A 72,089-nucleotide genomic window follows, 5' to 3' on the forward strand; every position below is an offset into this window, starting at 1 on the left:
CTTGCATTGATTTTGGTTCTTGGAGTGCCTTCAAAACAAAATGTATGTAAAATTTTCGTATCAAGTGTAATGTTAACGTATATGAGAGATATTTTGGTCAATTAGAAAAAGTTTGATGAAACATAAAAGGAAAAAGAACTAAAGAATGCACAATCTGAAGAAAAAAAAAATGATTGTATTAGGCAGAGGCTTTTGGAGATTGCTGTTTTTATTTTGGGAATTCTTTACGTTCATGTGTATGTATGTAATGGGTTTAATTGAATTGGAATTATCTTTGAAACTACGGTTTTGATTGAATAATGAAAATGGTAGAAGAAGTATGTTCCAATATTTGGAGTCTTTTGTATATGTGTTGTTGTAGCTTAAACTTGGTATTTGAATTGTTAAATTGTTAATTCACAGTTTCATTATTCATCGATTAATCATGAATAATAATATTGCTATTTGCAACCATCATGATTTAGTATCAATGATGCGATCATTCCGAATACTTTCCTTTAGAGTTTAGATTGAGTCTATTTTATGATTAAAAAAAATTTACAATGAAAAGACTTGAAATTACATTTTAAAAAAAAATTACTGGATACATTGGATCTTAAATGACTTCTATTAAATTCCATCCTTTATGGCATCATTAAAGAGAAAACTCATCTAGATAGGTATTAGGATATTATATGGAACTATCATAATAGATTAACATATTACATATGGTACGGATCTAACTGTAATATCCTATGCTATAAAATAAAAATTGGGCCTATGGTTATCTTTTCTCTGCAAAAAAAAAAAAAAAAAAAAAAAAAAAAAAAAAAAAAAAAGGTTAAATTCTCATTAATTGTGATAGTTCACCTTTAGGTAAAATAGAAATTCTATTAACTAAGTTTTAAGAAAATTAAAATTCTATTTCAAAAAATATCCAGAACATTAGATTTTATTTTTATTTTAATAATTTTTTATTGTAAAAGAATAAAATTTATACATTACATACAATCATTACTTTAGTTACCTTCTAAATGATGGAGGATATAAGAATGCAATTTGTAGATCTACTATCAAGATAACATAGATTATACTGGTGGTGGATATTGATTTAATTGCAGTTGAGTATTGTGTAAAGTCATCACCATAGTATAGCTCACACCGGAATGTATTATGTGGAACCAATGATATAAAAGAAAAAGAATTTTTCTAAACCATTATATTGAACAAAAAATTACTTATTTTCATTTATTTTCAAGTTATACATTTTTTTAAGTCAAGTCATAGACCTTTAAGCAAAATATATACTTTTAATTTTTATTTAACTATCCCATGCATCGCACAAGTTAGCGACTAGTTATTATTATTATTATTATTATTTTGGAAAAAAAAAAAAAAGAATTAGGCCAAAGTAAACTAAAAACATAAGGAAAAGACATTAAACCCATCACAAACTCAATATTTTCATTCAACCGAATATGAGAACTTGGTTTACATTTTCAATCTATCAAATGAAACAGCTACAACCAAAAGATAGGAAACGTAGATTTTGTTGGATTTTTTTCTTTTAATTCAAAAACATCAAAGCAAAGCAAAATGAGAGTTTGTGGACACTTAACGATAATCCCATAACAAAAATGGACACTTAACTATAATTCCTTTGGGTTAAGATAGTTTTCTATGTTTTCCCATGTTTGTTAGCATTAGAAAAATTGAATTAAAGGAAAATTATCTTTGATCAATATAAAAAGTATGGCTTATTTATTAGAAATTATTTTCCACCAAATGTTTTTAGAAAACAACTTTATTTTATGGCAAGCTAAATAAAGGAAGTTATGAGATTATTTTTTAACACATTTAAGGTTGCTGCCAAACATTAAAAAATGAAATAGTTTGGGAAAAATGCTCATATGCCTCCTACACTTTAAGGGAGTGGGGACCCTAAAAAAAAAAAAAAAAAACCTCTAAGGGAGTGGTCATGACACCCCCCCCCCCAACTTTTATTTTAGCCAATTTACTCCACAAACTTTACCCATCTCACTTGAACTTTAAATCTCCAAATATCCAAGGACTGAACCACATGAAAGGGAGAGGGACTAAGAGAGACCTACAGCCGGTGTAGTTAGGAGAAAGAGAAACACTACAAAAAAAAAGTCCTACAACCGCGTTTTAAAAATGCGGTTATAGCTACTGAGAACATGGCTATAGGTCAATTCGGCCTATAGCTGCTTTTTTTTTTTTTTTTTGCTGCATTTTTCAGTCGTGGCCTAAAACCCGTAACTATAGGCCAAGACCAATAGTTGCATTTTTTAGAAACGCGGCTATAGGACATACTTTAGCCGCATTTATAAAAGGCGGCTATAGGGAACAGTTATAGCCACATTTTAAAAACGAGGCTATAACCCTTTTTTTCCCCTGGCTAGATGGCAAATGCCTGTCTACAAATGTTGCTATAAAGGAAAATTGAACAGCCTACATTAAAAAGAAAAGAAAAGGAAAATGAGATTATGATTGCTTGCAGATATGAGAAAAAGGGTAATATCAAGCAACATACTTCCTAAAAAATAAAAAAAAATCTCAATAAGCAAAACCTAGAAGCACCATTTTCACAAATTTAAATTAATGAACTATCTCATCATTGAAGCTTCCAAGACTCATAAGATAAAGTTTTAATTGATATAAACATAAACACATATTACTGCTGGCAGTAATACTTCTGTCCTACCTTCATAAAGTTCTAAGGCATCCTAGTGAGCTACATAATAAATACTCAAGAAATCACAAACACTACAATTTTATCATTCCAGTAAAGAAGTAGACACAAAATATAAACAAAAAGGAACAGAAACAACTTAAGGAATCCATAGATTCTAGGTGAAAATTGACAAGATCTTTTATCTATAATAATGTTTCTTAGTAAAGTATTGTCCTTAAAAAACTTTTAATGAAATGAATGTGACCCTCGTTCTCATTTTTTTTTTTTGGTTGTTGTCAAATATAAAACTTTGTTAACAGCACTTAGTTATGCCTAAGATACCCCAATTGCAAGTTGGTAATCATGGAGATATCATTTGTCCCAAAAATAGGACCCACGAGGTCTATTTTTGGAATTAGAGTGAGTATATGGGCTCCTTTTTTAGGCACATAAGCCAAACTAGTTTAGCTTTATTAAGCTAAGCTAGTCCAAGCCAAGTTATATGGAGTCGTACATACAATCTTTAGGTTTAATTTTATAGGCACATATAATATAACAACTAATAGTAATAATCTTTGGTGTCACATTATCTAAACCAAATGAATGGGGTATACTATAAGATTCGTAAATTTACTAAAAGAAATGCAACAAAAGCACACATTATTATTATCATTAGTAAAGAATATTATCTCTCACCAACTTTGGACAAGTGTGTGCCAACCAACTCTTTTGTGCATGCATGAGTAGCTAGTAGGCTAGTAGGGTCATCATCTAATAAAGCCTTGGGCTTAGGGAGACATGGACATATGAGAAAGGGTACAATGAATGCGAGCAATTAGAAATTAAAGAAGAAGGATAAACAAACAAAAACAATAAATAGCTCAATTACATATGCCCCGAACATTCATTAGGTAGGAGGGATCCTCAACCCTATTTCCAGTCCATGGCCTTTTGCATAGTAGGGATTAGATATTGTCGAGCCATTTCCAAAAGCAACTGGAAACCAAAGATGGCTCCTTGTTGGGATTGATTAATTCACCAAATGGGTCGAAGTAGAACCCCTTTCGAACATCCGAGATCTAGACGTTAAGAGGTTTGTTTAGAGAAATTTTGTCACAAGGTTTGGTGTCCCTTATACTCTCATATAAGACAATGGCCTCCAATTCGATAGCAAAGTCTTTCAAAGATACTGTTGTGAATTGGGAATAAAGAACAGGTATTCTACACCTACTTATCCCCAAAGTAATAAACAGGCTAAGGCCACCAACAAAGTTATAGTGGACGGGTTGAAAAAGAGGTTGGACAAGGCAAATGGCAAGTGGGTAGACAAATTGCCCCATGTTCTATAGGCATATCATACCACACCGAAGAGATCAACTGGCGAAACTCCTTTTCTATGATGTATGGTTATGAGGTTGTTATCCCCCTCGAGATAGGGTTCCCGGCGATGAGAATCGACCAGTTTGATGGCAACAAAAATGAGGAGCTCCTCTCTACCAGCCTGGACTTGATCGAGGAGAAGAGGGAAATCGCTACTGTCAAGTTGGCCCATTACCAGCAGAAGCTCAAACAAGGATACGACCAAGGCATTAAGGGAAGAGCATTTGTGTCTGGGGACCTAGTCTTGAGAAGGGTCGTAGGGAGTAAGAAGAATCCAGCATGGGGGAAGTTTGGACCCAATTGGGAAAGGCCCTATCGGGTCACATCAGTAGCAGGAACTGAGGCTTATTGCTTGGAAGACTTGGAGAAGAACCTACTCCCCCGGCCATGAAATGTAAAAAACTTGTGAAGATATTACTGTTAATAAGAAGTACTGTTTTTATTCATGGTATGCCTTATTTAATTTTCATGCACGTTGATGTGTTACTACTATTATTAAACTCATCTACATTAACCTGGGGAGTTTGAAAGAGGGAGGACCAACCCTTTCAAGTTAATTCCTAAAAATACTTTAACGGTTAAATAGAACCTCGACTAGGTTCGACTCCTCGAGTCACTTGCCTTGGGTAAGTTAATTCTTAAAGACACTTTAAAGGCTAAACAAAACCTCAGCTGGGTTCGACTCCTCGGGTCACCTACCTTGGGTAAATTAATTTTTAAAGACACTTTAAGATTTATACAGAACCTTGGTTAGGTTTAACTCCTCAAGTCACTTGCCTTGGGTAAATTAATTTCTGAAAATATTATAAGGGTTAAACAAAACCTTGGCTAAATTTGACTCTTGAGTCACCTACCTTGGGTAAATTAATTCTTAAAGACACTCTAAGGTTTAAACAGAATCTCAACTGGGTTCGACTCCTTGGGTCAACTGCCTTAGGTGTTGATGCCTTGCAGCAGTTGACTACTCATCGTGGCAATGCTTACGCGCCTTGAGGCGGCTTCTTCGAGCTCGGGTGCTGTGAAATGAGGGTATAGGACCTTTGGTGTGTGACTTGAATAAGTCAATTTTAAACTATTATTACCAAAGGTAAGTGAAGTCACCACTAATCATTGGGTTTTTTCTAAGGTGTGATTGGTCACTTGACTCTATTTGGTTTTATTACCAATCCTAGGCTAAGAAAAATGTTGTTTTTCCTAATCTAATGTGAACGGGTAAAAAAATCTTGATTCTTGAGTTCAGAAGTTTGGTTATGTGCAGGGAAGGTATTAGGTACCCCACAACGTTGTCCAGAGACAATCCTTTGTTTTGATAAAATCTTAATTTTTGGACATTGGTAGTTAAAAACAAACTATTGGCATTAGTTTTTGAGGCTTTAACAGTATTGGGCTTTGAGATTTTTGGGATCATTACCAAATTTCCACAACGAAAATTTAGTAGCATTTCGTCTTATTTTTGTGGCAAAAATCTGGCAATGTTTTGCCTCTAGTGCATCATAGCACATAAAATGATATTCTCATCAAGCTTTCGTTGTGAGAATAAGGCAACAAAGGTGCCCTATTTTCACAATGAAAATTCGACAGAGTTCCATGTTTCGTGCGCTATGGTGCACCGACAAGGTTTCTTGCCTATGTATTCGGCACGCTTTGACATGTTCATATTCGGGCGAGCTGAAACCCACCAAAGCATCAAACATATTAATGCATGTCGCATGCACGGGGAAACCAATGTCACTAGCTGACATGGAGTGGAACAATCACACCGCGATAATCATGCAAACAATATGGCATGAATATGCATATATGGCAGTCGCCTTGAGTGCATACCCACACCATAAGGTCAAGAGCACCCACAGTTATGAGAGGGTCGCTCCCCTAACCATGGGAGTCCATCATACAAAGTGCACGATCACCCATAAACAAGCAGATATACACACACACACACACACACGCACACATACATCATGCACGATGCAAGCACACAGAGTTGGAAGATAAAGTAGACATTGCCAAAGTTCCAAGGTATGGCCCAGTAAGGTACATGAAATATTAAAAAAAAAAAAGAAAAAAAAAACATTGCTATACCCAAGCAAAACGGCCCAAGCAAGGTACAGAAAAGAAAAGCCTAATCTAGATACATGGTTCCTAAAAAAAAAGCCTAGGAGAGAGAAAGAAACCACTTGAGAAAGCTAAGCCTCCTAATCTACTAAACATTACCCTTTTTTGGGCTTGCCTCTCCTAGCTTGCATTTGCCCTTTTAGCTTGCATTTGGTGTTTGTAGTTCCATCATATTGAAGTTTCCATCATATTGGAGTATGGACAACATGTGTGCCATCAAGCAAAGTTCCTAAAAGGGACTCGGGATCTTGTGTACAAAGACGGGTATGAACTGAGCTTGATGACATGAACAAGAACATAAAGACACATGCATAAGCATATAAACAAAGGACGCAAACAAAGCAAAGAAAGCCAAACAAGATGGCACAAAGCACGCGGAACAAGCACAAAGGAAGCAAAGCATGTTATCACACAAAGGGGAAAGGTAAACATGTTATAAGGCACACAAAGGGGTTGACATGAGAAACCCTAACATGCAAAGCTAGGGAAAAAGGGAAAAAGGGGTAAGCAGCAAGCAAACCAACATCACTAGGATGTATTCCCACACATGGTTGTCCAAACAAGCCACAAAAGGGAAGAGGATTTAATCAAACAAACAAGAAGGCCCCAAAGACCAAAATGCACAAACCTAAAAAGGGAAACAAGACATGTGAAGCATGGCAAGGATGCAAGAAACGAGATCTAAGCATACAAGCATGGATCAAAAGCATAAACACATGGCAAAGCAAACACATGCATAAAGGAATTAATCCAAACCCTTCGCTATAGGCCTAGGTTTATAGATATGGGCTTAGACCACAAGATCTAGATCCATATCCTACCCAGTAGCCAAAGCATAAGAAAAAGGCATAGGCGAGAGATATAAAGACATAGCCAAGCACTAGGCATAGCATCCAAACAAAGCTTTAAGCACATGAACACATTGATCTAAGCATTAACAAGGAGGCTAGGCGAACAACATCAAAGCAAAAAAACATGTTATAAAACAAGTAGACATGCTAAGAAAGCTATAAAACATGCTAGAAGCAAGATAAAGCAAGAGATAAATGCTAGGAAATCAAATGGGTGTAGATAGTAGCTAAAATGCTACATCTACACCCCTAAACCTCAAATCCAAGGTTCTAACGCTAAGGAAAGGAAGATGAGAGCAAGAACACTACCTCTTGATTATTGGAGAAAAGCAAAGAATCAAAGGTTTTTGTGTGTGTTTTCGGAGAGAATTAGAGAGAAAAAGAAAGAGAATCTGCCCAGAAGTTTTCCCAAAATGCCTAAAATTCCTTTTTTTTTTTGTTTTGTTTTGTTTTGTTTTGGGGTTCAGGGGGGATTTATAGTGGATTTGTGATTGTTCAGCTGTCGGCAGCCCTAAAAGGGCCGCTAGCTAGCTTCGACAGCCCTTTAGGGTGCGCCAAGGCTGATGTTGACATCGACAATTTGTCATTTTCCCTGGTTCAACTTCGGACACATATTTGAATGCCTTTCCGAACTCCGATTAAGCTGATCTTGGTGTCCTTGAAAAGGTCTAGATGTCTAGTTTCGAGAACACCAAATCAAATGAAATTCCAATGATTGGAGAAAAATTTATGGCCTCGGAAAGTGAGCTAATGTGCCCAACATAATTTTCAAGATATCTTAACCGTTTTAACTCCAATTTCGACTCATGAATAGTCGTTGAAAAGGAAATAAAATAATCTTGCAACGGTGCTAGTTTCAACCGGTTCAACCATCAAATCAAAATTAGGATTTCTAGGGCCCCCGAGAGTCAACTCCGGGTCAAACTTGGTCAAACTTAATAAAAATCTCCTAATAGCTTAGGTATGACATAATCACATGAAAAAGTGGTTTTGGAGTGATGTTAACCCACTTTGACTTTTTGTCAACTCAAGTTTGACCAGGGGCATTTTGTTCATTTTGACTTAAAAATGTATATTGGGGGCTCCGATGCCTGAACGGGTTGTGCCATCTCAATCTAGATCTTTCTGCGGTCCCATGGTGGAAAATTAATATTTTTGGATTTTTAAGGATCCAACACGCAAATTAAGGGTGGACAAAATACGGTATCTACATTGGGTAAATTAATTCTTAAAGACACTCTAAGTGTTAAACAGAACCTTTGCTAGGTTCAACTCCTCAAGTCACATACCTTGGATAAATTAATTCTTAAAAATACACTAAGGGTTAAATAGAATCTCGGCTGGGTTCAACTCTTCGGGTCACCTGCCTTGGGTAAATTAATTCTTAAAAATACTCTTAAGGGTTAAACAAAGCCTCGACTAGGTTCGACTCCTCGGGTTACCTACCTTGGGTAAATTAATTCTTAAAAACACTCTAAGGGTTAACCTAAAGTATACAAGGTTCAGATAAAGAGCTGACTCCTAAACCTTAGCTTAGCTAATTATTTACAAGGTAAAGCACGTTGCTGTCCTATTTATACTCCTTGAATCAGTCGAGCATTAAAATAATTTGTAACCATTTTTAAAGTACCCAACACACTACATAAAAGTGAGTACCATATATGAAAAGAAGAATAAAAGTAGTCGTACACAACATGCAATATATATATATCATTAGTCAAAAGAGAAGGAGTTACAAGTTAGGGAACCCTACAACTAAGGCTAAATACAAAACTAAAAGCCCTATTATGAAAAATGTATGGTCCTTTCTACTCTTTAAACTCCTAGTCCATGGCCTTGCTCCTTTTCCTACCTTCAGCTGGAGGTTGAGAGGTTAGGGCAGCAAAACTTGTCTTGGGAGTGGAAGAGTTGGTTGTGCTTTTAAGGGCAAAGGGGATGATAACCCTCTCTGGGTTCCTTAGTTCTAAGGAAGGGTCCATTCAAGCAGTGTTTAAAGCTTCAACCCAAACTTGAAGGCAGAACCCTCATCACACCTCTGTGAGCTGAGACTTGAGGCCTTCCTCGGTCTCTTTCTGCCTCAACTTATAAGCGGCCTGCTCAGCCTTTGACACCTCCTTTCCTTTACCCTTTAACTCCTTCTTCAGGTCCTCAATGGACAGTCAACTGCTCTTCTGAAGTTGGCTACGTTGCTTTTCTGCCTGCTTTTTAAAACCAGCCACAACCATTTTAGCACTCTTCTTTGCCTTCTTAGATTCAGTCAACTTGCTGAAGGCTTCTTTGGCTTTCTTCTCAACTAAGGCCTAAGTCCTATTTACAACGAATCAGCGAGACTCTTCTTCTTTGAATTGGCCAAGGCATAGTCTACCTATTCCTCAGCGACATAAGACGCTTGAATGGCCTGTAAAAAAAAAAGAAAAAAGAAATGATGAGTAGAGAGTTATCTCGAACTTCTCGTAGGAAATAATGTGGTGAAAAGGACAAATAAAAGAAGAAGAAGCTCAAGGGTTTAGGGTTTTAAAAACTTACCAAGGACAAGTCCCTTTTTAGGGAAAGGAACACTTCATGTTTCTGCAGGTTCCTTAGCTCTGTCATATCTTGGGGGAGAAGCCATGCCTACTCGATCGAGTCGGCCACATAGCCAGCCCTTCCCTAGTGGAAGTCTTTAATGGAGGAGTCTGAAGGGAGAGGGACTCCATCAAAGACCAATGCAAGGTTCTAGGCGGGGACCCTAAATCATCGATCAACAATGACCTCGAAGTTCGTACCTTTAGTGGCACTCTCCTTCTGTTGGGTCCTCGTAGACTTGGACCCCTTGCCAGTCTCTTGAGCAACTTGGGTCTGGATCTCCCCCTTCTTTGAAACCTTCCTGCCCGGCATTCTCTCCCTCTTTCTCTTCTTCTCACTTAGCTCAATAGGAGAGGCTCGAGATGGAATAGGGGTAGGAGGCCTTAGATTAATCGGGACTTCAGGTGTGGCACCCCTGGCATAGGACTCCAGCAGTTCCAGCAAGTTGGGAGTGTTCTTTTGGATAACCATACCTTCTGGTATGTCAGTGATCCCTTGGTTGGCATTGACTTATGCTGTGACCTGTGGTCTAGAGTTGGTCTCGGAATACTTGGTCGGATCTAGCTGGTTAAAGACCTTGAAATCTTTTTCAAGGTTAACAAAGGAAAGCACCTTTGCCACTCTTCTTCGGAAGGTATGGCCTCTTCCTCGGCCTGGATAAGCTTTACGACCCGTTGGGCAGTAAGCTCAACTGTTTAAGTCCCTTTAAGAGGAGGATATATGAGAAACCCCTCAATAACTACATCGATCCTTACTAGCCGAGGGTCTTTGGCCTTGATCACGTGCTTCGTGGACTAAAAACGGGTAGATATTAGAGTATACCGAGAATGACGTGGGCAGTCCGAAGCTGACTATCCTTGTAGAGGAAGATCTTAGAATTTAAAATCTTGTTGAGATCCTCGAAGTTCACCAAGTTACGATTCTTGGCAATAAAGTCTTTATCTACAAAAAAGTCAAAGAAGGAAAGGTTAAGATTGGAACAAAAAAAACAAAAAACAAAAAAGGGGGGGGGGGGGGGGGGGGGGGGGGACATTTCGTTAGCTAAAGAATGGCTAATGTCTTAGGCCCTAATCACCCCACCTAATGTCTCCTCTCTGGTAGGACAATGTTACCCATCATGCCAGTCTCTCGAAATGATCAGGAAATCTTCGTCTATGCCTCTATTAGTCTCGAGAAGACAGGATATTAGCCTAACTGTGGGAACTCTAGTTCTAAGGAAATACCTCATATCTTTACTATCCTGACAACTATATACCTAGTTGACATTAGGATGGGTCTGATTAACGCCCATCTTTTCATTCAACCGATCTATGCTGCCTAATACCCGAAAGAGGTTTGGGAAACACTGGGTAGGGCAGAGCCTAAAAAAAGTTAGGAAGTCCCTCATAACCCTACCCATAGGGATCCTCATCTCACCTTTTATGAAGGCAATCATGGGGATAACCGCCTCCCCGGTTTGTCTCTTGGTGTACCACTCTCCTAACTTATAGTGTGTTATGGTAACACCAATTGGAATGTTGTACTTAGCCTTGAAGGCCTTCCTAGCCTTGGGGGTGTCAACTAAGATAGCAAACCTACCCATAGCAGTAAAAAAGAAAATAGGGGAGGGAAGACGGGAATAAAAGAAAGGGAGAACAACTACGCTAATGGTGGAAGAACTTACAAAGGAATGAAGTTGGGTTCCTTGGATAGCTTTTTTGAGTTAGGAGTAAAATTATCTAAAAGTGAGAGCAATGACCTCCACTTCCCTTTATATTGGGGTGAAAAAGGGGTGGTATTTTTTCCACTCATTTACTAGGGGAATTTTGAGCCGTAGGATCCTTATCTGGCAGTAAAACGTAGGGGATAGATAGCCGCATTTGACATTAATTACAGTGTTATAGTTTTCAAAGCATCAGGAATGTGCCTAGGGCAGTTGAAAAGACACTTCCACGTGGGAACACAACCCGTATGTGCCAACACCCCATCCCACACCAAAACCCTACTCCATTGAATGTCAAAATGAATGAGGTTTCGAGGGGGCTATTATGGGAGGGAGGAGCCCAAGAAGTAGAGGCACGTAGCACGAAAACATCCCGAAGAGGTAATTAGGCTTCACTATTAATTAGATTGGGCCCAACCCAAACAAGACAACCGAGGGGAGTATTCCATCCTAAGAGGCCAATGAGCAAACTTCCCTCGGGAGATGGGGGTCCCACCCTAGAACCAACATGATAAGGGCCATCACCTCCACATTAAATGCATTGTACCAAATCAGTCTGCCACATTTAACAGTAGAATGGCCCTTGAACAGTGTCCTTACAACTTGCAACTTACTCTACCACCACCAGTAAGACAATGATGAGACAAGTATCCAAGTAAGAATTCATAGCAGTCAAAGTGGAAGGCTAGGATGCAATCCTAGCAACTATATAAAGGAAGGAAGCTCCTCTAAGAAGGGGATCGGAAAAAGTAGAGAGAGAAATAAAAGCTATAGAGAAAAGAGGAAGCTATCATTGTAAATCCGAGAATTGCAATCAATAGAACCTCTGCTCCTCGGCTAGCCTGAGGAAGAAATTTACATAAGAATCTTTCTTGTTCTTATAGATATAGCCCCTGAATTATACAATTGTTCTTGTCATTTCCCTTTTTACTAAATTGCTAAATTGGGACTATCAAACGCGATGGGAGTTGATCTAAAGTATCCATCTCTATAAATTAGTTGTATTGGGCCTTAATGCAATCCCTTCTCGGTCAAGTTATGATGGGCCAGAAACTCATTTTTAGCCCCCTACAAATATAATAAATAAATAAATGATATTAATGATTAATTTTGATATATTTTTCTGATAATAAAAGCATAGAGCTTATAATATTTATTTAAACCATAACATACGAACATTGTATTTTTTTTATTTTTGAGAAAGTTTTAATCCGCTCTTAATGATAACTCATTATCATTAGACCAACACACCAATTGGTTTTTGGTGTAGGCGGGAATTGAACTCTAGATGTCTTATTCAATTATTAGAGACTTTACTAATTGAGTTAACTGGAATCCACAACATATAAACATTGAACATTGCAGATTGTAGCATCGTGGATGAGTATTTGTTTTGTTTTGTTTTGTTTTTTTTTTTTTCCAAAGTGGTTTTTTTTTTTTTTTTTTTTGATGGGTCCAAAGTGGTTATTGTTAAAATGTTTTTATTTTTTTATTTTTTAAAATTTGAAAATAAGTTTTTGGTTTTAACAGAAAGATCCTATAGTTTCTTTCAATGGATGACTTGTAAAATCAATTCTCCCATCAGACTTGGAAAGCTGAGGTGGTTGTGATTGACTGGATTATCTTAGAATTCACTTAAAACCCGCAAAGGAGTAGATCCTAACCCAATTATTAAAAAAAAAAAAAAAAAAAAAAAAAAAAAAACCCAAACAAACCGGATCGCATTACAGTAGTATTAACCGTTAATTAACAGCCGTCACCAAACACTTGTGTTTTTAATTTTAGCTCTTCTTCGGAGAGAGAGAGAGAGAGAGAGAGGGAGAAGTTGGGGTTTGGCGGGCTTAAGGTTTATTTCATTTTTTGTTGAAAGGTTTTTGGCAACTCTTGTCTATTGAGTTGAGGTTTGTTTGATCTTTAATCAGATCGAAAAATCAAAATCATGGTTAATGATACAGAAAGTAGAGAGTACTCGCTTTTGAAGGATTTTAGAGTGGAAATTGAGGAGGAAGAAGAAGGGACTACTTTCTCTCTTTGCTTTTGGGTTTACCTCATCAGCTCCTCCACTTCATTCCCTGCTACAATCATTCAACAGGTCTTTTCTTAACTGCCTATTTTCTTACTTTACTTTTTTTTTTTTTTTTTTTAGTCCAAATTGTTGTTTGTCATTTTTGTGCAATTGATGGGTTTTTTTTTTTTTTTTTGGTTGGGTTCTTTCTGATGATCACTTGTCGTTTCTTCACGTTTTTGTGTAATTTGTTAAAGGGTTATTGTAGATAGTACCCGTTTATTAAATACCCAACTGGGGTTTGAAGGTTTTTATTTTTTGCAGTTTGTTACTTCTATTATCAGCTGCTGGAGTGGAACATTGTCCAAAATCTTGCGTGTTTTCATCTGATAAATTACCGATTTTCCCTAAAATTTAAACTGTTATGAAAATAATGAATTTAATCATTTACCTATTATTCTAACAATCCCCTTACATGTAAGCCCAGTCTCCCCCTTAATAAGTGGGGCTCAACATGTGAGATTTTTAACTTTTAAATGAGAGGTAGAGTGGGGATAGGGTTTGATCTCAGGGAATTTTTTGATAGTTTCAAAAGCTTAAGCTATTAGGAAATGACGAAATTAATCATTTAACCGTTATTCTTACTCCATTTATTAATGGAATTTGTGATTTTATTGGTCAGCTGTGTTACATGCTTCTTCAATGTTTTTTGTTTGTATGGACTAATTGTAGGACTCATTGCTGTTCCTTCTCAAATTAACTTATGTACCCATGCCTTGTATCAGTTAGTCAATGCTACGTTGTTCCCATTAATGAATCAAATCAGATATCTGAGTAGAATCACATTTTTTATACTCACGTGGAGGATAATCTATATCTTTTCATTTCTATCTGTTTTGTGTGTGTGTGTGAAAATTAGTGTGCAATCTATTTCATGGTACTATAGTTTATTAGTACTTGACAAGCATTGGAAAACGTTCTTTTAATTCCTATAAAATTTTCCAAACCACCTGTTTATAACAACTAGTATGCAACTGAATAACCCTCTGAAATTTTAAGATGATCTCTGTTAAAAGGAGTGGAAAATATGAGTGAGGATCAGGCCTGAGAGTTCTTTACAAACTGTGTCAGTCTGCAACATTATAAAATTATTTCATACTCTCAATGTTTTGAGATGGTTTTGTCTTTAAGGGTTAAGGTTTCTCGTTCCCATTGTTCACCTATGACAATACCTTTCTAATGTCTTTTGTAATTGTTAGTCTTGTAGTTTATATTTATATTTATGTATATTTTTTGAAACTCTGTCAATGGATTGGTGGATAACATTCCCTTTAGTATGCAGGTGCACTCAGATAGTGTTGGTAGTGCTCCTTTTCTTGTTCTAGATGAAAAAAAGAGAATGATGCTTCTGCCATTGCTTCTCTTGCACAAAGAAGCTCCTGATCCTGAAAATTCCACTTCCTGGCTTGAAGCTCCACATGCATCCATGGAAATTGAGTTTCCTTATGAAAAGTGGATTCATGTTGGATGTGAGGTATGCAATATTTTTTGTTTTTGTTGTTATTCTTATTTTTTAGGGGGTATATATCACATTGTAATAGTTTTCTACATTGTTTTTCCTGCCAATAGGAATAAAGGGAGCTGAACTGTATTGGTGTTACTTCATCCATGTTCTTAATTGCTGTGCTAATTTTATTTCTTTGACATTTGTTTTTCTCTATCATATATCTCTGTAACTTAAAAAAAAAAATTGTTCTTTTGTTTGGATCTTAAGGTTGTCCGCGTTATGGAGTTTATGAATTTTCATCTTTGATGCATAATTGATGTAAGATTTAGGCTTTTTTTGGGAAAAAAAAGTGGAATGAAAGAAAATGAAAGGATGGAAAAAAAGAGAGGAAAGAAGATATTAATATTCTTCATTGTAATTGTTTGGTAGGAGGGATATGTACATTTTACACATACTTGCAAAAGATGGTCACTAACGAGTTCAAACTAATAAAAAGCCAAAATATTAAATACTTTGGCCTGTTAGCTTAGCATTTTGTCATAAAAGAGAAAGAAATAAAATGACGGTAGGATACCTTTTCTAAAATGAGATGTCATGGAACTTAAAATTCATGGAAAGCCACAGAAACCTATAGTTTGTATATGGAAATTTAATAAATAGAAGGAATGAGTGATTCTTGATGTATTATTTGAAATTTGGGAAAAAAGTTGTAATAGACTGAAAGTTTTAATAGGAATAAGATGCCCCTCACCCCACCATCAAAGAGGAACATAATAGAGAAAATAGGAACATGAAATGGAAAACAAAACAAGATAAAGAAGAGAATAATATAAGAAGAGAGAGAGAGAGAGAGAGAGAGAGAGAGAGAGAGAGAGAGAAGGAAGAAACCTCTCAATGGTCAGAAAGGAAAATCAGAGTTGTAAAATGTGGAAGAACAAAAGCATTGAGAGAGAGTTTGTTTTCAATGATTGAAGCCTCACAATGTGATTGCACTTTTGGCTTAAGGTTGTTCCTGAGCATTCCTTCATGAGGTACACCATGAAGCAATTTAGGTGTATGTCACTAGTAATATTTGTGAACACATTCTGTGTTTCTTATGAAGTATATTGAGATAATTATTTTGATGTGTATTTTTCAGGTTTCTACTGATTTTGTTCGGCTCAATATTGATGGAGAGATTGTGGGGGAGAAGTCACTGTCTTCCTTGATTAACAAAGATTCGCCCACAAGTAGTTTTGGGAAGTTAGCCTTGGCTAATATTGGTGGACACTGTGACAGTCTGCAGGGTTATGTCCACAATGTTGAAGTCTTACCTCCAGCTTTATCTATTAAGGACCACTGGGGAAAGGTGCGCCACAGCTTTAGTTTTTTAATCCCTACAATTATGTATGTTTGCTTTTTACTTGACAAATACCATATGCGATGCCAGGATGTGCCTCTAAAATTATCTATCGATAATTCATCTGCCTCTGAAATTGAAGTAGGTGATGATGGTGTTTGGAGTATTGTTGGTGGCAAGGTTAGAAAGATCTTTTACGTTATATGTTGCTTGGTTATCCTGTCATATGCATCATCTTTCATTGTTTGAAATGAGTCATTTATGGATATTTCTTTAAAATTTCTTTTAAAGTATAATTTATGATGTATAAACTTGCTGTATCTCTGTTGTGATACTTCTTAAGTTCATCTCTACTTCATCTTCTATGACTGTTGTTAGGCTATTATCAAATTGATCCATAAAATTCCCTCTGCATATGAGTTGCCTCCACTGTGTTCCAATGTTGTAGCTTTGAGCCTTTGACATGTCCCTCCTTTTAATTATATATATATATATATATATATATTATTTTGATAAGTAATAAATTTCATTAAGAAAGCACAAAAAGGGGGTGCAATTGCAGTACACAGGATGCATACAGGATAGCATTTTAATTATATGACCATCATTATCTAGATCCATCACTTGTATTGATGTAATTTTGTAGTTTTTGTGCATAAAAGGAAGCTCTGATTTACAGTTAAGATGGATAAGTGAAAATATAGGGAAAGATGTCATATGAAATTGATGCATTGGTGAGGAGCATGATTTGATTTAGAGGAAGACTTAAAATAGTACTAGTAGAAGTAGTTTGTTTTTTTGTTATTTTTTTCCTTTTTGTTTTGTATGGTAAGTTGCAAATGTACTTTAGCGGATTTTGAATCCAAGACCTCACCCTCCATCCCATTATTATAGGAATAGTAAGTGTTAGTTGAATTGTAGCTTTGACACTTGTAGATGTACTAAAAAAGGACATGTTAATTAAGGAAGTAACAAAAAGTTTCATTTTGGATAGGCTACAATAGAATAGAAGAATACACGTGGCCGATCCCAATTAGTTGATTAATTTGTTGAGGATACATAGTTGAATCCTCATTGGGCTTTTGGGTGGGTAATATAACATAATTGAGCACATACCCATTAGCCTTAGGCCTTTTGGGTTAAAATGTATCTTTATATGTTATATTAACTACTTAAGAAGTCTCCCTAAGGTGTTTATCTCTCCTAACAAGTGGTATTAGAGCCTATGATGGTGTGGGGCAAAAAGGTGGCAAGGTTATCGAGGTTTCTTTTGTAGTTGGAGCAAGAACGGGGTGTGTGCACTTGGAGCCCTCTTGCAAATGGAGTAGGGATGGGTCCCTTTCGTTGTTGGAGTGTGGACGGTATATTGCACCAAGCAAGCCCATAAAGCCCACCTAAACGATCTTGGAAAAAAGGCCCAACGAAGGAGTATTATTGCCAATGGTGCTAGATAGTGGTGAGGTGGAAGGTTCTCATGGAGGATAAAAGACATGCGGAGTTGACACGTGGAGGCCCATGGATGATGCACTAGTGAAGGAAAAAGCCCATTAGGTAAGGGGGAGCAAGTAGGACTTGTTCACGGCCCATAGAGAGATCTTGAAGCCCACAGAAAGGTAGAGACTCACATGTGAATGGGAGATTTTTGGGTGTACATGTGTGAGTAAAGTCCCACATTAAATAATAATGAGAAAAATGAATGGTTAATATAATATAATTAAGCACATACCTATTGTGCTTAGGCCTTTTGATTTAAAATGTGTCTCTTTATGTCATATTAATTATTCATTGGATGCATGTGTAAAGTTGCTAATAAAATTCTAATCAAATTGATGAAGTACCACTTGGCCCAAAAGCTTAAGTGGTTAGGAAAGAGTGAATTTATTCATTTAACCATTTTTCTAACAATCCCATCATGTGTGGGTCTAGAATCTCCCTTAATATGTGGGGTCCAACACATGGAAATTTTAACTTTTTGAAATAGGAAGTGTAGTGGAGACAGGGTTCTAATTTAGGACTACCTTACTTTGATATCATGATAAATTATCACAAAAGCTTAAGCTGTTAAAAAGTGATGAACCATTATTATATCACTTACTTACATATGTCATATAATAAATTTCTATATTTATTTAAATTCAACAAGTTTCCTCTCTTTATAGCATATATTCTTATTTCTAAGTCAAAGGATTTTGTCTTCTCTTAAATGCTCTTTCTAGCACAATGTTGTACAAGTTATTGTCTATTCTCAAGTAATGATCTACTTTTATTTCGGATTTCTTCTAATCTATATTGCCTCTGTTTACAGGCATCGTGTCGCCGGAACTTTTCTCTGGATGTTGTTTTATTGAATGCCTCGGGCCAGCCTGTAAATAAGGATGTTGAGGTTTATATCTTTGGCTTTTGCATATCATACAATTAATCACAACTATTCTATGCTGGTTTTGACAGTAATTTGGTTTTTGTATTTACAAATTGCTTCTCTTAACAGGTTGTTGCTTCACTTTTATATGCTGATAATGGGGCACTTGTGGAGAACACAACCGATGCAGAAGCTCCTCTTTTGGCTAGCTATGATGGAATTGAATATGCTTCTTGTGAAAGACCAAGTAAAATGTTGCAGGGACGTGCATCCTTCAAGCTCAAGATATCTCAGGTATGTGAAATGTTGCTTGTAGCACCTCTTGTGTTAAGAATGTTTTTCTTCCCTAGAACTGGTAGGAAGATATATAAGCAACTTGCTTGTCTGCATGGAAAACTTGGTTGTTAATACTGTTTCAGCATTGTTTTGTTTTTATCCAGTTGAATGAATGTTCCATTCCTGGTTCATCAATCATTTTGTAGCATTTTGAGTTTAATGACAGGAAAGAATATGTACTGTCAAAATGTAGTTACATACGTGAAGCAGCTTAATAAGCTAAAAACATTATTCCAAGTATAGAATTTAAACATTATCCAACAGTTTTATGTTGTTCTACATAAGAAAAAAGTATGCACATTCAAGTTAACATAACATAAAACAATTTAAAAACACGTAAGGAAATTAACAGCAATTAAAAAAAAGGGTAGTTTGAACTTTGTGCTTGAACTCCTTACCTGAAAAAGAAAAAAAAATTCTTGGACTTACGGTTTTTTGTACTCAGCTGGTTCTTCAATCAAAATGTGTGACGTGTACATGGGGTACCACATTACTACCTCATGCTTTAATGGCTCCTCAGTCCTTAATGCTTTATTTGGTATCAAAACTCAATCACTCTCTTCTAATGGTTTAGTTGGAAACTGAGAAACTCATACATTGAGTTCCACTTTTCATATTCTACACAATGAAGCTGAGGTTGCTTGTAAAGAAGTGGTTTGATATGAAGGGAAAATCATCGTTCACAATTGTGGGTAACTGATTTGGGAAGCGCGAAGAAATATTTATTTAAATTTAGTTCATGTGATTTTGGAAGTCAATTGTATTTTTATTGGTCATGTAGATTTTTATTTTAGGTATCAGTGGTTAATTAGGTTAGTATTTTATTTAATTTCCCAAGTCAATTAGAATTAGGGTTTCCTGAGTCAATGAGAATTAGGGTTTAGTTTTAGTAGTCTATATAAGTATGCATGGTCCCAAAGTAACTGGTTTAACTTGTGGGTACCTAATTGTAAAGAGATGAAGTCACACATTTGCATATGGAGCCCATGCAAGAGCCTATGTGTCAATATACTGGAAAAGTTGAAATATCTATACCTATTAGTGTTGAGAAGGATATCGTCTATCAGGAAGCCAAGTAATATTTCATATTATTGAATGACTTTGGTGATAATGTTACCTTAAATTAACATTTGTGAGCATGACACAACAGAAATGGTTCCTTTCTTGTTAAAGGAAAACACATAGAAAAAACATTCCAGTTTTCCTCTTAATCAGAGATTAGATTTTGTCTTAGATTTATGTGCATGCCAGTTGTTGTGGTGTACTGCTGGAACTTTTCAATGACTTCTTTTTCTTTTTAATTTCAGCTTTCATCCAAGTGTGATAATAGACTTTTCCGTATCAGATTTCACATGTTGAAAAGTGGAAGTTATCCTTTCTTTGAGGCATTCTCACCTCCAATTCGTTGTATATCACGGGGCCGTAATGCTCGAGGGTCCTCTCTGATGTGGAAAAGATCAACTTCTACCTTCCATCCTGTTAATATATCTCAGTCATCTAGAGTGGATGAAGGGTCCTTAGAACTTGAGCACAGCTCCATATATGAAGCAAGACCCTATTCATCATCAAAGCGGGTTAGGTCTGGACATTATAAACTATCTACAACCTTTGAGACTGATCCTAACTTGAAGAGACCTGATGAGGAATGCAACTCTCATCCCTGGACAGTTAATCAGGTATTACTGGGTACTCTCTCTCTCCTATGTTTAGTTATTTTACTTACTAAACATTTCCTGATAGAGCATCAGAGACTAATTGAAGAGAAAAATGTTGTGGCATTAAAAGTGGTTCCCCCCCCCCACCCCCCATCAAAAAAAAAAAAAAATTAGCTAGAATGTTTACCATGCAAAATATGGTGTTATTGCTACATGGAAAGCTCATGGTATGCAAATACTCTTACAGAACTTGACATTATAAAGTTTTGGCTATATCTGTCCAACAATCTTAATGATTAGATACTTCAGCCAAATGGAAATATAAGTAATAAAATAAAACAAGAAGGGAAAAGTTATTGCATACATACCGGACCTGTCTTCTCAACAGAGGAAAAGATATAAAAATTCTTAATTTTTTTGCTGAGTATTCATAGTTTCCTAGAAGTTACTCAGATAATTGTAATAAATTTCTTTTTCAAATGTATTTTCCAATGTTTGTGTCATACCAACTTGCATCCCATAATTCATATATTACTTTATATATATTGTTCCACAAGTACGTAAGTGTCCATGTATCCCAAGATTTGGAGATTCAAATAATCTGACACCTAAAACAATAGTTGTAGTCAATTCTCATTACCAAGTCCATGTAAGTACTAAATAATCATAGCTTGCCATTTTCAGGGACTTCTGACCTTTTCCCCTTTCTATGTATTTATAGTTGCTACGATGAATCATTAAAATCACTCCTGGCTGGCTTAAACCTGCTTTTACCGCACATCATAACACCTTACTGTTTTGCTATCCTGGATGCCCTTTTGGAATTGCAGATCTTCCTGATTCATACTTTGAATTCTGTAGTTATGAAAGCATACTCTCTCTCTCTCTCTCTCTCTTGATATATATATATATGTGTGTGTGTGTGTGTGTGTGTGTGTGTGTGCACGCACTAAGTGAAACATGACAGTGGGTATTCTTTTATTTTCTTTTGAGCAATAGAGTAATTAAGCATTCAAATTCAAAGTAAAGAGCTCTAAGGGATCCAAAATCTGGGGTTACAGTGGCACTGAATAGTTGAAAATAAAAGGTAAACATGCACATAACATATATCAACACAAGATGATGTTATTCAACTTTGGGGCAATGTCTATGGGCTAAGATGGCCAAAAACTTCACTCTATAAGATAAATTTTATGGTAGTGTCTCTCAAATTTGTAGGTCTTTATAATGCAAAAAATTATTTTTAATGAATAGATCCAATCGCAATTTCACTTGGATTCTATTCTATTTTGTATGATAGAAATAGAAATTGCCACAATGGAATCTGATAAGTGAGATTTCAAGTAAGTGTTTCTTTATAATGCAAAAAAGCATATTCTCTCTCAGGGTAAAAATCTCTCAAAGGCCCTAGTATTTTAATGTGTGCTAGATCATATGATAAGAGAAAATCCCTAAAAACTAACCAACTCAGGAAACAAATCAGAAGTGGTTGAACAGGAATAGTAGGCAAGACATTTGAGTTGAGCTAACTACTAAAATCATCTTGTTTTTGTTTTTTGTGCTTATTTTTTCTTCCCCACTTATTAATATTTATTCACACAATCTATTCTGGAAGTAGATTAATTTTCTTTAAGAGTACTCTCTAGTTTCCTTACAGGAACTGATAGTATATCTTTGATCTGGTAAACCTTCATAGTTATCTCTGAATGAGCACTGTATCTTATGTGATTGAACTAACATCCACACAAAAAGTACTTGTACGATTCATTCGAGTTTGTGCTCAACAGAGTTTCCAAAAATTTCATAATCAAGTTTCTTTCACTTTAGCCCAGTCCATCAAAGTGAATCCATAAAAAAACATTGAAACTGTAAATGGTGTCTTTTTGCAAGAATGTCATCTAACAATTCTTTTTGATTTCAATTCATGGGAATTAAAGATGAATTTGTAACAACCTGAGGAAGCGCTAGCCATTCCTCTGCTTACGCTCCAAAAGGACTAGTCAAGTTGCAATTGAGGCCCCTTGTAATCACTTATAAACCCAAGATCCACCTAGTACACTCCCGATGTGGGACTCAACACATGACCATACAACACATACTCAAAAAATCCAATCCACACAATTTGGGTTATCACAATCTCCCCCACTTATATTCCTCATACCCTCGTTAGAGCCCACATTGTCTTGCGGTATCCTCAAACAAAACGGCATTACCAAGTTAGCTATGTATTATTTCTAGGCGAAAATGCACTTTTGGTCCCTACATTTGTCGATTCTTGTTTTGGTCCATACTTTTTAGTCACGCCTGCCTGAAAACGAAAAACCATGTCCATTTTCCCTGTTGTCAATTCGTACGTGGCAAACGGAGTGCACAGGTGGCATGTTAGATGCTGTCATGGCTAATAAAATAATAATAATAAATTTTATTTAATTTAAAAAAAAAAGCAATGTTAGCATTTAAATAAATAAAAAAATCACAAAAATTAAAAACAAAATTCTGAATTTCTAATTTTTAAAAATTTAATTAAATGAATTTTTTTTTTTCTGATTTAATCTTAAATCAGAAATTGTTTTAATTTAAACAATTTTAATTTTAATTTTAATTTTTTTATTTTTATGATTAAACCATTGAACCATGACTGGGTTTAGAGAGAGAGAGAGAGAGATTGAGATGAGGCCAGTTTGGAGCATATCGAGGGGAAGGAACCTCTGAACCCCTCTTCGACTTCGGCTTCTCTACTTCTTCTTTGGCTTCTCCGTGTGCCAAGTAAGCCACCATGAACAGCTTCTCTCTCTCTCAACTGGTAGTGGTTCAAACTTTATCTCTCTCTAGACCCATTGGTGAAAAACTAACTCTCTCTCTCTAAACCCATGGCCGAAACCCAGCGATGGCTTTCTTTCTAAGCTTGCATTTTTGTTTTGGGAAATGGGTTTGATTGGCGGGGTAGTGTTGTTGATGGCGGATTTGGGTCAAGGATGGTGAGTATGTTTTTGTGTTTACAGGTTGTGGGTCTTGGATTTATGAGGATTAGATTTTCTAGAAGGTTGGTGGTTAAATTTGATATAGATTTTCTAGCTTCCCTGGAAGAGATTTCTTGGAGGCAGAAATCCAAGGCTCTTTTTATCAAGGAAGGTGATAACAACACACGGTTCTTTCATAGAATTGCCAATTCCCATAGGCGAACAAATCAGATTAGGGGAGTGGAGGTGGATGGCGTTCTCTTTGAGGAGGAATCAGATGTTACGGATCAAGTGGTGGATTTTTACAAGAGATTATATCAAGAACCAGAAACTTGGAGACCTACTATTGATGGGTTAGAGTTCGCTTGTCTAGACGAAACTGAGAGGTTTATGTTGGAGAGAGAGTTTGAGAAGGAGGAGATTCTTGAGGCTCTTAAGGAGGCGGAAGGCGATAAGGCCCCTGGGCCAGATGGGTTTACTATGGCATTCTTTCAGAAATGCTGGAGTGTTTTAGAAGGGGATATATTGGCTTTCTTCAAAGATTTTCACAGTCAGTGTGTTTTTGAGAAATCTCTTAATGCCACGTTTCTTTGTTTGATCCCCAAGAAGACTAATGCAGTAAATATCAAAGACTTTCGCCCTATTAGTCTTGTGGGCAGCCTTTATAAACTGTTGGCTAAGGTGTTGGCTCATAGGCTTCGAGGAGTTTTGGATAAACTGATATCCGACTCTCAAAGCTCTTTTGTGGGAGGGAGACAAATCCTTGATTCAGTTCTTGTTGCTAATGAATGCTTAGACAGCAGGTTGAAGAGTGGTATTCCAGGTGTTATAATAAAGCTGGACATTGAGAAGGCTTATGATCATGTGAACTGGAATGCACTATTTTACCTTATGGAAAGGATGGGCTTTGGGGCAAGGTGGAGTAGGTGGATCAAGGCATGCATCTCTACAGTTAAATTCTCTGTTCTGGTTAATGGATCTCTTGCAGGCTTTTTTGGTAGTTTTCGTGGTCTTTGTCAAGGGGATCCTTTATCTCCACTTCTATTTCTTATGATTATGGAAGTGTTGAGTAGACTATTGAAGAGGACAGAAAATGGTGGTTTTCTTTGTGGATTTAAAGCGGGGTCTCATAGACATGGGGGTATCCATATTTCTCACCTTCTTTTTGCTGATGACACTATATTGTTTTGTGATGCTTCTAGGGACCAGTTATTATATGTGTGGATGGTGCTGATCTTCTTTGAAGTTATTACAGGCCTAAAAGTGAATGTAGGCAAGAGTGAGATTGTTCTTGTTGGTGATGTTGGGGATTTGAATGGTTTGGCTCGTATCCTTTGCTGCAAGGTGGGCACTCTGCCTATGAGATATTTGGGCATGCCCCTTGGGGCACATTATAAGGATTCATCAATTTGGAATCCTATTATTGAAAAAATGGAGAAACGGTTGGCTGGATGGAAAATGCTGTATTTGTCGAAAGGAGGTAGGCTTATTTTGTTAAAAAGTACCCTATCGAGTCTTTCCACCTACTTTTTATCGTTATTTACTATCCCTCAGGCTGTGGCTGCAAGAATTGAAAGAATTCAGAGGAATTTCCTTTGGGGGGCCTCAGAGGATGTTTTTAAATATCCTTTAGTTGCTTGAGATAAGGTATGCCTGCCAGTTGAATGTGGTGGTTTGGGAATCCGGAGAGTTGGGCTGTTTAACAAGGCTTTGCTTGGGAAGTGGTTGTGGCGGTTGGGGAAAGAAAATCATAGATTATGGCGTCAGGTTATAGTAGACAAATATGGAGAGGCAAGATGAGGTTGGTGCACTAGAGGGGTAAGAGGTGCTCACGGGTGTGGGATGTGGAGGAGTATTAAAGAAGGAACAAGGAAGTTCTTTAGCCAGATTTTGTTTACTGTGGGGGAGGGCAGCCGTGTTAGATTTTGGCATGACCCATGGTGTGGGCCTACTCCTTTAAAGGACCTCTTCCCTTCCATGTATGATTGCTCTATTGCTAAAGAAGCATGGGTCTCTGACTTGGTTGTATCAAATTCAGAAGGAGGTAGGAGCTGGAATTTATTGTTTCGTCATGGTCCTCAGGATTGGCAGGCAAACACTGTCTACTCATTCTTTGAGTTTATTTATTCCTCTATGCCGAGGGGTGAGGGGGAGGATCAGCTGGTCTGGAGATTGACTACATCTGGTGTTTTTGATGTGCGCTCTTTTTATAAGCTACTATCTAGTCCTACCACTGATGCCTTTCCTTGGGAATGTATATGGCGTACTAAGGTGCCTAAACGGGTGTTTCTTCTTATGGATAGCAGCTAATGATGGGATACTCACTATTGACAACCTTATTAAGAAAGGTCAGTTTTTGGTTAATAGGTGTTGCTTGTGTTGTTGTGATGGGGAATCAGTGAACCACCTTCTTCTTCACTGTAAGTTCTCTCATGCCTTATGGTGTGAAGTTTTTGCAGTGTTTGGGATTCAATGGGTAATGCCAAGGTCAGTGAAATCTTTTTTCTTTATTTGGAGAAACTGGTTTGGAAAACATCTTTCAATCATTTGGAACATGGTCCCGGCATGTTTAATGTGGTTAGTATGGCAGGAACGTAATGCCCGCATTTTTGAAGACAAGGCGAGAACTTTGGAACATCTAAAATGTTTACTTTTTCGTACTCTGTTTCTTTGGGCTCGTATTTGGGGGTGTACGAATTGTACTGTTGTAGCGGATTTTTTAGCTTCTATTTCTTTTAGCTCTTGATCTTCTTGTATTTGTTTCATTGTTCAAAGTGTTCACCATCGTGAACATGATGTTCAATTTTTTTTAATAAAAGTCTTATTACCTATAAAAAAAAAAGGATTTATGAACCTTGTATGGATGAATGTGAAGGAGTATTTGGTTATGGCAAATTTTCTATTCTGGTGTGTTGATAAATTGTAATAATTATGGAGATTTTGCCCTTGATGTTCTAGGTTTGTTTGTGGTTTTTTTTTTTTGGATGTGGATTTGTATGTTTTATTGGGCTTCTTTTGTGTTTTTTCCCAATAAAATTTCTGGGATAATGGGTTTATTTCTTGGCTTTATGGGTTTGATTTACTAGAGGTTTCAATGCTGAATTTATTAAAATTTGCTGAGATTGATTATGAGTGGGTTGGCCAGTTGAGTTGGGTTTGTCTTGATTCGGGGAAGAACATGAAGCATGAAGTTCATGTTCTAGGGAAGAAGGGGAAGAAGAACAATGTTCTTCCAAAAAAAAAAAATAATATATATATAAGTTTTTTTAAAAAAAAAATTATTTCATTACTTGTTTATTAATTTTTTGAAGTGGTTTTTTTAATAAAATAAAATGCTGATGTGGCATCTTAAATATTATTTTAATTACCACGTAAGCTCCATACTTGGCCACATCAGCATCTAACATGCCACCTTTGCACTTTGTTTGCCATGTATGAATTTTCTATTAGTAGGTTGATGGCAAAATGGACATGGTTTTTCATTTTTAGGGACTCAGGTAGATGCAACTAAAAAGTAGGGACCAAAACAAGAATTGGCCCAAAATGCAGGGACCAAAAGTGTATTTTCATCATATTTCTAACAAACAGAGGAAAGCGCAAGCTACATATGCGTTTTTACCCTAAAATGACTAGTCAAGTTACAATTGGGGCTCTTCATAATCACTTATAAACCAAAGATTCACCTAATAAATACGGGACCCAACACATGCATGCACACTCAAACAACCCAATCTAATAAAATCCACATAATTTGACACCTTTTCACTTCATCATATTCTTTCATGATCTATTTAAGATGTCATGGAGCTTTATCCATTATTCCTTTAACATGTATTTATTTTATTTCAAGGTTATTGTTAGAGAATTAGAGATATAATATGGGTTGTACTCATGTGTTGTATGAGTGGTGCTCTTCTAGAAGAGTCTGTAATATTCATGTGGTTAAATTTACCTACCAGCTGTCACCATTAATAACATTCCCTATCCCATTGTAACCACCTCTCCTACATAAGTAATGAATAGTCTGAGGGCGGGTATCTAAGATTTTTCTTGCTCATTCTTTCTGCTATTATTGTTCTCTTTCCTTCTTCAACAGTTATAGTTTTTTTTTTTTTTTTTAATGTTTTTTTAAAAACAAGAATTTGTTTATTTGAGAACATAAAATTATGTTCTATCAGTTGTAGGATAGGGAGGAAACTGGAACATTTTAATTCTTTTAGAATACCTATATATTGGAACAGAAATGAAGAAGATGATTAATATAATTATTGAGAGTGATCTAAAATTTTGTGGTCTGTCACATGGGAGATGGAGCTTCAATTTCTATCCTAGCACATAGGTTTTATTTATGATACTTTTTGTATTTTTTAGCAAAAGCTAGATCCCAGCTCCCCTTCCCATTCTTATATGCTAGGTTCTAGAAACATTTTCTTTGATTAATCAACTTTATTTTCATAATTCTCATGTATCTTTAAAGGTTGAGAATGAGTTCGGGAGGAGTTTGGAGGGGAGACCTGAAAACCTTGAAGAAGCAGATGACTCGCTTTCTGATTCTGAGAGTACTGAAGAAAGAAATTCACCTTTTAAGAGTATTTCAAGTGGAAAAAGCCCAATATCAGACGTTACCATTTTCAAATACTCTCTCTCAGCCTTAACTGAGAGGTCTTTTATGCTCAAGGAGATTGCCATGTCTGCTTCTGACAATGAGCTTTCAGAATTCGCTCATCAGGTGTCTCTGTATTCGGGATGTTCACACCACAGGTAGTTAATATACAAATGCTATGCTTTTATCAGTGAATGTATTCACATTGAAGTTTAAGTGAGCATATCTTAATATCCCATCTGGCTTGATGATTTGTGGTCACCTTTTTTAATGAAATACCTGCTGGCATCTTCATCAAGAAATGCTCTTTTGTTAGTGACTGTATTCTTATTGTAGTTCAAGTGGGCATTATTGTAATATGGCATGATGATTCTCTGTCGATTCTTTTAGTGATAGAGAGGTCTGCTGGCATCTTTATTAAGGATGCTCTTTAAGTTTGACTACTACCTCACTGGTTTTTACCTGGCATAGGTTTTCTGTGTAAGTTTCAAATCACAATTATGCTGTCATGTTTACGTTTTACCTTACATTTCATGTATCTGCTGTTATGATAGTAAAAAGATCAAAAATTTGCTCCATCTTGTTGTGATTTGAGACTGGGAGGGCTATATAATGAACAAAAGTATTTTAGAAAAAAGAACTTTGGAAGTTTTTTGATAAGTAAGATGAGACTATGGAAGTACCAAGCATTTCATGCTCCTGCACTATGTAAATGTTTTCTAGTTTCTGCTGCTTCTTTTACTTGAATAATACAAGTGTATTATAAACCTTATGTAAACATGTTTCATTTGAATGATGCACAAGTGCATGTTTTCCCCTAGAGGTTGGAGCAAACACTTATTTTCAGTTGAGGAAGCTAACTTATGCCAAAGTCCAAATTTACCCAGGGATTTATATGTATTCTTTGTTATTCTTTGCACCATTTCATATGTTTTTATTTCTGACCTATGTATTGGGGAAGACTTCTCCCATACCAATGGGCTTATTTTTGGATAAAGCAAGTGGCCGCTACAACCCACTGCAAGCTCTTGCCAGTTTTATATTTTGTAACATCCTTTTCTCAGGCACCAAATTAGCATTGCAAAGAGATTGATAGAGGAAGGAACAAAAGCTTGGAGTTTGATTTCACAAAACAACCATTACATTCGTTGGGAGAATGCGGTTTTTGAAATTGAAGAATACTTTATGAAGATTGCTCATTGCAGTTCTAGATCTCTCACACAACAGGTTTCTTCTTCTTCTTTTTCTTATCCTTCCTTCCCCACCCCCTTTGTCTCTCACAATGTATTTTCATGATTTTTTTAATATTAAGCACATGTGGCTAGCCAATGAGCTTGCTCAACTGGCACTTCCTCCCTTATAAGTTCTAGGCATGGAGGGTGAGGTTGTGAGTTCAAGACCCATTGGGTACATGTAACTTTTACCAATAAAAAAAATGAAGCTCACCTGATTGGGAATTTATTTGATTGATTGTCCAAACATGTAAGGGATTGAGAAGTTTTGGGGATATTGATGAGGAAAATATCTTAATTTTTATTTTTTTAAAAAAATCCATAACATATTCAATCCCAAAGATACTTTATAAAAATAAAAAAATAAAAAAATTATAGGATATACCACCTGTATATATGACTTAACATGCGTGCGCATGCACTCACAATGAATTTACTAGTGCTACATATAGTGACTTTTCAACAAGATTGATCAGTTTTTGTTAAAATGCTGTGTTCCAGAGGGTAAAAAAATTCGGTTTTGCTATTTTGTAACATGGAGTCAGTGCAGTTCATTTTCTTGCTTCTTCTTTTGTGAAGCAACATGGTCAGCATTCTTCATGCACCTTAGAAATGGACTGGTTTATAACTGGAAAGTCTTCTCCTTATATATTTTGTGGTTAAGTGATTAAATTCATTATTTTCTAATAGTTTAAACTTTTGAGAGAATTGGTAGTTTAACATGGTATTAGAGTAAGAGATTCTAAGTTTTATCTTTGGTTTTACTCTACCTCCCATTTAAAATGTAAAAAGTCCCACATGTTAAGCCCCCACTTATTAAGGGGAGTTTAGGCCCACACGTGAGAGGGAGTGTTAGAACTATGGTTAAATGATTAAATTTATTATTTTCTAATAGTTTAAGCTTTTGAAAGAATTGGTAATTTAGTATATACAATGTTTGTTTTGGTGCTTATGGCGGGAGTGGAATGCTAGATGCTTTGAGGATTGTGAACGGTCTATTCTTGACATAAAATCTTTCTATTTCCGTACTTTCCTCGATTGGAGTTTAGTTCTGCCATCTTGTTCATTTGTTCCTACCTGATCTTATTGATCATTGTAATCCGGGTTCTTGATTTGTGCCATTATTGTACATTTCCAGTGTACTTGGTTGGCTTTTTTTCTTAATAAAATTTCTTATGTTACTTAAAAAAAAAAAAAAAAGTATACATATGTATATACACACACACACACACACACACACACTAAACGGGCTCTTGATGTAGGGTGGGTGAAGAAAATTTTGTTTTTATTTAATTTTTAAGTCATTTGTATTTTTAGTAATGATTCATTGGATTTTATTTTAGGTCTTATTAGCTAATTAGTTTATCAGCATTTTATTTAATTTCCCTCAAGATTAGTTTCGTGTCAATTAAGACTACGGTTTAGTCCTAGTAATTTATATAAGTGCCTTATTGTACTCCAATGATGACACATTTATACAACAACAAAACCTTATTGCCAAAAATATGAATTCTTAACAAACTAATTGGGGTTGACAACATGTATTCTTCTATTTCATATTATCCTATCCAAAATCATTCTCTTAGTCACCTCCTTAATCAATATGTTTAATAGAGACTAGTTTATGATGATTAAAATTACAATGGAGTTTTTCCAACGCCTAATTGTTGACATTTAGGTTTATTTCTATTTTACTTTTTTTGTTTTCCGGTATAATCCTTTGAGAGTGTTTTGTACTAAATCACACTGGCTCTAGTTCATGTGCTCATCTTAAAAATGGATTGGTTTGCAACTGGAGGGTTATGTGATATTTGAGTTTGCAAGCTCATCTCCATTTAATTCTTAAGATTCTTTGATTTTTAAGCAACCTGGTTTCAGCTTGTTGCAAGTAGCCTTTGCTCATTATTTTTTGGTGACAGTAAGTGTAATCATGAACGATGAAGCATGAACATATTTCTGTGAATGTCCTTAGCTCGACTGAATGTCATTGTTTGTCCTCTCTAGTATTTTATCTTGAGTTTGGTTACCTTTTGTTTGTTGGTCAATGGAACTTAATAGAAAAGTTGTATAGACATGTATATCAATCGTATCATAAGATTGAGTTGAAGGATTGGTGACAAACACATCCTGCTAATTATGACACTATCAAAATTTGCAATGGTAATGAACATTAAATTTAGTGAGAAAGCTTCAACTACGAAAAACAGTAGAAAATGATTATAATGTTCTTGTTTTACATGAACTTGAAGTGTTGTACATTTATGGTTTATGTTTTAAAGATGATTTGGCCTCTAGTTTACTGTAGGACCTGATGCTTTCAAATTTTCAGGACTCATAATGACACTTAGTTTCTGTTATTGAACATTCAGGCAATCTTCTACTTGGGGGAACTGAAAAATGTCAATCATAAGTCAGAACATTATCTTATATGTGAATTTAAATTGATAAAAGCCAGAAATAGCTTTTGTTTGCTGAAGAAAGTCCTTGATTGATTGTCAGTGTAAAGTCATTACATGAAAATAACAGCCTCCAAAGATTTACAGATTTTCTATTTATTTTAGGACTTTGAGCTTCTGCGGAGTATCGCTGGTTGCCAAGAATATCTGGCCCAAGAGAACTTTGAGAAGATGTGGTGTTGGTTATACCCGGTAGCTTTCACGCTATCTAGAGACTGGATTAATGCATTGTGGAGTTCTACTTCACCTAAATGGATAGAAGGATTCATAACAAAAGAAGAAGCAGAATCTTCACTTCAAGGTCCGAGGGGCCTTCAAGAGCCCGGGACGTTTATACTCCGGTTTCCTACTTCAAGGAGCTGGCCTCACCCTGATGCTGGCAACTTAATTGTGACTTATGTTGGCAGTGATTACACTCTTCACCACAGGCTTATTTCCCTTGATCAAATTTATGGGTATCCAGTTCATATTCTCTTTTCCTTCTCCTTTTTATTTATGTTATATAACTGTACTTACAAGAATACTGTTTAGCATATTTCCTAAGTGCAAAACTAGGAATCAAACACAATAAACCGAAAGGCTTCCATAACTGCAAAGATGAGGAATCAGAAGGTATCTTACTTATTAAGAAAGTGAAAGAAAGAACAGAACTTTTGGATTTTTCAATGAAATTAACAAAAAGAAAAAAGGAAAAAAAAGAAAAGGAAAACAAGACTGAAATTTTAGGACAATCTGTAACCCCTTCTAATGGAGTTCCCTAAATACTGAAGTCTAAAAATTAATTGGGCAAAGTGGTAACTATACTAAGTTCTTGTGAGCAATTCTCATCCTTTAAATGGATCTCATCACAGAAAGTATGAAGTTGGAATCAATAGTTTAATAGGATGAGGTTCCAACCTTTTAAATTACATTAATGATATTCTGGATTTTCCAGGAAACTTGCATTCCTCTCATGGAGGAGATAAGGATGCATTGTCAATTATATTTATCTGCTAACTTATTGCATGAGTAAGTAAGGAGTTCTGGATGACGAAAAATTGAGTAAATTTTTCTCATATGTTTTTCAGATGATTGGATCAGCAATCACTTGAATAAGAGAAACCAATTTGGCTACATAACTTTTCAAATGCAAATTTTTTTAAATATTCTTATCCCTATCATGTTACCTAACATTCAATAACTTGTCTTGCTTGTGAAAACGACTCTTCAGTTACAGAAAAAATCTTTTAGATTAATGATTACAATCATGTTGGGTGTATCTGATGTAGGATCTCTCTTTAATCAGATTCAAGAAATGATGATTCATACACAATGACCAAACTGACTGGTTTGGGGTTTTCAAAAATCGTAAATGGGGAGTGAGTTAAAGCATTGAGTCCTCTTAAAATCAGCATAATTTCGGGTTGGAACAATTTGTTCCGACCGCATTTTACTTTTCATGGGATTATTATATGATTGTACAGAGTTAGATGCTGAAACATTGGGTTATTGGTCTAATTACATTATGGATAAAGTTTAACTATAAAATTGGTTGTGAAAATGTCTTGTCCCTATCATGTTACCTAACATTCGATAACTTGTCTTGCTTGTGAAAATGTCTCTGCAGTTATAGAAAAAATCTTTTAGATTAATGATTACAATCATGTTGGGGGTCTCTGATGTAGGATCTCTCTTCAATCAGATTCATGAAATGATGATTCATACACAATGACCAAACTGACTGGTTTGGGGTTTTCAAAAAGCATAAATAGGGAGTGAATTAAAGCATTGAGTTTTCTTACAATCAGCATAATTTCGGGTTGGAACAATTTGTTCCGACTGCATTTTACTTTTCATGGGATTATTATATGATCGTACAGAGTTAGATGCTGAAACATTGGATTGTTGGTGTAATTACATTCTGGACAAAGTTTAGCTATAAAATTAGTTGTACCTTAAGGTTACAATTTTATTCAATATCTTTTTATTAGAAGTTAATTTTGATAAATCCACCATTGGATTACATTTTCTTCTTATATCTTTCATACTTGTAAAATTTCTAGAAAATTAACGATCAATAACTATGTTATCAATAAATTTTTTAAATTGCAAATTTTTGTAGTTTAAAATTATACATAAAATATAATCTTATAGATTATATAACAAATAATATTCAATTGTCATAAAATTTGACATATGTATTAAGAGTATAAAGAACACTCAATTCAACGGTTAAATTTTTGAAATATGATATAATATTAATAATATTGAATAAGGTTATAACCTTAGCCGGACACAATCACTCTTATATGATGCAAATAATTCTTTTCTTTTCTTCCTTAAGAAAGGAGCATGTTTACTGTTATATTATCTATTGTCTTTCCCAATATAGAAAAAATTGAATATATAAAACGTGCTTGAAATTTCCTCATTATTATTTATATGTTTCAGTTCCAGTTCCAGTGAAATGAATGTAAAACCACTGCAAGATATGCTAATGGTAGAGCCTGAGCTGTCTCGGTTGGGAAGGCAAGATATATCTCAATTTCTCTATTTATTAAATTATGATATTATTTATACTCCTATCCTATCTACAATCAATAATATTAACGTTGCATGTATAATAATGCATTTGTTATTTGCAAATTGGCAGGATAATAAGAAGTCATTAATTGAATCCTTCAGTCTGCATTTGGTTTAGGGTGAGCTTTCCTTCTTCTTCTTCTTCCGTTTTGTATATATGTATTGAGCATGGAGAGATGTCTCGAATGTAATAACCTTAGATCAATTTCTTTTTTTCAAAAAAAGAAAAGAAAAGAAAAAAAGTGGGCATCATACATTGATTCATATATTAACCGCTTTTCGTACTTTTTTTGAGTTGGCTGTAGCAACCAAGCCCTGACTTCTTCACATATTTGATTTTTCTTACTGAAAGATGGGCAAAGAAATAATAATTTTTTTTTTCTTCTCTAAACTCGAATAATAAGGGAAAAATGAGGTAGCGTGAGTGTGACACACCTCGAATAGAGATGACCTTAAATCATCCAAATGAAGATTAAAATCTAACAATCATGAGACTCGTAAGTGTGCATGGTTTGATTGGTATGGTTTTTTCCCAAATTTATCACCGAATCAATAGGGATCAGTTTTTACATAATTGGAATTGATGTACACTGCCTAGAGTCGGTTTTCCGACCTATAGCGGTGCCCTTTTTGGCAGTTGGTTTGAAATATTAAAAAAACTTTTATTTATTTATTTATTTTTAAATTTTTTTTTTTAATAATATCAATACATCAACATATTCAAGATTTCAAGCAAATACAAACATTTATTTTATTTTATTTAGCAAGCTGTCAAAAACAGATTCCAACTCGTACTTATACTATAATTACTCATTACTCAATCAGAAAATAACAATATACACTACTCAATCTCAATATATATCAACTTAACAGAGAGGCACAACCTAAGCAACTAAAATCAGAATGTAATGCAAATAAAATTGATATTGATTTCCATGTAAAAAAGACAAATAAATTTTTGAACCAAAGAAATGCTATACAATGAATTTATAGTACAACAAATAAACAAAAGCCAATGCCTAATAGGTAGTGCAGCAATACCACAGTAGTTCCCCTAAGTAGCTCAAAATCTCCAAGTCAAAAATATTGTCTCGTTATCTTCAATTCATATGTGGCTCATAGCTTGACTCATGAACCTCTTCAGTTATTTGCTGTGCTTCTTTGGCGGTTATGCAAAGGAGATGAATTCCATTATATGATCTTTTGTAAAGCCGTTCATCACAAATAATATAATTAGTAGACAACCTCCGGATGGTTAATTGATCATTCTTGTTTGCAGATTTCAGGTATGTCCCGTCCTTGAGATATTGTAGGATGTCTGAATAACATTCATCTTGTCCATTCCTTTCCTCATATTTTTCTATTGTCATGCAGTAGGTTGGTTCTTTTTGTTCCAACACTATCATTCTAGCTTCATCTTCCTTTGGCCCATCCATCATGGATGCCATGGTTGCTAAGAGTATTCTCATCAGCTCTCTCATAAAAAATGTCATTTTAACACACCAAAAACCTACTTTATCATTTTAGTACATCATTTTACAATATCTCATTTATCAGATGTTTTATTCTTCAATTCTATATATTAAAATAATATTTTCTACCCATTAAAATAATATATTTACCCAAAATCCAGCAAATATACAAATGCACAGCCAGTGGCAATCGCCACCGGGTCCAACAGCCACCACTACAACCACCACCACAACAACAACCACTGCTACAACCACCGCCACAACCTACAACCACAATCACCAGATCCTCCAACAAATTCCAAATCTAAAAACCTCAACCAAAAAAAAAAAAAAAAAAAAACTCAAAATCTTCAATAAAACCCCAACCCAACAGATCAATCAATGACCAAACTCAACCAACCATCGATAGCAAGAGCTATGGAGGACGACGAGCAAAGAACAGCGACTATGGAGGACGATGAGCAAAGAACGGCGACTGTGGAGGACGACGAGCAAAGATCGGCGACTGCCCCTGGGCGAGCAGAGGTTTAGATTGGTGAGCAGATGTTCAGATTAGTGAGCTTCAATCGGCGAGCTCTGCTTCAGATTGGAATTGCCTTCTTCGTGATAGGAAAAGAAAGAGAGAGATAGTGACAGGAAAAAAAAAAAAAAGAGAGAAAGAGGCGCAAAGATGGAGAGATGGAGAGATAAAAAAAATGAAAGTGAGAAAGAAATAGGGAGCAATAGAGAGATGGAGATCAAAGAGGAGAGAGAGAGAGCTGTGTTGCAGACGAAGAGAGATGTGTTGGGAGGAGAGAGAAAAGTGAATAAAATAATCTAAAGAATTATAGCATTGTTGTTCGTACGCTCTCATATTTGAGAGCGTACTGTAGCATGTCTCATAATTTTGAGACATTTAGCACATCTCATGAGGGGCTGTTTTTGGTGTTTGGTGTGCCAAATGCTAAATATTTGACATTTGGCACACTTGATGAGAATGCTCTAAAGCATCTACAATTTGTTTGTGCATTCTCGACACATACTGATATTGAATCTTGTTGAATTTTGATGCCCACTTCTAAAGACATTGATGATTTCTTCTTTGATCTTCCACTTATTTTGTATCTAAGAGATTATTAATGCTGAGTCCCCTTATACCTCTAGTTCTCTTACTCCAAGGCCTAGGACTGCTTGTAACCCTATGATGCAAGTTTTATATTCAGTGGCATTATTGGTGGCAGGAAAGTTAAGTCTGCCAAAAAATGGAATGTGTGTCTCTTTTGGAGAGATTAAGAGAACTCCAATTTCACTTCCATTTTGATTTATTGCTCCATCAAAATACATCTTCCACGATTCTACTTCAATCCTCATGATGTCTTCATCCGGAAAGTCTCCTTGGATCTCTTCAGTGTCTTCTGGTGAACAATAGGCTAGGTGATTGGCAATTACTCTCTCCTTCACAGATTTCTGAGTCATATACTTAATATCAAATTCTGACAGAAGCAAAACCTATTTAGCAGTCTTTCCATCTTGCACAGGTTTTTCCATTAAGTACTTCAAAGGATCAATTCTTGTAATCAACAAAACCTTGTAGGCAAGCATATAATGTCTGAGTTTACGGGTTGCCCATACAAGCACTACACATGTCTTTTCTATTGGTGAATAGTTTTCTTCATAAGGCAACATTTTCTTGCTGATGTAGTGTATCGCATTCTCCTTTCTAATCTCCTCTAAGTATTGAGCAAGTAAAGCCCCCATTGCTGTATCTATAGTAGTATGATACAATAACAATGGCTTTTTAAGAACTGGTGGGACAAGTATTGGTGGCTTCATCAGATAGTTTTTGATCTTTTCAAAGGCTTCTTGGCATTGTTCATTCCACACTGTTGGGACCTCCTTCTTGAGCAATCGGAAGATTGGTTCATATGTCATAGTGAGTTGGGCTATGAACCTGCTGATGTACTGTATCCTCCCTAGAAATCCTCGGATCTCCTTTTCAGTTCTTGGAGGCTTCATTTCTACAATTGCCTTGATTTTCTCAGGATCAACTTTTATTCTCCTCTGGCTTACCATAAACCTTAACAGTTTTCTGGATGTGACTCTGAAAGTGAACTTCTTTGGATTCAACCGCAGGTTGTAGAATCGGATTCTTTCAAAGAACTTCCTTAAAGCTGGTATGTGCCCTTCATGTTCTTTGGACTTCACTATCATGTCATCAACATAAACCTTTACTTCTTTGTGGATCAAATCATGCAGTAAAGTAGTGGCTGCACGTTGGTAAGTTGCACCAGCATTTTTAAGGCCAAATGACATGACCTTATAGCATGTCCCCCATGGTGTAATAAAGGAAGTTTTCTCCATATTTTTTAGAGCCATCTTAATTTGATTATATCTTGAAAATCTATCCATAAACGATATCAAAGCATGACCTATTGTGTTGTCAACTAGGACGTCAATGTGAGGCAATGGAAAGTTATCTTTCGGGTTGGTCTTATTCAAATCTCGAAAATCTACACACATTTTGACATTGCTATCATTTTTTGGTATCGGAACCACATTAACTAACCATTTTGGATAGTTGACCACCCTCAGGAATTCCGCATTATACTGTTTCTCTACTTCTTCTTTGATCTTTAGAGAGCCCGCTAGGTTGAAAACTGGAAAGGGCGGCCTAAGCAAAAGTTAAGGCAAATAAAAATAAATGAACTACGTGATGACTTGATCCTTCTACAAAAGGGGTACGTAGGCAACTATGCGTTGGTCCGGTCACATCTTTCCCAAACCCACCATTGGCTCATAAAGCAAAAGAGTTTTTTTTTTTTTTTTTTTTTTTTTTCCCCAAAATCCAACCATTCCATTAAACCATGTCAATACACAAAATCCAAAATACCCAAACCCTAAGAACCTAAGGTCTAAACCAAATCCAAAAAACCAAACCCTGAAAACCTTAAACAGAATCCTTAACCTGCAACTCCTAACTAATTCCTAAACATAAGAGTTTCACATCAACTTTTAAAATAAACACGTTCAAAGCCAAAAATAAGGAGGTCATTTTGTCTTCAGTCTTTTCTCTTTTGGTGGAACATTGATTTCTTCTGTGATAGGCACCTTGTCATCTTTGTCCATTCTTTTAAATTCATAGTAGTCATCATCGTGTTTTTCCCAATTGTCTCTAAGAAACTGCTTTCTCATAGCAACAATGTCAGCTTCTTTGTCAGCAATCTTGTCCACCAACCAGTTAGAGTATTTTGTAGTTATCCTATGAAAGTAAACCTTGACAAAAGACTGATCCAGTTGGTCATCCATCTCCAAGCCCAACAGCATGTCCCTTATAGAAGTAAGATTTGTGTCCATAGGAGTGAAAGGTTTTCTTCTTTTTCCACCAGGTATTCCTTGCACATATTGGAATTGCCTCAAGAGTCTGTTAGCTTTGTAGAAAGTCTCTTCCCTTAATTCAACTAGGAAAATATGATCTGATCTCGGAGACTGCAACAAAGGGGGTGGGCACTTCCACCAATAGCAATTCCATCGAATTGAGGCACTGGATTACTAGGACTATAATTACCAGCTATAGGCTTGGTAATCATATCTAGTCGTTCCATCAGCCATATCTACAAAGTCAAGGGACTCCCAAGGAAATTTTGAGACTCTCCACCATCAAATATAGAGTCCAGTCCTAGAAGAGTTTCTGCGAAGATTAGAGAAACAGGATTATCACCATCCTTAATTTGACTCATAACACTTATGACTCAAGCATTCGCAAAACCATGCCTTCTAGAGCAAAGCAAAAATTTTCCCACAAAGTATAAAGCTAAGCCAAAAATTTTCTACATATTGTCAGTCACTGCATAAGTGCATTTGTTAATTAGCCTTGAAAGAATTACACAAAGATTCACCATATGTCCTTCAACCATACTACTGGTAATGGAAGTAGGAAGACCAAGAGAATCAGACAAAGATTCCCTATGCCTGGGATCACAGGAAGTTGCAACGAATTTCTTACTTGGATCGTAGCCCAGAATAGTGGAAAATTCTTCAATTGTGGGGCAGAGTTTAGCAGTTTTAAACCAAAACACGTGATCTTTAGGATCCCAAAATTTTACAGCAGCATGAAGACCCATTTGATTTTGATGTTCCTCAAAGCCTTAATTCCCTCTAGTTTATAGGCCATAAAATTGGTCTTGGTACTAAAATCAAAGTTGCAATTCAATTTGTTGATATCATGAATTATTGAATGAGAAAAATTTTGATTGCTAGCTATTGATGACTTTTGCTTGTGATTATTGTGTTTTGCTAACCTTGATGCAGAGATTTGTTTCTAGAAAGATCACTAATGTAAGCTACTTCAGTTGTTAATCAGGTTTAAATAAGTTTCAAAGAGTTTGTAGCTGAGTAGGAAAGTGTATCATGGTCACAAATGAAGAAAATATTTTTCAAAAAACCTGAGAACGCAAAACACGCATTAGAAAAACATGAGGAGTCGGCCCACCACGGTTTAAGCTTGGTGGCATGACAAAGTGCCATTCGGCACTCAGCCCAACTAAAGCTCATTTGCATTGTTTTGCGTTCTCATACACTTTTTAGGTCTGTTTTTGACCTTGTTAAACACTCGGGAAAAAAAAATTGTTTAAATTGGGGCATTCAGACATGCCTTACTCATCTATTTTCAAAAAAAAAAATTATAAATAAAAAATAATCATTTGCATCACTATTTAAAAAAAAAAAAAAAATGATCAAATTAAGGTTTTTCAAAGATAATGAGTTTACATCCCAAATTAGGGGCATTCGACCATGCCTCATTCATTTTCAAAAAAAAAAAAAAAAGAAAGAGGGACCATCATCATCATCTTTTCATTTAAAAAAAAAAAAAAAAACCCAAGATTTCAAGATTTCCAGAAGTCATGCATTCATTCCTAAACTAGGGGCATTCGACTCCGTCTCATTCAAATAAGTGCAAGTTCCATCAGAGCCAATCAAGATAAGTTTAAATTGGTACTACAAGACCTTATCAGGTGAATTCTAAACTTGTCTCATTTAAAGTTTCCACATGATCAAAGGCATTTCCAAAGACAAAGGGCTAAAAATGGAAATTAATACTAGATTGCTTAAGTAGCACTTCTTTTTGTTTTGCAGGAAAAATTTAAAATACAAATCAAACATCATTGGGACTTCGGGTCTGCCTGCATAAAGATCTCCTCGACCAACCTCTAGAGGAGCCACCTTTGGTATTTCCCTCTTGACTTGCATAGAATCGAGGATCATGTTGACGATTCTCAAGTTCAAGGTTCCTGATCCTTTCCTCCAAAGATCTTCTAGTGGAATCAACCATCTCCATCCTACTCACCTGAAAAAATTAGCAAAGACAAGTGTTAGATCCATTATCAGAAAAAGTCCAAGCAAAAGATACTCAGAAAGCATAATCTTATACCCAGCTCGCTTCATTGATCACATATCAGGAAGACTGAGTACGAGCCAACAGTTGCAAGCCTCCGATCATCTACATACTTTCGTCCACAAGATCAATATCAACCTAAAGCACAAATCTACTAAATCATGAGCCATTCAATAAGCCAAGAAAAAATATGGACAAAGAGCTTAGAATTCAAGAGCACACTAGATTGGGCCAAGGGACGTTTAGGGTGTGCTCTGGCCTATCCAAAGGCATGGAACTATATGTTCCATCAAGATTCATCACTTCATATTGTCATGCTGGAAAATGGGGATAAGTCTCCATAAAAGAACTAGAAGGGCTACCAGTATGGTGAGGAGAAGGAATCTCTTCTTCCTCTTCCTCTTCTTCAAAAGATGAACCCTAAAAGTCCAACATGCAAATATCGTCACAAGGCCAAAATATGGAGGATGAACATACAAGATGAAAATTTGACTTTAGGAGGGAAGGGAAATACCGAGGCAACAGGAATGCCGTTCAAACATCCTTGCAATTGAGTTTGAATAAATTCAGAGTAACTTCCTAGTATCCCTGAAATAACATGGCCAATTTGAGCCCAAGCAATATCTTCAATAGTTAGCAGTTCAGCCAACCTAATGGAGGGACAAGGATGTAAGCACTCAATTTTGCACCCATGATTTAATCAAGGAGAATGACTTGACTAACCATTCATGTACCTCAAAAATCATGATTGTATTACATGCATCAATTTGTCCTTGCATTATGTACATAAATTTGTGATTGCATTACAAGCATCAATTTATTTATTGCATATCATAAAAATGATCTTGAGGTTCCAACAGTCACAATGGCGTGTCTAGTTTCCAAATCAGACCACTGAATCGAAAGATATCGCATGATCAAGTTTGCATGGTCAACATATATTGTGTCTAGGTAGGGTCGACCACACACGAGTAATTTAAATTAATTTTGGTTGGTTAGCCAATTAAAATTAATTAAATAATTCCTGATTGATTGATAATTATTGTTTAAAATAGAATTGTATGCATAGGAATAAAAGGGATGATTAGATAACAAAAAAATTGTGGATAATCTGAACATTATCAAGATTTATTTTAGGGTATTTATCTACAAGATAATTATTCCTGAAAAATCCTGAATTATCCAGAAAAGAGATAAAAATCATAGACTAAGGATGAAAACACGTCCTAGATGCAAGGATCGGATCAAAAAACCCTAGAAGGAGAGTCCAAAACGCACCCGAACATGAAAGTGTGTTCAGCATCCAAGAGCACCATTCGGCACTTTTGGAGTGCTGAATGACACTTTAAAAGGGCCAAATTTCCTCCTTTTGGGCTTTGGCCCAACGGCCTTCAGGTGACGATAAGGCACACCCTTTTTGATCTTTTCACATAAGAATGAGTCACAATTCGCATTCTACACTTCGAGGCTATTTTTTAGAGTTTTCCAACCCCCTATAAATAGAGGCTGGGTCTCATAACTCAACACCTTTTTTTCTACGCTTTGAGAGGCATACATTTTGAGGCTCTCAAATTGCTGATATTTGTTGATCCTCTCTGATATTTGCTGCTTAAATTAGGGTTTTAGGTTTCAAAGATAATTGAATAAATTTCTTTGAACCCTAAAACATCTCTCAAGAACAAGGAGTGCTCATGCAAGAGGTTGTTTTCAATCACCCTATCCTTTTTTATGCTTCTTGTATATGATGATGTATGTTTTTCTTTATCCATGAATTATTAATCATTGTTTTATTAAAGCATGACCTTGTTTTTTTATACAATTGTTATGATCTTTTTCTTAATTCCAATAATTTGCGTGTGAACAATTCGTTTTCATAAAATAAAAACAGATTTGCATCTTTCTTAGATGTAGATCTGAATCTTTCTTAGATGTAGATCTGAATTTTTCTTAATCAAAAACGGATCTGCATCTTTTTTAGATGTAGATCTGAATTTTTCTCAATCAAAAAACAAATTTTTATCTATCTTAGATGCAGATCTAAATTTTTCTCAATCAAAAATTGATTTGTATCTTTCTTAGTTACATATCTGATTTTTTTTAACATATGTAAATTTTGAAACAAAGAAAAAGATTAAACATGATTGTGTTTATGTTTGCTTTATTTGATTCATGTTACATAAATTTATATTATGAGTGAAACTTTCTTCATAAAAAAATCTTTTCCATATTTTCAAGAATACAAAAAATAGATCTGATTTATTAGTTATCAAAAAACCATTTTTTTAATCATCACAAAACAGATCTGATCTTTTACAAAGTTAAAACCACTTTTTTCTTCATATTACAAAATAGATTTGGCTTTTTTAACAAACCAAAAATCAAAATTTTTATCATCACCAAAGCAGATTTGATTATTTTCAAAAGAAGAGACTTCATTCATAAATAAATTTGTGTGATTTAATTTTTGTTTCATATGTTCAACATATCATTCATGACATGCATAAAAAGGTACATAGGTCACAATAGTCTAGAAGACTAGACTTTATCTAGGAGGAATGGATGCCTAACATCTTCCAATTCCGTAACCTAGCCTCCAAATTTAGGTCTTTGGATAAGTAGATCTAGTCTTGTCTTTATTTTATTTTTGGTAAAATGTAACTAGGACAAAAAACCATGTAATTATTGGGTAGTTTGTAACTAGGACCCAAAGCTATATAATTTTTCAATTATGTAATTTTTTTTATTCAATCAATGAAAAGAACAATTTAGTCATGTATTTATTTTTTCTTATTTTTTTTAATTTAAAAAAAAAAAAAAAGTGGTGACTCCACGCCACTTACCCAAAAAGAGAGGTGTTATAAAAAGCACTCCAAAAATCTCTCTTTTTTGAGAAGCCTAATTTTTCCTTGGTCTCTCACAAAGGATGAATTAGAATTATTGTAGGAGGTTACACATGTTGAACTTGAGGCAACACCCGATCACCAAGATACTAGTACCTCCCATGCCCACACTCAAACAACACCTAGTGACCATTCAGTTCCAGAGCCCGTACACATTCAACATACTCCTCACATCCAATCCAAGGATTTAAAGACATTTGAAAATCACAAAGAACCCCAAAATGAGAAGGAGACCAAACCACAATAAACACCAAAGACCCCTCACAAAAAGAGAGAAACTCACATAAGCAATAGTCAGATTGTCAATCAACATATGCCAAATTTCCAAAGAATGCCTGGAGGGCATTGACAAACAATATTTGGGCAACCAATGGAGAAATCTAGGATAAATACCATCAACCTCCTCCCGAACTTGAGGACCATTACAACCTAGCCAAAGCAATTCTCAAAACAAAATCCACACACAACCAAAAGTTCCAAACCTCATGTGCTAGACAAATGGAGCACCGCCCAAGCTCGAGAGACTACGCTTGGAAAATTGAGTCATGAAGTGCAAAAGGGTAGCATAAGCCATACCACCCCAGTCATAAGTCTTGATTTGTTCAATATTTCTCAGGCTTCACAAATAACTCAAGTTCATAGTACTACCTAAGTCTGGACACAAGAAAGTCATAATAAAGAGGAGCATGAACATGCGTGTACCCATTGCCACAGTTTTACAGCCCTTAATATGCTGAAACAGCCACATCAAAAGGACATTTTTACTCTTCATTGTGGAAGGCACTACGCCTAAAAGTTTCTTAATTTCCTTTGGAGTAAGGAAATCATTGACCCTGATTCTTTCACCACCCAATCTCAAGTTGGTGATAACAGAGAAATCATAAGGTGTCAACATCACTTCACCAATGCCCGGAAAATGGAAAGTGCACGTGGTATCCCAAAAACGCTTTGACAAAGTAAGGAGTAACTGGAGATCCTTGTACTCATGGGCTTCCTGATTCAACAAAGCCTCAAAAAAGATCTGAAAGTTGGCCTCATTGATAATGTTCCTGGTATCTGGAAACAATACCCCCTATATGCCTTTTGGCATTTCAAGGCAACCTCGACTCTTGAGATTCTGCCAAAAAACCTTTAGCCCATCGTCAAGATGTCAAAAATTCCATCACATACCAAAACAAAAAAAAAAACAAAAAAAAAAAAAAATTTCACTCCAACAAAAATACAAACCCACAACCAACAAAAATTCACCATGCCATAATTCACATACCCAACAAAAATATTTCCACAACCAAAATAGTGACCACAAAATTTTCCATGCTCAATAGAAAAAAAAAAAAAAAAAATGCCACAACCAAAATCACATGTCCAAAAAAATTTTCCATGCTCAAAATCATAACCAAAAAATTTCCATGCTCAAAATCACAACAAAAATTTTCCATGATCCAACATTAATACTTCCATAGCCAAAATCTCATACCCAAAAAATTTTTGTGTTCACAAAATTTTTCCATACCCACAAAATTTTGCCATGTTCATGAAATAAAATTTACACATGCCAAGAAAATTTCCTGCATATATCATGAATGTATTCATCCAAATCCACACAACAAATTTTTCACAATTTAAATGTCCCCAAAATCCAAGCCAAAATTCATTCAACAACATCACAAATTACCAACATTGCCAAAATTCATGAGCCACCAACATTGTCCAAGTTACACCATGACCAAAAAATACAACAATTCAAAAATGCTCCAAAGCCAAGATTACAACATAATCAATCATACAATGCCCCAAAATCCAACAAGAGCACACAATAAAATGACAACATCTCAACATCAAACTTTCAATGAAGCATGGAAATAACATTTTTCCAAACAAAGAACCAAAGAAAAACTCACCTTGAAGTCCATGTGGGAATGTGGAGAATGGGTCTTGGGGTCTTGAAGGAGCCCCTCCTCATCATCCCATTCAAGTTATGGATGATATTTCTACCGTGAAAGTAAGAAAATAGGGCCCATTAGAGGTGGATGACATTTTATGCAAAAGAAAAGAGGAGTTTGAAAATGGTTTCACAAAAATGGGTATGAAAAAAAATGGCCAAAAACATAAGGATCTGAAAAAATATTGAGGGAGATGAGTGAAGGAAGGTTGCAAAGCTTAGGAAAGTGATTTTTTTAGAGATGAAATGTTGGGGTGAAGAAGAAAAATCAAGTGGAAGAAGAAGGTGAATAGTAACAATGGTGGAAGAAAGGGGGAGGGAGGAGAAAGCAAAAAACAAAAAGGAAAAGACAAGGAAAATAGGGGCCAAAATTCGGCCCCCCACACGTAAAGTAATTGAGTTGCTAAGTCAACTTAGTCAACTAAGTTGACTTGGTCAACTCCCAAAAAAAAAAAACATAAAAAAAAAATATATATATATATATATATTTTTTTTTTTTCCTACAAAAAATCATGAAGAAGAGAAAGGTTATATCAATTTCCAATAATTCTTTTGGAGTGGATTAAGGATAAAAGATTCAATTTCAAATTCCAAAATTTCAAACCCCAAATCCCCAAATTTTCAATCCAAAATTTTCGTTTCCACGTTCAAATTTCCACATTCAAAAATTTAAATTCTAAATCTCAAATTCCATGTTCCAAAATTAGAAGTTTCAAAATTTCAAGTTGCAAATTTTCAAAATCTCAAGTTTCAAGTTCCAAAATTCCAAATTTTTAAGTTCCAAAGTTTTCAAGTATCAAAATTAAAAACCTCAAGTTTCAAATTCCAAGTTTCAAGTCTCAAAATCTCTAGTGGAAAATTTTCAAATTTCAAGTTTCAAATTCAAAATTTCTAGTTTCCAATTCCAAGCTTCAAGTTTCAAAAATCAAATCTTTTTCAAAGAACTACAAAAATCAATCAAAGTTTTCTTGATAAAAATGTAATATCCAAATCAAGAAGGAACAAATGGAAATCACACATATCAAAAACAACAGGACCACAAAACCCTCATCATTTAAAGCCTAATCCCAAATGTTGACTTTTTGTAGGCAACAGCACGGTCAAAGTAGAAAAGCCCTTTGATCGACATTTCAATAGTCTAGATTGAAGTAGAAAAGTCATTTGATCGACATTTCAACAGTTCAGATCGAAGTAGAAAAGCCCTTTGATTGACATTTCAACAGCAAGATCGAAGTAGAAAAGCCCTTTGATCGACATTTCAACAGTTCTGATTGAAATAGAAAAGCCCTTTGATCGATGTTTCAACAGCTTCGATCAAAGTAGAAAAACTCTTTGATCGACATTTCAACAATTCAAATCAAAGTAGAGCAGCCCTTTGATCGACATTTCAACAGTCCAGATCGAAGTAGAAAAGTCCTTTGATCAACATTTCAACAATCTGGTTCTGAGGTAGAAAAGCCCCTTGGTTACCTTTTTTCAAGAACGAGGTTGAAAGCCCGTTGGTCATAATAGTTCCGGTTTTGAGGTAGAAAAGCCCCTTGGTTACCTTTCTTCAAGATTGAGGTCGAAAAGCCCCTTAATCGCCACAGCTTCGGTTCCGAGATAGAAAAGCCCCTTGGTTACCTTTCTTCAAGATCCGAGGTTGAAAAGCCCCTTGGTTAATTTCCATTCAAATTTGAGGTAGAAAAGCCCTTTGGTTACTATCCACATTTAGTCACCTCAATCATCAAGAATCATTTCAAAATTCATCAGCTATCAAGTAGGTGAAGTGTTCATAATTTTCATTTTTGTCAAAAGGCAAGGCACTAGTTCTATATTCCAAGATTTTAGGTTCGAGGGCTAGGTAATCTTTAAAAATTCAACCTCAATTAAATCATGGCTGCTAAAATTAGTGTCGTTGTTTTACATTGACATTCGCTTTCCAAACTCTGTCAATAAGGGGAATTCTATAGACACTCCACTTTTCACCCATGATTTAATCGAGGAAGATGATTAGAGTGACCATTTATGTACCCAAAAATTATGATTTCATTACATGCATTAAATTTGTTCATTGCATATCATAAAAATGATCTTGAGATTCTAATGGTTGTGATAGTATGCCCAGTTTCCAAATCGAACCATTGGATCGAAAGATATCGTATGATCAAGTTTGCACAGTCAGCATGCATTATGTCTAGGAAGAATCAACCACGCATGATTAATTTAAATTAATTATGATTGGTTAAACAATTAAAATTAATTAAATAATTTTGTGATTGGTTGTTAGTTAGTGTCAAAAATAGGATTGTTTGCATGGGAATAAGTCAGATAATTACAAAATTGAGGATAATCAAGATTTTTTTAGAGTATTTATTTACAAGATAATTGTTCTTGAAAAGACCCAAATTATCCAGAAAAGAGTTTAATTTTTAGAATATGGATTAAAAATGCATCTAAGTGCAAGTCCCAATTCAAAAAATCTCAAAAAGGAGTCCAAAATGGATTGAAACTCCAAAGCGGGCCTAGCACCCATTCGACACTCTCCAGGAGCCGAATGGCACAAAATTGAGCCCCAGCCCAAGGGTATTTGGATTAAGCTGAAACACATCCTTTTTGATTTTTTAGAGATAAGGATGCGTCCTAGTTCATATTCTGATCATCTAGCTATTTTTTCGAGCCTCCCAACCTCTATAAATAGACGCCGGATCTCAAAATTTAGGACACTTTTTCACGCTCTTAGATTTCCCCTTTTTTCTGAATCACTTATCTAATATTTTCTCTCTTACGTTAAAGACATTCTAGAGGCTCTAGCATTAAGAATTTCTTTTTTTTTAAGCAAGGTATTTTAGGTTTCAGAGATAATTGAACAAATTTATTTGAACCCTAAAATATTCCCTCAAGAAGAAGAGAATGTCAGTGCAAGAGGTGGTTCTTTCTTTACCTTTTTTTTTCTGTTTCTTTTATTTTGATGAAGCATGTGTAAATCTTCTTTTAGTTTAATTTTTGAATGCTCTTACCATGTATTGTCAATATATTTTTGTTGAAACATGTTCTTGATGTTTTTATTGTCATGATCTTTTTTTTTTTTTTTTTGTTTCAATAATCTGCTTGTCATTATATCTTTTTCAAAATCAAAAACTGGTTTGCACCTTCATTAGATGTGAATCTGAAAAAAAAAAAAAAAAAAAAAAAAAATTGATTTGCATCTTCATTAGATGTGAATTTGATTTTTTTTTTTTCTAATAAAAAATTATTTGCATCTTCCTTAGATGCAAATCTAAATTTTTTCAAGATAAAAACTGATTTACATCTTCCTTAGATGTAGATCTTAGTTTTTCAAAAATAAAAAACTTATTTGAATCTTCCTTAGATGCAGATCTGAATTTTTTTCAAAACAAAAACTGATTTGCATCTTCCTTAGATGCATACTTCATTTTTTTATTTCAAAATCTGCTATGTTTAAAAAAGTTCAGATTTATATCTAAGGAAGATACAAATAAATTTTAATGTAAAAAAATTCAAATTTGCATCTAAGGAAGATGCATATCTGAAATTTTCAAAACAAAAAATGATTTGAATCTTCCTTAGATGCAAATTTGAATTTTTTTTACCTTAAAACTGAGTTGTATCTTCCTTAGATACAAATTTGAACTTTTTTAAACATAGCAGATTTTGAAATAAAAAAAGGAAGTCATAATTAGTGATGTTTTGTTTGGTTGATGCATAAGTAATGTTGTTCTGATTATTTTGTTGAATGCAAGTAGAGTAGATTTATTTCATGAGTGTAGTCCTCTTCTAAAAAGATTTTTATTTTTTATTTTTTAGATCTGATTTTTTAAAGGTTTTTCTACAAATCCAAAATTTTTATTACAAACAAATCTGATTTTTTTTTTCATACAAACCAAAAACCAATTTTTTTAGTTCTCAAAAACAGATATGATATTTTTAAACCAAAAGGCTTTGTTTTATTTAATAAACTTAGATCTTACTTTTCTTCACCAAAAACTTTTTTTTTTTTTTTTGTTTTTTTATCACAAGGCAGATTTGGATTTTCTCAACAGAAAAGGATGCATTCATAAATAGAATTTTGTGACTTAATTTAGTTATATGTCTCATGTATGGAACATATCATTTATATCAAGCATAAAATGGTACATTGGTCATGAGAGTCTAAAAGGCTAGACTCTGTCTGGGCGGAATGGGTGCCTAACACATTCTCATTTTGAAACCTAACCTCCGAATTTAGTGTCTTTGGATAAATAGACCTAGGCTTTATCTTTTTTTTTTGTTTTTTGTTTTTTGGTTTTTTTTTTTTTTTTTTTGGTAGATTGTAACTAGGACCCAAAACCATGTAATACTCAATTTATTAAGTTTGTATTTTTATTCAATCAATGAGAATAGAACAATTCAGTCATATAAATTTGTATTTAATTTTTTCTTATTTTTTGGTATAAAAAATAAGTGGCGACTCCACACCACTTACTCAAAAAAGAGAGGTGTCTTGAAAAATCAATGACCAAGCGGCCATTAGATAGTCGATAACCTGATAAGTTTGAACTCTCTGATGAGGAATATGGGGACCAAGCTTGAGAGAATAAATCGCTAATGAAGGATTTGAGAGCACCCAAGTAGTAAGCATTTCCAGTGTCTGTGTTAGAATCACCAAAAGCATAAACCTTGTTGAAGCAACCTTTGAAATCAACTCTTGCTTGGAAACCAGCAGGAGGTGGTGTGCTTTTGAAGAAACATGTACTTGGAGTTTGCCATTTTATGACTCAACAAAGGATCTTGTTTGTCTATTCAATTGTGGGAACTAAATGGTGGAGCAAATGAAGTATTTGTACTTGGTGCCTCTCCCTTGTGGGTTGATCGCTCATTGAGGCATTGTATGAACCTCCCTACCTTTAGGAGAGCAAAGATGATCTTTGTTTTACTTGGTCTTTGTCCAATGTCACAAAACTTGCAGTTTTGTGTCTTCTAGTGTAAATTTGACTCTGTATGAGCCTAACAATGCTTGGGAACTCAACTTCATTGTTGTTTGTGTAACCGATCTCTCCTAGACATGTTGTTAGAGATTTAGACCCGTATTGTTAGAAATTAACCGTTTAAGCCAGCAAATTAATTAACCAATTATTGTTGGACGTTCAACTTATGGTTAACTAGCTTGTAACCTCATGCATATACATGAGATATATTTACAAATAAGCATTATTAAAAGAGTATTAAAATGTTACGAAGTTTATATATAATATATATAATGTTTGTATATTTCAAAATATAAAATAGCTACTAATAAAATATATACTATTTTATTTGAAGCAAATAAAAAAAATTGAAATTCTTATCCATTAAATTCTTAATTTTAATTTGTCTAACCACTATTTAATTTGTATAATAATAATAATAATTAATCAATGTTGTTGATTTTTTAAGGTTTATTAATTTAAATTTTGTGGTTTTCTCATTTGATAACTCCTTTATAAAAAAAAATTATGAAAATTAAATTGGACTCGATTTTTGTAGTGTAGTAAATAGTTGCACCAAAATTAAGAAAATTGAATGGAACACATAACATAAAATTAGGCTCCTATTTGAGGTCTAATTAGATTTCTCATAGCTTTGATAAGTACAAACCAATATTGGTAGACAAATAAATGCAAAAAGTAAATAAAATAAGAAATATGATTATGAAAAGAAAAGTTCTACATGGAAAAAACTCTTTACCTCCAACCTCTAAGAAAATGGATCCACTGAATAGAATCAAAGGTCTCTAATGGAATCATCTTTAATTCTACAGTTCCCCCCAATAATAGTTACAATTTTACCACACACAACTCAAAATCCTTAGACTCTTTTCTAGCAAACTCTGTGCAAATGAATGCTCCATCAGAATTTGAAGATTCATCTTGAAGGTTTTCACTACAACCCTTGATCATCGATCCTAATATCTTCTTTGGTTGTTGTTGAGTGAGAACTTGGCTACGAAAACCCTGCATGTGCAAAACATAGCAATCAAAATCTTTATTTGGTTGTCCTTTTTAGTCCTCATATATTCTAGCAAGTAAGGCAAAAAATGTTAGAGATTGGATGCATTAATACCTAAATTGGATTTTGTATTTGTAATTGAACAATATGTATCAAGACATGTATTGAACTTATCTCAACCAATCAATTTGTATCAAGCTATGTATTGAGATTTCAAAAACTTCTTTCTCCTAGATTTGTCCTAGGCATAAGTCTTGGACTTCAAAAACTCTCTAAAAAGTGAAACACACATAATACCAACTTTATCTCTTGGTTTGCTAGCCTAAAATCTACTAACCTAACACAAGTTTCTACTCATGCAATGACTATCACCAAAACCTTTTTTGGGGTGATAGAATATGAGATCTATTTTTATTTTTCAATAAAATTATCATCAATATATGTTTATTTCCCCCCTTTTTTTCAACATCTATATATATATATATATATGTATGTATGTATGTATATGGATTATTGACTTTACACATTCATCTTGGGCGGTTTTAACATTACATTTAATTTTGCCTTTACATATTTTGAAAGTTCAAATAGTGTGTAAAACACCTATGAATGTTTAGACCCCCAAATACAAAACTACCAACACAAGCTTATAATCCAACAATATATGTGCGGAATATGAAATATAAGCTATAACCAAATAGGTAACACACTCTAAACCGTAATTAATCACAATTACAGTAGTAATTAAAAGGTAAAGAGAAAGGGAAGAAATATGCAAACACAAAGATAAGACGTCGATGTGTTATCGAAGAGGAATCTGAAGTACTCAGCCAAAAACCTCTCCGCTGCCCTCCAAACGGTCAATAATCCACTAGAGAATGAAGTTGGGATACATGAATTGCATAAGACCCTTCAAGCCTAATCTACCCAATTCACATAAGCCCTCCAAGCTTCTTGCTCCAACAGGGTTACTCCGAACCTTGTCTTCTCTTACTTACCGGATCCCACAATAGCTATTGCATCCACCAAAATGAATTGGTCCCTTCTAAATTGCTTCCCAAGCACCAAAATACCTCTTCACTGATATGGGTATGGTGAGATAAGGATTTGGCTGGTGTACCTAGAGGGTGAGAGTAGAGGAATTTGGAGAATCAAAAGATGAAGATTGTGGATGAGTCAATCTTGTTTTTCTCTAGGGTTTCTCTCTCAAATTTTTCTCTGGAAGCTCTCTACATTTCGTGGGTATAAGGGTATTTATAGTAGGGTATATGAGGAATGCAAAAGGTCAGTTTTCATCAAACAAGGCATTCTAGTAACTCGACCTCGTGACTGGAACAAGTCGCGAGCTAACTACCTAGCCAGACTGGAAGTTTAGTCTTGTAGTACTCTAGCTGGCGTGACCTTCAGCTCCCCTGCATGCTTCACACGTGTGCCATTCTGGCAACTTGCTAGTCGTGAGATTCAGTCGTGAGACTCTATTGAATTGCACACTTCTTGAGATTTCTTCACACTCTCTCACACATTACCCTTACATAATTCCTACCTAAATATAGGGTATCTAATTGCTAAATTACAAGCAAATTTGGCACGAAATAAAGCCAACACATGATTGGATAAATTTAACCTTACATATTTATCTACCTTAATTAAAAATTTATTTTTTATTCCTACACATTTCCTATTACACCACATGGATTACAATAAAAGATATACGCGCCTTAAAAATCAATTGATTAAACTCTAGATACAGCATTTTGACTCATAGGAAGTGACAAATTTTGCACCCTTTGTATTCCTTCCTAGAAAAAACTAAAAGTAAAAAAACTTTTTTTTATTTATTTTTATTATCTCTTTGCCCTTCTCTCTTTGTAATTTTTTTCCTGCACAACTTTGAAACTGACACCACTTCATTTTAGAGGAGTAGATGGAGAAGAAGAAGAATAAGGAAAATGAGAGGACTATTTGTAGTCTTCACACTGATAGGGCACCTCTTCTTTCTCCCACTATTTTCCCCCATTTTAAATGGTTAATTTGACATGCTCTATTTTTTTTTTTTTTAATTTATTGTTTTGTTCTGTTTTGGAGATAGAACTTCAAAGTATAAATGCCCTAGAACCATTGAACCATCCGTAAACCAAAATCTACAATTTCTTTTTTATTTTCATTTTTCTTTCTACTTCCAATTTGTATTGTGTTTTCTTTATTTTAGATATATCTTTCTTTTATGGTTTTCAGGAAACAAAAGTCTCTTCACAAGAAAGCTTCCAATTTGAGTGTTGATATCGCTTGGATGCTTTGATGTGCTTGATTAATTTGTCTTGTGTGTGCTACCTTGGTTGATATATACTTGTGCTTTGATAGATGAATGCTAGGTTTGGGGATGATATGCCATGATTGAATGCTTTAGAAGCATGTTAGAGTGTGTGGAGTTGGAATCACATGTTAAAAGACCCTTTAATGAGATTAAGATTTGGAACACAATGAATGAAGGCCGACCCACAGTTTGGGTGGGGTTGGGTGCCTAAGACCTTCCCATCCCTATACCTAAACTCCGAACACGTGCTCTAGTAAAGATCAATCCCTCCACAAGGGTGCTATATTTATGGTTCCTAGTCCATTACTAGGTGGCGACTCTATTTAGACCCTCTACCATGGTCCACCCAAGGCCAAAGCATACTTCCCATGATTTTTTGGGAAACCTAAAAGCTTGTCACAAGGGCTTGCGCCCACAGTCATGAATTTTTTTGGGGGGAGGGTTTTTATATGGCATGACTGAAAAAATTCCTCAATGAAGCAGTGGTATAGGAATATATATATATAATAACAAGGAGATGCATCAATGGTTTCCATTTATTTAAAATTTTGGTATGTTAGCTCACCAAGGAGGTTAAATTTTGTTGGCTTATAGATTGACCACGGTTAATCAAGACAAATATCGAAGTTGATTAATTAGGTCAAATTACATGAAAATTGTGGAGGCATATACAAATCACCAAATGAACTAAGTGCAGCGAAAATTAAATTGACACGGTAATTTGTCAACAAATGGGGAAATCTCTCACAAGGCAAAAAGCCCATCGAGTGATTTTCAAAGTCACCACTTCCAAGAATCGCTAATCAAGAATCAATTGGTTACAAGTATAAAGAATTTTATCACCACCCTAGACTATCCCAAAATACCAACCTATAGTTGAGTTTTTACTCCAATATATATATATATATATATATAATAACAAGGAGATGCAGCTGTGGTTTCCATTTATTTAAAATTTTGGTATGTTAGCTCACCAAGGAGGTTAAATTTTGTTGGGTTATAGACTGAACACGATTAATTAAGACAAATATCGAAGTTGATTAATTTGGTCAAATTACATGCAAATCATGGAGGCATATACAAATCACCAAATAAACTAAGTGCAGTGAAAATTAAATTGACATGGTGATTTGCTGACAAATGGGGAAAACCTTTCGCAAGACAAAAAGCCCATCGGGTGATTTTCAGGTCACCACTTCCAAGAATCTTACCACCACCCTAGACTATCCAAAAATACCAATCTATAGTTGAATTTTTACTCCAATACCCAATTGGACTTAATCATGTAAAGACGTCTTCCCTTTTTTCATGAATCCTAGTACGTGACTCACTTCTTTGCACGAATGCGACAACATCACATAAAAACACCAATAACATCTTCAATGTTTGGTGCTAGAGATATTGCAAAGGTATCGAGACGTATCGAGTTTCATTAAATCTCGATAGATTGACAGATATTGCAAAGGTATTGGGACCTACAAATTCAATTTTTCTTGAGCAGTTCTTGAGCAATCTTTATGTCTTCAATGAAACCACTTGTCATGATAATCTTGAACCCACTTAGATCTACCCAATTACAAGTAATGTGCGTTTTGTCATAGGATATGCCAATACATAAAAAAAAAAAAAAAAAATAAAAAAATGACCCTAACAAATTTAATCTCTAACCATTGATATTGAAACCTTCTTTTACATTGTTATTTTTTGTGAAATTTTAATATGTAGAACACGCTACTTTTTTTTGGGGGGGGGGGGGGGGGGAGCGCATGTTATCCCATTAGATTATAAAATCTACCAAAGTTGAAACTATCTATGATTGGTGTAGATTTTGGAGCCTAGATATGTCTTCTCCAGCTATCACTTCAACCCAAAGATGTTTGCAAAAGCTTTGCAAGAGATTCATTATGTTGTCTTGCTCTGAGTTCCCCACCCTCAGTTTGTCATCTCCTCCCCTCAATTGTAACATTCTTTGGATGCTTTTTTTTTTTTTTTTTTTTTTTTAATAACATATTGGTAAGCAATCTCAGTAAGTACAAAAGAAATTACAGTCTCCTGTCCAAGGCCGACTCTACCCAATTAGTATCAGATGCAATTGCCTAAGGGCCCCATATGGAACAAGTCCCCAAATTTGAACCAATAAGTATATTTTCTTCTCAATGAGAATATTAATTAAGGCCAAAAAATAAATCAATGCATCAAATTATATTTCTTATTAAAAAAAAAATAAAATAAAAGCCTTTCGTGGGAGTAGAATTGGTTATCTCTCATATATATCAAAGAAAAAACAGGGGGAAAAAAACTCTTGGTGATCAGTTCTCTTGAAATTTCAATCTTTATGTGGGAGTTTAAGAGTGTATCACTTAAGTCTCTCATACTACACAAACAAAAAAAATTTCTCTTTCTCTCTCAATAACTAAACAAAGCAAAACTAAAGACTAAAATAAAAAAGGCCCAAACAAATCAAACTTAAACCTTAGAGTTTTATACTCATTGCTAGAAACTTTGTCATTCTCTCCATTAAAATTCTCTGTAGTGGCTTGAAATTTGCTGTGCTTCAAATCTTTTCTCCCTTCGAGTTTAGCTTTAAGCTCTCGCTCCATTTCTTTTTTCTCGTTAAGCTATTAAAATTTTGTTTTATCATGGAAGTGGAAAGAGACAAAGAAGAGACAGAGCATAACACTGCCACCCACTCACCCTTTTATTTCTAGTCTTTTATTATTATTTCTATTCTCTTCATAAACTTATCACATAGCAACTGAGAGAGTTAGCCACGTGATGTACAGGTCTTTTGCTTTATAACTTATAAGTTATCACACATATTGCTAATTTGATGCATATCACATCAATCCATTTTTTGTTAGTGATATTAATTTATTGAATAATGTAATAAATTAATTTTTAATTGTGCAAGTTTAGATTATAAAGCAGTCGTAATATTAGTATATTTTCAAGTTTGCTATTGGTAAACTTGGTTTTATTATTCCATGCTTAAGATTTTTTTTTTTTTTAGTTAAATTATAATTTTCTATTATGAATTATGTTTTATTTATTTATAGGTACTTGCTCATTATAAATGTCCACATATGAAAAATTAAAAAAAAAAAAAATTGAAAAGGAAATTCAATCTAAAAAAGTATGTATGGATAAATTTGTTACTAATATTTAAATTTGAAAAATGCCCTATTTAAAATCATCGCCTCAGGCCATGAAAGCTGATGATCCGGCCCTAAGTGTACAGTTAAAAGTGAAGTCCTGGTTCAAGACCCTAGGTACTTGTGTAACATTTAAATAATAACAATAATAAGGTAAAAAGACAATAAACTATCTTGAAACAAGAAATATTATCCAGCTCTCTAAATGCCACCATTAGGAGCCTACTACTAATCTACCTCGCAACATTAGGCATCAGCCATAAGATATTTATTACTAAAAACAAAACTGGTAAGCCAATATCAGACATTTTAATATTGGCCTTTCTTCTTCTTAATCAGATCTGCAAATGATGGTGTACAAAAGCCTTGGTTGAAGAAGAGATCAGAGAGGTGTAAATGCATATTTTCAGTCAAGTGGACCCCGTCAAAGTTAATATGGGTGCTGGAGTTCTTGCAATTAGAGGTGCCAAAAGCTCCACAAGGGAGTTTTGGTTGATAGTTGAATGGTCCTCCCCCAGCTCCACAACATGCCTTGAAGGGTTCGTCAAACTGGTACTGTGTGTGCTTTTCCAGTATTGTTTTGAATGCATTGTAGTAATCAATATATAGGATCATAGAATCTTTGTATTGGGTTTGAATTTCAACCAACCTCTTCTGGAGAAGATTGTTGTGACCCTTTATTACCAAGTTGGCACTCGCTGAACACCCATTTTGATCACGATCATTTGAGGGAGATGTTGCTAATTGCAATGGAAGGCACCCTATTGGTGGTAGCCCTTGAACCACAAGGAACTTTGCACCCTTGTCCAATAGCCCCTATCAAAAGAAAGCAAGCTTAATATGACCATTCCAACATTAACTTCACCATAACATTCATCCTTTCTCATATATGCAATGCACCATTTTGTGAAAAGAGTCTTGATAAAATGTTTAGATTGGAAGAACTCATTGAGACGTTTTTTCTTTTTCCCTTCTAACAAGCTAAGGCTATATGCTACATTCTTTCTTTTTTTGTAATATTATGCTTGTTGGAATAACAGTTAAATGATTAAATTCATCAATTTTTTTAATCAATTTAAGCTTTTGATATAAATGGTTGTTTATCAATGCTTACCAATGCAAGTGTGCAGATGTGATTAACAGCTTGCTCAGTGAATTGCTTATTGGCAATAGCAAGGCCAATGGAAGAGGCAAAAAGACGAGCATAGTCATTGCCACCAATCTGACCTATCCAAAAGAGAGCATTCCCAAGCTCTGATTTGCATGCAGCCTCATCTTTTCCCTGGCATTCTCTGTCCCCAACAAAGTTATGGAACCAATCAATTTGAGTTAAGATACTCTCTGGATTTGGTTTCCACATAAGGGGATTACTGAAATTGAAATGACTGAAGAGATTACTTGAAAGAGCCGTTGATCCGGCTACTGCAAAGTTTGCACCACCTGAGAAGTTTGCGGAAGAGCCTTTATAGGCTGACAAGTGGGGTATGTTGAGAGCTTCACATAGGAAATCAATGACTAAGCGGCCATTAGATAGTCGATAACCAGATAACTTTGAATTCTCTGATGAGCAATATGGGGACCAAGCGTGAGAGAATAAAGTGCTAATGAAGGATTTGAGATCACCCAAGTTGTGAGCATTTCCAGTGTCTGTGTCTGAATCGCCGAAAGCATAAACCTTATTGAAGCAACCTTTGAAATCAACTTTTGCTTGGGAACCAGCAGGAGGTGGCGTGCTTTCATGGCTCTTGTTGTGAGCATATGAAGGAGACAAGGATAACAAGAGGATGAAGCATGCAATTTGAAGAAACAAGTACTTGGAGTTTTCCATTTTGTGACTCAACGAAGGATCTTGTTTGTTTGTTTGATTGTAGGAACTAAATGGTAGAGCAAATGAGGTATTTATACTTGGCGCCTCTCCCTTGTGGGATGGTAGCTCATTGAGGCATTGTATGAACCTCCCAACCTTTAGGAGAGCAAAGATGATCTTTGTTTTACTTGGTCATTATCCAATGTCACAAAACTTACAGTTTTGAGTCTTGTGGTGTAAATTTGATTCCCTATGAGCCTAACAATGCTTGGGAACTCAGCTGAATTGTTGTTTGCAGAACCGATCTCTCCTAGACACGTTGTTGGAGATTTAGATCCTGATTTTTAGAAATTAACCAATTTTAGACCAACAAATTAGTTAACCAAATATTTTGGGAAGTTCAATTTATGGTTAACTAGCTCGTAACCTCATACATATGCATAAGATACATTTACAAATAAGCATAATTAAATGAGTATTAAAATTTTACCAAATGTATATAATATATATATGTATATAATGTTTGTATATCTGAAAATATAAAATAGCTATTAGTAAAATAATTACAATTTTGTTTGAAATAGATGTAAAAAATCATTGAAATTGTTATCCATGAAATTCTCAACTTTAATTTGTCTAACCACTATTTAATTTGTATAATAATAATAATTAATCAACGATGGTATTTTTTAGGGTTTTTTAATTTTGATTCTACGGTTTTCTCATTTGATAACTCATTTAGCACAAAAAATTAAGAAAATTAAATTAGACTTGATTTTTGTAGTGTAGTAAATAGTTGCACCAAAATTAAGAAAATTGAATGGAACACATGACATAAAATTAGATTACTATTTGAGATCTAATTAGATTTATCTTAGCTTTGATAAGTACAAACCAATATTGGTAAACAAATATATGCAAAAAGTAAAAAAAATAAGCAAAATGGTTATGGAAAGAAAAGTTCAACATGGAAAAAACTCTTTAAGGTTTACCACCAACCTCCAAGGAAACAGATCGACTAAATAGAGTCAAAGTTTCTATAGTAGAATCATCCTTAATTCTATAGTTCCCCCCCAATACCACATACAATTTTACCACATGGAACTCAAAAGCCACAGACTTGTTTCTTGTAAACTCTATATAAACGAGTGATTCATCAAGTAGGGCATAAAATTTTAGAGATTGGATGAATTGATAGACCCAAATTGGATTTCTTTTTATCCATGATTCTTGATCAAACAATAGGTATCAAGACATGCATTGTACTTCCCAATCAAAAGATATGTATATTGAGATTTAAAAAACTTCTTTCTTCTTGAACTATGTATTGAGATTTCAAAAACAATTTTCTTCTTGTGTTGTTCTGCGCATAAGTCTTGGATTTCAAAAACTCTCTAAAAAGTAAAACACACTTAATACCAACTTTATCTCATGGTTTGCTCACCTACAATCTATTGACCTAACACATGTTTCTACTCATGTAACAACTTTCACCAAACCTTTTTTTGTGGTGATAGAATATGAGATCTATTTTTTTTATTTTTTCGATCAAATTATCATTAAGATATGTTTATTTCCCCTTGTTTTTTCCACACACATATATATATATATATATATATATATATCTAAAAGTAGAAGAGTAGCATTTGTTGTTGCTGTATTCCATTTGCACCACCTCATCATCACATTAATCACCACCAATTATTTATTTTCTTATTTATTTTTTATTCCTACTTTTATGATATATATATATATATATATATATAAGATTATTGACTTTACACATTCATCATGACCGGTTTTAACATTACACTAAATTTTGCCTTTACATATTCATCTACTTTAATTTTAAAATTATTTTTTATTCTTACACATTTCATATTACACCACATGGACTACTATAAAAGATATATGTGCCTTAAAAATCAATTGATTAAACTACTGGCACAACGTTCTAACTCCTAGGTAGTTACAAATTTTTTTCTCCCTTTATATTCCTTCTCTGAAAAAAACTAAAAGGAAAAAAAAAAAAAAATCTCTATGCTCTTCTCTCTTTGTAATTTATTTCCCTCACAACTTTGAAACTGATGCCACTTCGTTTTAGAGGAGTAGAAGGAGAAGTAGAAGAAGAAGGAAGATGAGAGGATTGTGTTAGAGACATATTTTATGTAATTGGCTAATCCTTTGTCAAAATGCACTCCACTTGTAATTAGGTAGATCTAGGATGGGTCTAGGACTTCAAGAAACATGTTGTTCAAGTCAAGTGTTAAAAATATGAAGATCTGACCAAGAAAAAAGTGAAGAAAAGCCGTTCATTAAATCTTGACAGCAATCTTGACAAGAAAAACTCCTATCGAGGTTTATAGTCAAAACTCGATAGAAACTCGACACAGCTGTTTCTGTCGAGACTTACGAAATCAAAACTTCCAGATCTGATTTTCGGCCTAACCTGAAATATTTGTATAGGGTTTCTTTTCTCACAACCCTAGACATATATAAGGCTTATTTTAAAAGGTCGTTGTACATGCAGAAAGTGCCCTAGTTCATTATTCTTTTTGAAGAAGCTACTGCGTCTTTACACCCAAGGTTTTGTGACCAAGTAGCTTCCTGATCTTCATCGTTATTGAACTGAAGAACTTTGCAGCCAACAAACCTCTTCAAGTTGCTAGAGTTAGTCATGTACTGGGATTTGTGCATCAAGGGAAAGATTGCCGCTACAATATAAGTCTAATTGGGTATTGGGGTTTTGTCTTGGTGGTTTTCCCCATTCATAAACAAATTACTTGTGTCAAATTTATTTTTTGCTACATTTAGATAATTTGGTGATTTGTTTGTGCTACCATGCTATTGCACAAAATTTGATCTAATTAATTAACTTGGGTAATTAATTAATTAATTAATTGCAAGGGGTCAATTCATTTTAACCCAACAGATTGTCTGTGGTCTTCACCTCAATAGGGCACCTTTTCTTTCTCCCACTATTTTTCCCCCAATTTTAATAGGTTAATTTGATATGCTTTGTTTTTTTTTTAATCACTTTTTTTTTTCCATTTTTTTTTTTTGTTGGAGACAGAACTTCAAAGCATAAATGCCCTAGAACCAATGAACCATCCGTAAATGAAAATCTACAATTTGTCTTTTATTTTCTACTTCCAATTTGTTTTGTGTTTGCTTTATTTTAGACATATATTTCTTTTCGGGTTTTTAGGAAACATAAGTCTCTTCTCACGAAAACTTGCAATTTGAGTGTCGATAACGCTTGGATGCTTTGATGTGCTTGATTAATCTGTCTTGTGTGTGTTGCCTTTGTTGATATACACTTGTGCTTTGATAGATGAATGCTAGGCTTATGGATTATATACGATGATTGAATGCTTTAGATGCTTGTTAGAGTGTGTGTTAGTTAGAATAACATGTCAAAAGGCCCTTCAATGAGATTAAGATTTGGAACACAATGAGTGGAGGCCGACCCACAGGTTGGGTGGGGTCGTGTGCCTAACACCCTCCCATCCCCATACTTAAATTTCGGACACGTGCTTTGGTAAAGATTAGTCCACCCACAAGGGCGCTATATTTATGGTTCCTAGACCAAATCTAGATGGAGACTCTATTTATACCCTCCTCCATGATCCACCATAGGCCAAGGCATACTTCCCATGGTTTTTGGGGAAACACAAAAGTTTGTCATGGGGGCTTGCGTCCACAGTCATGAATGTTTTAAGGGGGAGGGTTTGTTTATGAGATGACTGATAAAATTCCTCAATGAAGGACTGGTACTAGAATATATATATATATATATATATATGTTAATGTCAAAATGGAGATGTAGATGTAGTTTCCTTTTCTTTCCCTCCATCCTCTTGACTCATTTGTCTATTCATGACAAAAAGGGGGAGAGTATACTAGAGTGTTTCATCATTTTTGTAAGACTCATGTGCACATTCTCAGGGGGAGAAATTCTATCTCGTGCACATTTGTAGGGGGGGAAAGCCATAGGAGAGATGCATATACTAAGGGGGATAAGACATTTTTTATGAGAAAACCTTGTTTTATTTGTTTTACTTTATGCTTGGTTTATCGTTGTTTATGGTGCTTTGAGTTATGTTTAGTATCTATGCTTTGCTGTTCTCATGGCATCATGCTTTTGTGTTGGACATGCATACATCCTTATGCTATTGTGCTTTATTGGTTGCACGTTTGGATGATCATTTTCTTTTTCATATGATCATTGTAGTCATTTCCATATGACTGTTTTGTGTTTAATCAAGTTGCTCACAGTTTTCACATCATGTTTACTTGATCGATATTTACTTGTTACATTATACTTGTCCTTTTATCACTTGATTTACCTTAAGGGTCTAATGTGTTTTTTCCAAGTGTTTCAGGTTACAGGTGTATAGTTCTAAGTTCATCATAGCCTCTAGATTTAGGTGTGAGTGAGTTTTGTCGTTGTTCCCTGAAAGCACGAAAATGTGTTAAAAAACACAAGAGCTGTTTAGACCCCCAATTAAAAATTACGGCTAGATTGCTTTTACTCACTCATCTAAGTGTGGAAGCAAGAGTAAATGAAGCTCAATCAACCGATACTACTCTAGTGCATAAACATGAACAACAAACATAAAAGTTAAGCACAAGAGTAAGGGAAGAAAGAATGCAAACACAAAATAACACGCCGATGTGTTATTGAAGAGGAAACCGAAGTACTCGGCATAAAACCTCTCCATCGCCCTCCAAGCGATAATCAATCCACTAGACAATCAGTTGGGATACACGGGGTAGCAAGAGACCCTCCAAGCCTAATCTACCCGCACATAAGCCTTCCAAGCTCCTACTCCAACAAGGCTTTTTGGAACCGTGTCCTGTCTAGCTTTCCGGATCCCACAATATGCCCGATTGCATCTGCCAAACCTCACCGGCTTCTTTTGGCAATTCCCCAAAGCTTCCCAAGCTCTAAAACACTTTCTACACTCTGGTTAGGTGTGGATTGTGTTTGGCAACAAATCTCCTCTCAAGGTATGACAATGGGAGAGGGAAGGAGAAGAGGCTACAATGATTTCTCACTAAGGATGGGTAGCTCTCTCTTTCTAAAAGATGGGTGTGTGTATCGTAGAAAACCTATCTAGGGTTTTTCTGTCTAAATGGCCTCCTCTACATTTGTGGGAAATGACGGTATATATAGTATGGGTGAAGGGTAAGAACGTCACACATAAAAATCCTCCAGGCAGAATGTTTTGCGACTACCTCGTGGGAAGGCCTTACCCATGAGACACTCGCGAAAATGACAGTTTAGCACGACTCTTCAGCTTCCAGTCATGTGCTCTTCACATGCCCTTTTCGTGAGAACATGTTATGTGTGCTACAAAGCATGATGGAACATGATATGGACCAAGGCATGACATAGACACAAGAATATGTTATGTGTGCTAAAAGGTCTAAAAAGACTTAACTAGCATGAGTGAATGTAAAAATATGTCGAGTGATCAAGTGTGTATATGAGTTGCATAACTAATGCAAGAGCAAGCACTCACGGGGCAAAGTGTATAAAACGGACAACCAATGATCAAAACATAATAAACATGAATAATTATGGTGATCCCCAAAATATGGCACTCATTGGAGTCCAAAACAACGAGAAAATGCCATTTGGGCATTTTATCAAACACTTAGAGTGTACACACTACACATGTATGTTAAACAATGCATGAAAATATGAAAATCTTGCTTAAATACATGTTATTTTTGCCATAAGGGGCCAACATCCAAAGCAAATTTTCATTTAAAACAAAGCCCAATCAAAAAGATTGACAAAAAATAAGTTTTCCAACTCCCATTTGAGAAAATCCCAATTATGAACATAAACCCCCCCCCCCCCCACCCCCAAAAAACATAATCTAAGGATTAAAATCAATGAAAAGTGTTAAAGATTACCTTAGAGATGTTAATGGGATGAAAAACACTTGAATTTAGTTGGGTTTTGATGTAGAAACATTAAACAGGGGTTTGGGAGAGGATGGAAGACGTTTAAAACAAATGACCTACGAAATGCCCTTTAAAAGCTGATCTGAAAATTTTCGCTAGTTAGCTTCCTGCAAAAATTTTGCTGGTATTTCGCTGGTAAGCCTTACTCAAGAAACAGTCGCGAGACAGTCGCGAAACTCTCTGTCCAAAGTTGAAAAACTTGAGAATTGGACCATTTAATTCCCAGTTGAGCTTACACATGAAATAGGTTACGAAAACACCCAGAAAACATGTTTTTCACACAAAAACCAATTTGAAAAACTTTGAAAAACATGCGTGATACAAATCACTTTCAAAAACAAAAAAAAAGAACAAAAATATTTTTGGTTTGATCCACATATGGTTGAGCACACACACATCACATTTGAACATGTACAATCATACAAATGAAATAGATATTCATTGAACAATAGATTTATGTATTATGTGTGTGTATCACATGTGGAATAATCTTTAGTCTAGAGTGAAACTTCAATGATCAATTAAATCAAGCCATACATGATAGTACTAAGTTAAGTGGACTATCTCAATTATAGAAATGAGCATATATAACCTCCTACAAGAAAATGATTACAAATCTTAGAAGCTTTTCATTTGTGATAAGCCAAAAACGAATTGACCCCTTGTGATAGATTAATTGATTAATTAGTTAAGTTTATTAATTAATCAAATTAACAGGCAAACGTGCGGTAGCACAAACAAATCACCAATTAAACTAAGTATGCAGTGGAAAATAAATTGACACGGTGATTTGTTTACAAATAGGGAAAACCAACATGGGAAAAACCCTACTGGGTGATTTTAAGATCACCACTCTCGAAATTCCACTATTATCACAACAAGTGGTTACAAGTAAAGGAAACCCAGCACCTTATACCAACTTACAGTTGAACCCTTACCCCAATACCCAATTGGACTTGTTCTATAGTGAAAATTTCTCCTTTTGATGCATGGCTCCCAGTACGTGACTAACCAATTGCACGGATCCCAGTACGTAACTTCAATCACCAACTAAAAAAGGTTGTTGGCTGCAAAGTTCTTCAGTTCATCCCAACGATGAAGATCAAGAAGATACTTGGTCACAAAACCCTATGGTGCACAAACACATCAACTTTTTCACAAGAATGATGAACTAGGGCAAATTTTGTGTCTCCGGTCACAAATTGCTTGAAAAAATTTTGCTCAACATTTCTGCAACTTGTGAACACTTTGACGGCCCTTAAAATAATCCTTTTATATGTCTAAGGTTGTGAGAAAAGAAAGCCTAAACACATAAACATGGATTGGAGTAAAAACAAAACTAAAAGTATGTTTTTCATGAACCTTGACAGATACCCTGTTTGTCGAGATGCTATCGAGCCACGAGGGTAAACAGCTCTTTTAAGCTTGATAGATGGGTAGCTGTTGAGCTTTAATGGCAGGCACTTTTCAGCTTGAATCTTGGACAGACTTGCATGGCTTCAACACTTGATCTTGAAACAAAGTTTCTTGAAGTATTAAACACATCCTAGTTCTACACAAATACAAGTAAAGTGAGTTTTGTCAAAGAATTAGCCAATTACATAAAATAATGACATATGTTCTTAATAAGTGAATCACATATGTCCTAACAATCTCCCGCTTTAACAATCCGTGACAAAACAACAACAAACAAATGAACATATGAGAGAAGTCATAAATCACTTAACTCATATTCACTTGGTGAATACAATAAAATCTATCCTAACACAAACTCTTGAAAAACTTTGCAAGAAGAGAGTTTATGGCAAGTAGACTTTGACAACTTATATTTCTGAAACACTTTAAACAAAACTCATCAAGGCATCTTTGTGTAAAACAAAAATAATAGATTGCATACAAGTAATAAGAACCATGTGTATAAAGAAAGAAAAGAAACAACACATGCAAGGATAGGTGAAACAACATACATCAATATATAAAGAATATTAGTACAATGTATGTCAATAATGGTCACAAGGCCTAAGGTACAAGAATAAATGTATCTAAAGCAGAAAAAAGAAAAAGATACAAGTAATCCTCACTACACCCTCAATATGCACTCTTCCCCTAACAAAAATTTCCTATGCTAACCCTCCGTCTAAGTATGACTACTCTCATAACCAAAACTACTCCCCCTTTTTGTCACGAGTGATAAAGGGTAAGAGTATCAAGTAGACATCTCGTCATCGCTGGGTGAGCTAGCATCGCCATCATTCTCATCATCAGAATCATCATAATCATCATCATTAGCATCATCAGCATCACTCTTATCCGCAGGGGCCACAAGAGTGGAAGGCATGGTATAACCACCCATTTCAGCCTGGCGTCAAGCAATGCGTCTAACATGGGTGTTCACCTGACACAACTCATCACTGAGAGTGTCGAGGCGAGCATCCATGTGCTGAAGTTATGTTATGATGTCCTCTAGAGTCACTCCACTCATAGAAGAGGAGGGAGCGGTTGTGGATGGAGCAGAAGGAGTGGGACGAGCTGCCATACCGAACCGCCTCGATTGAAACTATGCCTCGCTCCGATTAACGGTAGTGTAGTCAACGGCACACATAACGGGGAAGTGGTCAGAAGAGGGAAAAGGAACAAAAAAATGGCATAAAATCCACGTGATAGCCAAAGGGAAAATGAGCTTATCATAGGTAGCCGTATCCCTCTACACATCTATAAGAGAAAGAACGAAATGTGTAGGAAAATCTATAGTAAAGTGCTCTAACAAAGAAAGCAAAAATCGAGCATGAGGCTCTGTGATAGAGTTATAGTGAGAGACTGGGTGCAAAACAAAAGTCATCACCATGTTTATGAATCTAGGACCTTTAGCAAAGGCCTTACATGGTGTAAACTGATGATCACCCCAATCAGAAGGGCACTCACAGAAAGTGGAAATCATCTCATCTTTGGACATAGTCCTCAGACACTCACAACCGGGGTAATCAAGATGCTCCACCCTCGGAACACGGAGCACATCGGATACCAACTCCGGTGTGACAACAATGTGCGTACCTTGAATGCGAGTATGAAAGAGAGGTACTGAAGAATCAATTTCATGCATGTTGGAGTAAAATTCCTGGATCAGCATTGAAGGACATGTGACCGGGACGTCACACAGTGACTCCCAACCCCGACTGTGAATGACATCGGGTAGATCAGTGTCAACGAAGTCCGCTAAAATGACTCGGCGTTCCGAATGAACACCTCGTCGAGAAAAGTTCTCCGAGAAGTCCTTTCGGGCATCCTTATCATGGAATCGAATAGAAAAGGGGTAGGATAAGAAGATGAAGTGGAGGCCTTAGAACGCAAAGGGTTCTGGGACGAAGCAGACTTACGTTTTGGTGCCATTGACGCGCTAACGTAAACAAGAGAGAGAGGGAGAAGAAAGAGACAATTAGAAAAAGCTCCAAATAGTTCAAATATATAGAAATATATTGAATGTAAGGTATGTATGCATGAAAATGCATGAGCATGTGACGTGCAAAGTAAAAAGCATCATGGGCTTAGCCCAATCCAAACCTACCAACGCACAATCAGTTTGACATATATAACCCACATCTAAATGCATGAAAGTATAGTTATAATGCATGTGTGATGCAATGCATGAGGTTAAAAGATCATTTAAACAAAAACCCATCCCAAAATTTCAATAAACACTTAACAATTTTGAAAAACCCCAAAATTTTTCAAAAATCCCAAAATCTAGGACCAAATGCATGAAATGCATGAATAATGAGAGAAAAAGAGATCATACCAAGTGATTTGAAGTAAGGAAAGGCTAAAAATCACGTGGGTTGAAGGTTTTGAGAGAAAAGAGAGTGTTTGGGAGGTGAATAGGCGCAGATAGATCGAGAGAGATTGAGAAAATGAGGATCGGATCGCGCTGAATCCTATTTATAGATGTTCAGTAATTCTTGACAAATAGAGGTGTCGAGAGGTATCGAGACATGCGTCGAGATAGGTGTCGAGGAAACAAGGCGTAGACAGATGAAGCTATCGAGGAGCTGTCGAGGGACAATTCAACAAAAGCTAAAAAGAAGCTCGATTGATCCACCAACTGTCGAGATAGCTATCGAGATTGAAATAAGAAATAGCTTAAGATCTCAACAGATAGGCCAAGTGTCGAGGAGGTGTCGAGGTTGCTTAAAAACAATTTTTCAAGAAGCGAAACACACAGATATGAATGCAATCAAGCATGCAACTCAACTAATGATCCGATCAACATTTTAAACTCTCAAAAACATTTCTCAACAAAAATTTTAAGCACAGAGATCCCAAAACACACACACACTAGATAAGTCTAACCAATTTTATATTTCAAAAACAAGTTAGGACAGTTTAGTAAGCATACATAAACACATGTAAACCTTATGATGGCCAAATCACATTATACCTGCACATGTATCAAGAGTAGCAAAGAATATTGCGTGTTATGTGTGAAAAACATCGCAAGATTGCATAAGTGTATACATGTTATGAAGATTTGAGATATGAGAAAATCACTTTTAACTCACATAGAATCATAACTATTTGATGGGGACTATCACCTTCGAGGTACATCTTATAACTCCCACATCTCCTAGAATACACGCTTGCAATCATATTTAAAGCATTTTTATCTTTTTACTTTTTATTTTTCTTTGCATATTTTTCTTTTTAAGCAAATCATGCATGGGCATATAAGAGAGAGAAAAGAAATACCCAATGATGTTAAGCATTTGACATTCCAATTCTGCTATGCCGAAGCACACAAATGTCATTTCATGATTGGCGGGCAACAATGGTGTGATGATTATTTATGCCTTTCTCTTAGGATTTTCTAGTCCTTTTGTCAAAAAGAGTGATATGAGTTTTAAGTACAAGAGATCACTTAACCTTACTCAACACAAACATGTGCCACAAAGCTCACTTGCTTAGTTGTGCATAGAGATGCTTATCTAAGCTACAAAAGATACAAAGTTTAAAAAACTTTGTTTCAATGGCCATCCAAGGTACACAAGTACCAATGTACACATAACACACACTGATTTTGTATTTTTCTGATTTTTCAATTTTTTATTTTTATTTATATATGAAAAACAAAATAAACCAAACTGAAAACAAACAAAAACATGTTAAACAAAGCAAAGCATAAAACTAGACCGACTCAAAACTTGAAAGCAAAAACACAAGTAATGCACACATAAAAACAAGAAGGGAGAAAGAGAAAAGTGATAGAATTAATTAATTATTCCTGAAAAATCCTGAATTATCCAGAAAAGAGATAAAAATCATAGACTAAGGATAAAAACACGTCTAGATGCGAGGACCGGATAAAAAAACCCTAGAAGGAGAGTCCAAAACGCACCTGAACACGAAAGTGTGTTCAGCATCCAAATGCACCATTCAGCACTTTTGGAGTGTTGAATGACACTTTAAAAGGGCTGAATTTCCTCCTTTTGGGCTTTGGCCCAACGGCCTTCGGTTGACGATAAGGCACACATTTTTCGATCTTTTCGCATAAGGATGAGTCACGATTCGCATTCTAAACTTCGAGGCTATTTTTTAGAGTTTTCTAGCCCCCTATAAATAGAGGCTGGGTCTCATAACTCAACACCTTTTTTTCTACACTCTGAGAGGCATACATTTTGAGGCACTCAAATTGCGGATATTTGTTGATCCTCTCTAATATTTGCTTCATAAATTAGGGTTTGTAGGTTTCAAAGATAATTGGATAAATTTCTTTGAACCCTAAAACATCTCTCAAGAACAAGGAGTGCTCATGCAAGAGGTTGTTTTCATTCACCCTATCCTTTTTTATGCTTCTTGTTTATAATGATGTATGTTTTTCTTTATCCATGAATTATTAATCATTGTTTTATTAAAGCATGATCTTGTTTTTTTATAAAATTGTTATGATCTTTTTCTTAATTCCAATAATCTGCGTGTGAACAATTCTTTTTCTTAAAATAAAAACAGATCTGTATCTTTCTTAGATGTAGATCTGAATTTTTCTTAATCAAAAACGGATCTGCATCTTTTTTAGATGTAGATCTGAATTTTTCTCAATCAAAAAACAAATCTGTATCTATCTTAGATGCAGATCTAAATTTTGCTCAATCAAAAACTGATTTGTATCTTTCTTAGTTACATATCTTATTTTTTTTAACATATGTAGATTTTGAAACAAAGAAAAAGATTAAACATGATTGTGTTTATGTTTGCTTTATTTGATTCATGTTGAATAAATTTATATTATAAGTGAAGCTCTCTTCATAAAAAAATCTTTTCCATATTGTCAAGCATACAAAAAATAGATCTGATTTATCAGTTATCAAAAAACCATTTTTTTTAATCATCACAAAACAGATCTGATCTTTTACAAAGTTAAAACCACTTTTTTCTTCATATTACAAAATAGATTTAGCATATTTAACAAACCAAAATCAAAATTTTTATCATCACCAAAGCAAATTTGATTATTTTCAAAAGAAGAGACTTCATTCATAAATAAATTTGTGTGATTTAATTTTTGTTTCACATGTTCAATATATCATTCATGACATGCATAAAAAGGTACATAGGTCACAGTAGTCTAGAAGACTAGACTTTATCTAGGTGGAATGGATGCCTAACATCTTCCCATTCTGTAACCTAGCCTCTGGATTTAGGTCTTTGGATAAGTAGATCTAGCCTTGTCTTTATTTTATTTTTGGTAAAATGTAACTAGGACAAAAAGCCATGTAATTATTGGGTAGTTTGTAACTAGGACCCAAAGCTATATAATTTTTCAATTATGTAATTTTTTTTATTAAATCAATGAAAAGAAAAATTCAGTCATGTATTTATTTTTCCTTATTTTTTTT

General features: G+C 35.0%; 2 protein-coding genes across 3 annotated transcripts; one reads left to right on the plus strand and one right to left on the minus strand.

The window, feature by feature from the left end:
• The first annotated feature begins 13,032 nt into the window (after positions 1-13,032).
• Positions 13,033-34,595, plus strand: LOC115955561 (SH2 domain-containing protein B-like). Of its 2 annotated transcripts, XM_031073729.1 has the most exons (12): positions 13,033-13,379; positions 14,635-14,826; positions 15,938-16,147; positions 16,229-16,318; positions 18,444-18,521; positions 18,627-18,791; positions 20,141-20,509; positions 27,926-28,209; positions 29,116-29,278; positions 31,845-32,194; positions 34,170-34,247; positions 34,372-34,595. In XM_031073729.1, the coding sequence occupies exons 1-12, from the start codon at positions 13,227-13,229 to the stop codon at positions 34,388-34,390; spliced, it is 2,151 nt and encodes a 716-aa protein (XP_030929589.1). In that variant the 5' UTR covers positions 13,033-13,226; the 3' UTR covers positions 34,391-34,595. The 2 variants fall into 2 exon arrangements, with proteins under 2 accessions (XP_030929589.1, XP_030929590.1); XM_031073730.1 differs by lacking the exon at positions 16,229-16,318.
• Positions 34,596-57,393: 22,798 nt separating this feature from the next.
• On the minus strand, positions 57,394-59,307 carry LOC115958116 (GDSL esterase/lipase At3g48460-like). The gene is made up of 2 exons (XM_031076481.1): positions 58,534-59,307; positions 57,394-58,235 (listed from the first exon to the last, which is right to left on the minus strand). Exons 1-2 carry the CDS (start codon positions 59,245-59,247, stop codon positions 57,729-57,731), a joined length of 1,221 nt encoding a protein of 406 aa, XP_030932341.1. The 5' UTR covers positions 59,248-59,307; the 3' UTR covers positions 57,394-57,728.
• Between the last annotated feature and the right edge of the window lie 12,782 nt (positions 59,308-72,089).

Source organism: Quercus lobata, chromosome 8 (assembly GCF_001633185.2).
Source record: "Quercus lobata isolate SW786 chromosome 8, ValleyOak3.0 Primary Assembly, whole genome shotgun sequence".
NCBI lineage: Eukaryota > Viridiplantae > Streptophyta > Magnoliopsida > Fagales > Fagaceae > Quercus > Quercus lobata.

Excerpts from the sequence above, each read along its gene's own strand:
- LOC115955561 (XM_031073729.1), top strand. The coding sequence starts at position 13,227 with ATGGTTAATGATACAGAAAGTAGAGAGTACTCGCTTTTGAAGGATTTT. Across the intron at positions 14,827-15,937 it reads GGATTCATGTTGGATGTGAG|GTTTCTACTGATTTTGTTCG; the intron begins GTATGCAATATT and ends TGTATTTTTCAG. Across the intron at positions 16,148-16,228 it reads TTAAGGACCACTGGGGAAAG|GATGTGCCTCTAAAATTATC; the intron begins GTGCGCCACAGC and ends ATGCGATGCCAG.
- LOC115958116 (XM_031076481.1), bottom strand. The coding sequence starts at position 59,247 with ATGGAAAACTCCAAGTACTTGTTTCTTCAAATTGCATGCTTCATCCTC. Across the intron at positions 58,236-58,533 it reads ACATCTGCACACTTGCATTG|GGGCTATTGGACAAGGGTGC; the intron begins GTAAGCATTGAT and ends TTCTTTTGATAG.